A 72,089-nucleotide genomic window follows, 5' to 3' on the forward strand; every position below is an offset into this window, starting at 1 on the left:
TGTTGGCCTGCCTGTGCTGTACATCCTGCCTGATCTCCGCGCCTCCCCTGCTACCTGGCCCTCAGAACTGCGCCTTCGGCCACTACCGCTGTCGTATGGGAATTTTACCATCAGTTTGTCCGCCAGGGTCCTGTGGTATAGCAACACTCTCGAACCCCTTTCCTCTTCGGGTATGAGAGTGGAAAGGTTCTCCTTATACCGTGGGTCGAGCAGTGTGTACACACAGTAATCCGTAGTGGCCAGAATGCGTGTAACGCGAGGGTCACGAGAAAGGCATCCTAACATGAAGTCAGCCATGTGTGCCAGGGTACCTGTACGCAACACATGGCTGTCCTCACTAGGAAGATCACTTTCAGGATCCTCCTCCTCCTCCTCCTCAGGCAATACACGCTGAAAGGATGACAGGCCACCAGCATGTCTACCCTCACCAGTGGGCCAAGCTGTGTCTTCCCCCTCCTCCTAATCTTCCTCCTCCTCCCCCCTCCTCCTCCTCCTCCTCCTCACCGCGCTGAGATATAGACAGGAGGGTGCTCTGACTATCCAGCGACATACTGTCTTCCCCCGGCTCTGTTTCCGAATGCAAAGCGTCTGCTTTTATGCTTTGCAGGGAACTTCTCAAGAGGCATAGCAGAGGAATGGTGACGCTAATGATTGCAGCATCGCCACTCACCACCTGGGTAGACTCCTCAAAGTTTCCAAGGACCTGGCAGATGTCTGCCAACCAGGCCCACTCTTCTGAAAAGAATTGAGGAGGCTGACTCCCACTGCGCCGCCCATGTTGGAGTTGGTATTCCACTATAGCTCTACGCTGCTCATAGAGCCTGGCCAACATGTGGAGCGTAGAGTTCCACCGTGTGGGCACGTCGCACAGCAGTCGGTGCACTGGCAGATTAAACCGATGTTGCAGGGTGCGCAGGGTGGCAGCGTCCATGTGGGACTTGCGGAAATGTGCGCAGAGCCGGCTCACCTTTCCGAGCAGGTCTGACAAGCGAGGGTAGCTTTTCAGAAAGCGCTGCACCACCAAATTAAAGACCTGGGCCAGGCATGGCACGTGCGTGAGGCTGCCGAGCTGCAGAGCCGCCACCAGGTTACGGCCGTTGTCACACACGACCATGCCCGGTTGGAGGCTCAGCGGCGCAAGCCAGCGGTCGGTCTGCTCTGTCAAACCCTGCAGCAGTTCGTGGGCCGTGTGCCTCTTATCTCCTAAGCTGAGTAGTTTCAGCACGGCCTGCTGACGCTTGCCCACCGCTGTGCTGCCACGCCGCGCGACACCGACTGCTGGCGACGTGCTGCTGCTGACACATCTTGATTGCGAGACAGAGGTTGCGGAGGAGGAGGAGGAGGGTGGTTTAGTGGAGGAAGCATACACCGCCGCAGATACCACCACCGAGCTGTGGCCCGCAATTCTGGGAGTGGGTAGGACGTGAGCGGTCCCAGGCTCTGACTCGGTCCCAGCCTCCACTAAATTCACCCAATGTGCCGTCAGGGAGATATAGTGGCCCTGCCCGCCTGTGCTTGTCCACGTGTCCGTTGTTAAGTGGACCTTGGCAGTAACCGCGTTGGTGAGGGCGCGTACAATGTTGCGGGAGACGTGGTCGTGCAGGGCTGGGACGGCACATCGGGAAAAGTAGTGGCGATTGGGAACTGAGTAGCGCGGGGCCGCCGCCGCCATCATAGCTTTTGAAGGACACCGTTTCCACAACCCTATACGGCAGCATCTCCTGGCTGATAAATTTTGCTATGTGCACGTTTAACGCTTGAGCGTGCGGGTGCGTGGCGGCGTACTTGCGCTTGCGTTCAAACACTTGCGCTAGCGACGGCTGGACGGTGCGCTGAGAGACATTGGTGGATGGGGCCGAGGACAGCGGAGGTGAGGGTGTGGGTGCAGGCCAGGAGACGGTAGTGCCTGTGTCCTCAGAGCGGGGTTGGATCTCAGTGGCAGGTTGGGGCACAGGGGGAGAGGCAGCGGTGCAAACCGGAGGCGTTGAACGGCCTTCGTCCCACCTTGTGGGGTGCTTGGCCATCATATGTCTGCGCATGCTGGTGGTGGTGAGGCTGGTGGTGGTGGCTCCCCGGCTGATCTTGGCGCGACAAAGGTTGCACACCACTGTTCGTCGGTCGTCTGCACTCTCAGTGAAAAACTGCCAGACCTTTGAGCACCTCGGCCTCTGCAGGGTGGCATGGCGCGAGGGGGCGCTTTGTGAAACAGTTGGTGGATTATTCGGTCTGGCCCTGCCTCTACCCCTGGCCACCGCACTGCCTCTTGCAACCTGCCCTGCTGCTGCCCTTGCCTCCCCCTCTGAAGACCTGTCCTCAGTAGGCGTAGCAAACCAGGTGGGGTCAGTCACCTCATCGTCCTGCTGCTCTTCTCAGAATCCTCGGTGCGCTCCTCCCTCGGACTTAATGCCCTTACTACTACCTCACTAATAGATAACTGTGTCTCATCGTCATCGGCCTCCTCACCCACTGAAAGGTCTTGAGACAGTTGCCGGAAGTCCCCAGCCTCATCCCCAACGATGGTTGGGCATCAGTCATGATAAACTCCTCTGGTGGGAGAGGAACCACTGCTGCCCAATCTGAGCAGGGGCCCGAGAACAGTTCCTGGGAGTCTGCCCGCTCCTCAGAATGTCTCATTTTCATGGAGTGAGGAGGCTGGGAGGAAGGAGGAGCAGCAGCCAGAGGATTCTGAGTTGCAGCATTGGACGGCGCAGAACTCTGGGTGGACGATAGGTTGCTGGAAGCACTTTCTGCCATCCACGACAGGACCTGCTCACACTGCTCATTTTCTAATAAGGGCCTACCGCGTGGACCCATTAAATGTGCTATGAATGTGGGGACGCCAGAAACGTGCCTCTCTCCTAATCCCGCAGCAGTCGGCTGCGCTACACCAGGATCAGGAGCTCGGCCTGTACCCACACCCGGACTAGGGCCTCCGCGTCCTCGGCCGCGCCCACGTCCTCTAGGCCTACCCCTACCCCTCAGCATGCTGTATTACCAGGAATGCAGAAACACAACACTGTAATTAAATGTGACGCTTATTGACCTGTGGTTTGAGGCTGAGTTCGCTTATGGAACGCCAGGAAATAATTTTGCGCAAGCCTGCTGTAACACTTAGCTGGCTGCGTATTTATTTGGAGAAATTTTACCCCCAGCACACACAGACCCACAACACTGAGCAGAGTGACAGGCAGGCCAAATAGATTTTTTTCTAATCTTTTTTTGCACAAGGACCACTGCGTATATTCAATCTATATATGTCTTCTGGCCCTGCCTACGCAATTCTGTCCCTGATGTGTGTGACGGAACTGCAGTGTTGCACTGTCTGTTATTAAGTGCAACAGAGCGGTGATTTCAGAGCCAGGAAATAATTTTGCGCAAGCCTGCTGTAACACTTAGCTGGCTGCGTATTTATTTGGAGAAATTTTACCCCCAGCACACACGGACCCACAACACTGAGCAGAGTGACAGGCAGGCCAAATAGATTTTTTTCTAATCTTTTTTTGCACAAGGACCACTGCGTATATTCAATCTATAAGATGTCTTCTGGCCCTGCCTACACAATTCTGTCCCTGATGTGTGTGACGGAACTGCAGTGTTGCACTGTCTGTTATTAAGTGCAACACAGCGGTGATTTCAGAGGCAGGAAATAATTTTGCGCAAGCCTGCTGTAACACTTAGCTGGCTGCGTATTTATTTGGAGAAATTTTACCCCCAGCACACACGGACCCAGAACACTGAGCAGAGTGACAGGCAGGCCAAATAGATTTTTTTCTAACCTTTTTTTTCACAAGGACCACTGCGTATATTCAATCTATAATATATGTCTTCTGGCCCTGCCTACACAATTCTGTCCCTGTAGTATTACTGCAGGGCGCAATGCTCTGCACGGCCGATATAGCAAAAAAAAAAAAAAGTGCAACACTGCTAAAAGCAGCCTCCACACTACTGCACACTGTTAGATGTGGCCCTAAGAAGGACCGTTGGGGTTCTTGAAGCCTACACTAACTCCTAACACTCTCCCTGCCTAACCACTACTTCTGTCCCTGTAGTATTACTGCAGGGCACAATGCTCTGCACGGCCGATATAGCAAAAAAAAAAAAATGTGCAACACTGCTAAAAGCAGCCTCCACACTACTGCACACTGTTAGATGTGGCCCTAAGAAGGACCGTTGGGGTTCTTGAAGCCTACACTAACTCCTAACGCTCTCCCTACAGCAGCTCCAACACTATAGCACTGTCCCTCAGCTATCTCACAACGCATCTGAGGCGAGCCGCGGGAGGGGCCGATTTTTATACTCGGGTGACACCTGATCTCCCCAGCCACTCACAGCAAGGGGGTGGTATAGGGCTTGAACGACGCAGGGGGAAGTTGTAATGCCTTCCCTGTCTTTCAATTGGCCAGAAAAGCGCGCTAACGTCTCAGAGAGGAAACTGAAAGTAACTCGAACATCGCGTGGTACTCGTTACGAGTAACGAGCATCTCGAACACGCTAATACTCGAACGAGTATCAAGCTCGGACGAGTACGTTCGCTCATCTCTAGAAATGACTCTACCCACGAAGAATAGAATAGTTAGCACTCAGAATCCTCTTGGATGGGAAAAATAAGTGTTGTTGTAAAGAAGAAAAGGAGAGTCGTGGCTGTGGGGATTCCCGCTGTCTGCAGACCTGACATAACCTCACGAGAGGTGTGCTGTCTTCCAGGTGCACAAATCAAAGATGTGTCTGATAGGCTGTCAAAACTCTTCAGTTTTGCAGACCATTACCCATTCCTACTAATACATGTAGCGACAAATGACGCTGCAAAAAAGGACCTTGCAACTATCTACAGAGGCTTTGAAGACCTCAGAAAAGTGAAGGAACTAGGAGCACAGGTAGTCTTCTCATCCATCCTCCCATTGGATGACCATAGAATAAGGTGATGGAACAGGATTCTAGAGGTGATCAACTGGCTACGTCGATGGTGCCGTCAGCAAGCATTGGGATTTCTAGACCATGGAGTGAATTACCTCTACGATGGACTCCATGCTAAAGACAGGTTGCACCTTACAAAGGCAGAAATATGTCACAGAAGGGGAAATATAAAAATTCACAGAAAATGGCCATATACTTACTGACCAAGGAGGGCAGATAACTGCATCTCCTCAACATGCAGGTACCAAACTACCAAATGAGGGAGCTAATTACACCTGTGGGGGACACCGATGAAACAGCCACTCACGCAGCCTCTTAATATAGAGGGGGGTAGCTGCTTGTTCTATACTCCCACACAGAGTAGATACAAAGTGGCAGACCTTCTGATACATGTAGTTCACCATGCAGACCAGCAACCTACTAATGATGCCATAATAGTTTGGCGGGTTGCCCTGCACCTCAAAAAGTGAACTACATTGGTTCTGCCACCCTGGGCTCCCCCTGGCATTTTAAAGCCACACTACATTATCCTCCCACTACATAAGGCACTTGTCAGGCCTCACATGGAATACTGCGTACAGTTCTGGACACCGGTGCTCTGGAAAGATGTTACAGTGCTTGAGAGGGTTCAAAGAAGGGCAACTAAACTAATACATGGAATGAGAGGACTGGAATACCCTGAGAGGCTATCAAAATTGGGATTATTCACCCTGGAAAAAAGATGGCTAATGGGTGATCAAATAACTATGTATAAATACATGAGGGGACAATTCAGGGATCTCTCCCATGATCTGTTTATACCCAGGACTGCGACTGTAACAAGAGGGCATCCGCTACATCTAGAAGAAAGCAGGTTTCATCGCCAACACAGAAAAGTGTTCTTTTCTGTAAGAGCAGTGAGACTGCAAAACTCTCTGCCTAAGGAAGTGGTGATGGCAAAATCCATAGAGGACTTTACAAGGGGACTTGATGTCTTTCTGGAGAGGAAGGATATTACAGGATATAAATCTTAGGTTAATTGTTAATCTGGGTATACAGGCAGGTAGGAACTATTAGGGGTTGATCCAGGGATTAGTCTGATGGCCATTAGGGAGTCGGGAAGGAATTTTCCCTCAAAAGGGCTAATTGGCTCCTGCCTCTTGGGGTTTTTGCCTTCCTCTGGATCAACAACATGGGAGGATTAATACGCTGAACTAGATGGCCATTGCCTTCATTCGGCCTTACATATTACGGTATGTTACTATGTTACATGTGAATAATAGATAATAAATGCAAGGCATTGGTTGGATTTTGGCCAAGATACATCAGCTCACTAACCACCTCAAGGTTACTTGCTTATAGTGAGTCCCTACACTAATATAAATACGTCACAGAAGGTGAAATAATTTGCTCCCTCATTTGGTAGTTTGCTACCTGCACGTTGAGGGGATGCGGTTATCTGCCCTCCTTAGTCAGTAAGTATATGGCCATTTTCTGTGATTGTTTTTATATTTTCCCTCCTGTGACATAGTTATATTAGTGTAGGATGAAGGAATCCTCTGTCACAGCTGTGGCAGAAGTCCATGATGCCAGCCCATTTCTTTCAATGGGGCTGGCACTGCTGCGGCCCCATTGAAAGCATTGGATTGTAGGCAACCCTTGCAGTGATGATTTTTGGGGAAAGGCTTGAAATATAAGCCCTTCCCTGTAAATCATCACTAGCTATAAAAAGGTAAAAAAAAAAAAATATATATATATATATATATATATATATACTCACCTGGAAGAGCCGTCCGGCTCTTCTCTCCAGCCCCAGCAGTCGTCTTCTGTGTTTAAAAATCCCCGCCTCGAGTAATCGCTGGTGTCATTGGCTGAGCACTCAGGCATTGATTGACAGCTGAGCGCTGCCTGTGATTGGTAACATTGCTCAGCCAATCACAGGCAGCCAGCCCTTAGCCATTCATTAATTAATTTTATAATGGATAAATTATTTAAATTTAGTTAGTTAATCAACTTTGCATTTGCAGCATAAGATTTTAATTCCAACATCACAAAGTAGGTATCGAAAGTTTTGCTGACTGCCGCTACTCACCGCTCCCCCGCGCCGCCACCCGAACCTTTTGTCTTGAGCAGGCAGGTACTCACTAAGGGCAATGCTCGCTCGAGCAATTGCCCTTAGCGAGTATGCTCTCTCATCTCTATTATTGAATGATCCTTTCAGTCCTATCCACAAGGAGTGTGGAGTTCTTTTTCTTCTTTCCAGTAGTTTTGAAAATAAAGTTATTTGTAAGGGTTCTCCGTCGTTTTAGCCACTCAAGAGCTCTACAAGTGTGCAATTTCCCAATTTTGGCGCTTTTAATAAATATACACAAATTTTCATTCTATCTATCTATTGGCCTGCCAGGTTAAATCAGCACCTAGAGGAAGACTGTGGGGTCGTTCTTATCTGGACGAGTGCTTCGCTTATAGGCAGGGATTTCCCTCTCCTGGTTATCATTCAGGGCAAGATACCTTCCATCTATATATGGGGTCGTTCATCTGGTATCTTACCTCCCACGCTGGGGTTGGCTGTCAGCCGGGCTGGATCGGATCTTCACCTACCCGGTAGGTTGACACAGTGGTTCCACATCCACAGTCCTTACAGCGTGAGTATGAAAGTTATATATGTGAGTGCAAAGGGCGAGAGAGAGTTCTATTTTTCTTCAATGGTTGGGTGTGGAGTGAGAGTGCTGGCCACATGGGAGTACCTTCAACCCTTATGTGGTAAAGTATGGAAGAGAAAGAGAGGTTTCCCTAGTGGTCTAATGCCAGGATTCCTACCTTAAGAAAGAGAGAGCAAAGAGAAAAAGGTTCCGCCGTGCAATGTCCTGAAACCGTCAGCAAGTGATTGTCAGTGAAGTGTTTTGTGTTCCTCTGGAGTATGTGTTCAGGAGCAGAGTAATACAGATAACTTGGCCCGGTGTCATCCTGTGTCAGCCTCCCTGACCTCCATCTTTGTTCTTCCTGCACTGGTGTGTAAAAAATTCCCACAAAGAATTGTGAGACTGTATCCCGATAATCTATCTGCAAGTAAAGTTCCAGTTGTTGACCTTCCCTGCAACTGAGTTTTTCAAGTTAACTGTGTGTGGACTCCCTTATTTTTTCCCGTAGTTTATCCAAGGAGTAAGGAATGGTGGGGTCCCCTGTGACAAGATTTTTCCAGTCCACTACACTATTTATTCAGGTAACCACTGTCCCTCAGGGGAGAGGTTGGTAGTGCCACTATGACATCCCTGACATGTACCCTGCCATCTCCTCAGTGGTGTGTCTTGTGCATTAGTCGCTGCATCTTTACTTATGCTCTCCTCAAAGATGGCAGCATAAACATGGTGACAGATTCCCTTTAATGGTTGCATTTACATTTGGTGGTAAACTTCCACATTTATGGAGTTTTCCAGGCCTTAAAAATTGTTGACCTATCTACAGTTTCTATTCACATCAATAGGAGCTGTGCCTGCAAGACAGGCTGACAGCTGGCCCAGTGAACAGCTGGTCCACCAGGGTTCTGAGCGGTGGACCCCATTCATCACACTTGGAAAAACCCCTTCAATGGTTGCACAGTTTCAGAACCAGAAGCGATCTCTTGCTAGTATCTCGAAGACAGCACCATATCACAAATTCTCCACAGTACGATATGTTGACAGAAGGGTGGTTGACAGCTCTTACCCTAAACTTTTGTGCCATTATGGGTTAAAGGAAGGCTACCCTCAAACACAGCAGACTCCACCTAGGAGTAGGTTGAGGAGTTGCATTTTGTGTAATGATGTCCTAGTGCTTTATGTGGTCTTGCACTTAAAGAGGCTCTGTCAGCAAAAAACAAAATCTGTACTCACCTGTGCCTTGAGGTGCCTACCCACTAGCAATATTTTTTCTTGCAATGCGAGAGCGATGACTATGAAACCAATGATTTTCAATGGGTTCATACTCATTTGTGATTTTTACTTTCAAGCCTCACAGAGCAGAGAAAAAATCTGCGATATTACTCAGTGTTTTCAATGGAGTCGGCGGCAGCAGGGCCAGCCCCATTGAAAACATAGGGAGTACATCGCGGACTTCTGCCACAACTGTGACAACTGTGACAGCTATGGCAGAGGATTCCTTCATTCCCGTGGGGACCGCATGGATGAAGGAATCCTTTGCCACAAGTCGTTGATGTTATCCCATTGCTTTCAACCGCTGTAGCAATGATTTTTGGGGAGGGCTTGAAATATAAGCCCTTCCCTGAAAATCATCCCTAGCTGTAAAAAAAGTTTTTAAAAAATTATACTCACCTAGAGGAGCCATCCAGGGATTGAAAAATCACTGCCCCCAGAAAGCGCTGGTCTCATTGGCTGAGCGCTCCGTCAATCACAGGCAGCATCAGCCATTGAATGACAGCTGAGCACTACCTCTGATTGGTCACAGCGCTCAGCCAATCACAGGCAGCGCTTAGCCATTCATTGAATTCATGCCGCAGCAGTGTTGTCCCTATTAAAAGCAATGGGATAGCATCACGGACTTCTGCCACAGCTGTGGCAGAGGATTCCTTCATCCCTGCGGTCCCCAAGGGAATTAAAGGGGTTGTCCCGCGCCGAAACGGGTTTTTTTTTTTTAACCCCCCCCCCCCCCCCCCCCGTTCGGCGCGAGACAACCCTGATGCAGGGGTTAAAGAAAAACAAACCGGAGAGTGCTTACCTGAATCCCGGCGGTCCGGCGTCTTCATACTCACCTGCTGAAGATGGCCGCCGGGGTCTGCTCCCTCCGTGGACCGCAGCTCTTCTGTGCGGTCCATTGCCGATTCCAGCCTCCTGATTGGCTGGAATCGGCACGTGACGGGGCGGAGCTACACGGAGCCGGCATTCTGCACGAGCGGCCCCATTGAAGACAGCAGAAGACCCGGACTGCGCAAGCGCGGCTAATTTGGCCATCGGAGGCCGAAAATTAGTCGGCACCATGGAGACGAGGACGCCAGCAACGGAGCAGGTAAGTATAAAACTTTTGATAACTTCTGTATGGCTCATAATTAATGCACAATGTACATTACAAAGTGCATTAATATGGCCATACAGAAGTGTATAGACCCACTTGCTGCCGCGGGACAACCCCTTTAAGGAATCCTCTGCCAAATCTGTCACAGCTGTGACAGAAGTCCGCAATGTACTACCTATATTTTCAATAGGGCCGGCGCTGCTGCCACCAGCCCCATTGAAAGCAATGAGCGATATTGCAGAGTTTTCTCTGTGTTCCGAGGCTCTTTCATCGCAAGACAAAATATCACTAGTGGGTAGACGCCCTTACCGGGCCGTTCACCAGGAACCTCCTGCTCTTCTCCTGTCCCTCCAGCAGCCTTTCTACCAAAAAGCAGAAGCTGGCAAAGTTCCAGCTTTCGCCACTGCTTCAAACACTGCCGGACGGGAAGTACTGCCGCCCGGGTCAGTGGGCAATGTGTTACAAGTGACGCGTCGCCCAATCACTGCCCTGGCCGAGTCTAACCTGTGACATCCTGGAGAGTCAACGGCGAGTGCGCTTGCGTCCCCCTTTCCTGACGCGCTTGTGCACTGGCCGTGGACTCTGCTTCATATTACAGAGCAGTCCTGGCGTCAGCGCGCAGGTGCCGATGGGAGTTGACCCCTCACGCGCATGTAAACAAGGGAGGGAAGAAATGCAATGGAATTAGGTACATTTACTTTTTTTCTTAAATGTTTTCTTTCCACGGGTTAGAATGTACAGGGACGCAGGGCAGAATGCAGAGCAGGACGCAGGGCAGGATGCAGAGCTCAGGTAAAAAAGGGCTTTTGCTGACAGAATCCCTTTAAGGCGATTCTCATGTATTTAGTGTATTTCCTATTACTTCCAGAGCACCAACATATTCTGCAGCATGGTGAATGTATGCAGACTAAAGGTAAATATACGGGCAGATAACACTAATGGATTCCTTGGTTTGACTTGTGGAATTGTAGAATATTTTTGCACTTTGTGTTTCATTGTACTTTGGGAATAATGCAAGAAGGACATTAATATTTTAAGGGCAATTTCCTCAAAATAAAGCAAACTGATATAACAATATAGGAGCTCACATGATTTTACAATGCATGGCTATCTGCACTAGTTCTATAGAAATGAATTAAGCAGCAGCGCACAGGCTTGATGACCCCCACCTTTCATACAGGGAGGGGGGTAAGGAGGCCTCTGCTCTCGTGATCAGTGGGAGTCCACTAGTTGGACCCAGATCAATCACTTATTTCCTATCCTATAGATCGGGGCCTATTCACACGATTGTATATTGAGCAGCGTTTTCACAGCGAGCCGATATACGCTACCATCTGATGATTTGGATTCCAATGCAATAAATCACACAGGCATATTCCCACGACATAAAAGGCTGGGTGTTTTTACACCAAGCAGGAAAGATCTTCCTGGCCTGACTTCTATGGTAGCCAATGACAGCAGGCAGAAAAAGGAGGTGAGAGGGAATTTAGCAGTGTGACTGCTTAACTCCCTCCCCCTTCTCTCCTCCTCTCTGGCTCTTTGCAATAGGAGTGGGCAAGGTGGGGCAGAGCTAAGGTCTGCCCCCTCCCATTGCAAACAGCCGGAGGGGAGGAGAGAGGAGGTGAGCCGGTGAGGGGGATATACACGGAGCCCATGCATCACATGGTAGTGTATATCAAGTTGCAAGTGCAAAGTCCCGCAGCACACCTTTATAATGCAAAACATATGCAGAGGTTCCAACACAGGGAAATGCAAAGCCACCTATAGGACCATGGATCTCCAGTCCCAAGTTAATCCAGTAATTAGCAATGAAGTAGCATCATCAATGGTGTAGTAAAATAGAAAAAAGATTTATTGCTCCATAAAAATGGCGATTTTTCGACTAGGTGAGTCTTTATCAAGCCTAATACATTGCCCTACATACAGGGTTTAAATAGCAACTGACATAACAGGGTAATAGGACACACCTCCAAAGGGAGGTAATTAGCACACATAGAAAATGCATGTTATAACAGAGAAACATGAATACATTAATATCTGCAAGGACTCCATATGTTGGGCAACTCCAGACATACATGCTGTAAACAGCGTCTCCAGAATGAGACCGCGCGTGCGCAGAGCACCAGGTGACGTCAGTCTCACGTCATCGGCTCAATGCGCATGTGCAACGCGCCAACCACAGCGTCAGAGGCACAGAACGTCAAAGCCAGCCAAAATATGGTGCAGGCAGGAAGAGGACGTCAGTGTTATCATGGTCTAAAGCACTGGTAGAGGGAGTTTACCGGCCAACCACAAGATGGCGCCGAGCTCCACATCTCAATATAGGAACTGCCAACCACAGACTGAATAAATATATAGTGTATAGGAAAAAATAAGTAGCCAGAATAAAAGTGAAACGAGTGAGAATACCACAGAGACTAAAGGGAGAGATGCAAGACATTACACAAAGTGAATGGAAAAAATGTAATAAAGACGCAATGGACAGCCTCAAAATAACGTCACCTGCTAATTACAAATGCGCCAATTACAAACCGTGACGTCAGGGGCATGGACCATCTTTAGTCAGCCAAATGATGGCACAGATAAACGGAAGACGTCCGTGCTATAATGCTAAAAGGCACTAATAGAGGGAGCTTACTGGCCAACCACAAGATGGCGCCGAGCTCAACCCCTCAATATAGTAACTGCCAACCAAAGACTGTAGTAATGTATTGTGTGTGAGAAAGTGAATATAAGGAAAGAGCTGGACAACAAAGAATGTGAAAATAAACAGTGAGATGTGCACAAAAAAATATCGCCGAGAAAGAAAAGCCAGAAATAAATGAAATAGGGTGAAAAGGATAAAAAATAAAAAAGAAATAAGAAATAAAAGCTAAAAAAATAAGATACTAAAAAACAAACAATAAAAAATAACAATAGGTGAAAACTAATGAAAATAAAAAAGAATAAATGGAGCAGGAAAAAAATAAAAAAGAACAGTGACGGAGATAGAAAAACAAAGGTACCAAAGAGAATAAAAAATGAAAAATAAAAATAAATGCAAAGAAAAAAATGAAAAGAATGAAAAAAGAAATAAAAAATGAAAAATAAAATATAAATAATAGAGATGAGCGAACGTGCTCAGCCCCGCCCCTTTTTCGTCCGAGTACCGCGATTTTGGAGTACTTCCGTACTCGGGCGAAAAAATTCGGGGGGCGCCGTGGCGGCGCGGGGGTTGCAGCGGGGAGTGGGGGGGAGAGGGAGAGAGAGAGGGCTCCCCCCTGTTCCCCGCTGCTACCCCCCGCACCGCCGCGCCTCTCCCCGCCCCCCGGCGCCCCCCGAATCTTTACGCGCGAGTACTGAAGTACTCGAAAATGGCGGTACTCGGGTGCGTAAGTACTCATTACGAGTACGTTCGCTCATCTCTAATAAATAATAAGACAAGGGGAGGGAGAATAACAAAAGATGCGTGTGGACAAAAGAGAAGCATGTGTGGGAAAGGGAGAAGGAGAAGGAAAAGAGGAAAAACAGAGAGGAGGAAAAAGAAAAAAAGACAATGAAACGGCAAAGCGGTAGAAGAAAGAGGTATAAGCATCCCAAAACGTAAAACCAAAAAACAGAAAAAAAAATCGACGCCGTAAAAAATACCGTGAACTAATAGTGTGAACAATGCTTTTATTGAGTATTGCAAATTTAATAAAAAAAATTGAAGTGACTGATAAATGACCAGGGCTATATGACACAAGAAAAAATCATCACATAAGCAAGAATCCAAGGGAGACAACACGGACATGGAGGTGACCAACAACGGAGCCAGGAAAAAGTATCTAAAAACAAGAAAAAACAAAAAACATTAAGAACAGGCAATCCATATACATAAGAAAAGAGAGAATTCAGATAAACGGGGCAAATACATATTCCATATTTAAGCCACATGGATGTAAGGTATTTAGGGTGTGGATCCACTGGAGTTCTTTCTTTTTAAGAAGAGCTTCTCGATCACCCCCTCAGGCCAGGGGTGGGACATCATCTATAATTCTGAACCGGAATTGGTTAATGCTGTGTTGTTTTTCGTGAAAGTGTTTAGGGATAGGGAGATCTAAACACTTCGTACGTATAGTGCTCTTGTGTTTTATCATGCGGCTTCTTGCCTCAAGTGTGGTTTCCCCCACATATCCTAACCCACAGGGACAGGTAATTAAGTATATAACATATGTAGAAGTACAAGTATACCTCTTCCGGATTTTAAATTTTTGACTGTGTAAGGGTGATAGAAACTATCACCCTTTACAAGATTCCCACAGCACACACAGTTTAGGCAGGGAAAATTGCCCGGTTTCATCAATGCCAGTAAACGTTGTGTTTGCTTCTCCTGTGGTATAACCCCCCTAACTAGTTTGTCACGCAGATTGGGGGCCTTCTGTAGGCCATCATTGGTCTCTCTTGGAAATCAGGTACAGCAGTAAGGCCTCTAGTTAACAATGGCCAGTGTTTATGAATAATAGAGGAGACCTGCCCACTATGTATCCCATATGTTGAAATGAAGGGTACCCTCTTGGTCTTATTAGTTTTATTTTTGGGTACCAATAGTGCATCCTGTTGGATGGCACAAACTCCCTCAACAGCTTTATCAATCAGGGGTCTTGGATAACATCTCCGGAGGAATTGATGTGCCATCTGCTCCAGCCTACTGTCTACCAAAGTCTCATCAGCAATTCTCCTCACCCGTAGGAGTTGACTCCATGGGAGGGAGTTAATTGTGTTTTTCGGATGGAAGCTCTCATAATGTAGGATATTGTTCCTATCGGTGGGTTTGACAAAAAGGTCAGTAGTCAATTTAGCGTCATCAAACTTGACCAACGTATCAAGGAATTGGATTCAATGGGTAGACGAATTTAGCGTGAATTGAAGTTCTTGATAATGGGAGTTAAGATCATTGTGGAATTGAGCCAGCTCTTCACTATAGCCTCTCCATATCACAAAGATATCAATGTAGCAAAACCATGCTCTCACTTGAGGCCAGAAATCAGATGTGTATATATACGTTTCCTCACAGAGGCTCATATATATATTAGCGTAGGTGGGTCCATTGGACCCCATGGCAGTGCCCTGTCACTGCTCAAAGAACATCGCCCCAAAGGAAAAATAGTTCCTGGTAAGGATGAATTCAATCAACGACAGGGCAAAGTCAGCGCACCCTGGGGCCCAGTCGCAACCCTTTTTTCTATTTTACTACACCATTGATGCTGCTACTTCATTGCTTATTAATGGTAGTGTATATCGGCCAGCCGTAGGAAGGCAAAGGAAATCTGTTAGCATGAACTTGTGGTCCTAACTGTCGGCTTCATGTTACAGAGCAGGGGGAGCTGAGCAGATTGATAAATAGTTTTATGGGGAAAGATTCAGTAGAACTTGTATTTTATTCATTTATATCTCCGCTTATTCTGAGCTGAACAGTCCAATGGGTGGAGCTATTAGTGATTGACAGCTCCCCCTGTATGTACAGTCATGCACTGCATCCACATAAAACGATATATCAAGCTGCTCAGTTCCTGCAATCTGCTGCAGTTTAGACACCATGTTAGAGCTGCCAGGACGCGGCCCTTTTTGTGTTTTAAATTAACCTGTCGTGCTCCTTTCAGAAGAGACAAGAAACAGTAAGGCCTCCTGCACACGGAAGGGTTTGCATTGCGAAATCCGGAGCGGGATTCTGCCTTCAGATTCTGCAGCAAATCCAGCCCAAAGCATGCTATGGGAATACGCTATTCCCTGCCCATGAGCAGAAATCTATTGCAATTTTCTGCTTAGGGGGAAGAAATTGCATCGTGCTGTGCTTTTGTGCAGGCTATGCACAGCCAGCTTCCATTGGAGTCAATAGCGATGAAAAAAGTAAGAAAAATAGCTCTTGCGCCGTCTCAACAAACAACTGGAGTTGACAATGTAATATTGTTTAAAAGATTTAATGAAGTACAACGCGTTTCGTCGCGCAAAAGCGACTTTATCAAGTACATAAACCATAACATAACAATGCATACTTATATAGGAACTTACATGTATGTAGTGGTGTTAATTAGGTGAGTAACCGGTTGTGAGTAGCTCACATGACCTCCACGTCATGTGTGCCACGTCAGCATAGTTGTTGCCGGTGGAAAAACGAAACTGAAACTACTTCCGGGTATGCGGAGGTCACGTGACCCGAGTAGTTATATGTATACATAGAGCTTTATAGCTTTATGTATATACCGCTGTATAACACCATGTATGGGTGTGATGCAGGCGGTGGATAAGGTGTATTATGGGCTCCGGTGTGAGTTATCGGCATAGAGGTGCCGGACGTCATGACGCAGAGTGCGTCATGACGCCGAGGACGTGAGGACTCTTAGTAGCGCTGGTGCCTATTGATATGAAACCAAGGCGACCGGCGTCAGAGCGTCATGCCGCGGAGTTACGTCCTGCCGTCGGTGACGTGAGGACGTATGGTGCGCTGGTGTCTGTCGATGTATTGTTGAGTGTAACTATGGCGACCGGCGCCGTGGGATGGCGTAGTGACGTAGGTACGTCAGTATCGTCTTTAACCCAGCGTAGATTACATGGTGCCGCGTTGCCATGGAGACAAGTGCCGTTTACAGATGTCCTACAGGTAAGTAGTGAGAGATATAATTGTATAATCATATGTATAGTGGCGTGTAAAAGGTATATACAGACACAAAGTTAATTAAAGCATTGATCTGAAATAAAATATAGCAGAGCATGACCTGCCTACCAATACAATAATAATTGTGTATGGATGCATAAATAAAATTTTAAAAAACATTTGATATCAAATGAAAAATAGTATAATTTTTAGATTAATATATGCAATATCTCAATGTAAGTTAATAGGGCCGCTAAGGTAGAGTCTGGCGGAAATAATAGTACATTGGTAGATGAATAATAATAAAAAAGCGGCTGGTAGGAATAAAATAGAATATTTTTTAGATATTAAAATATTAGAAAAAATATATATATATATATACACATATATGTGTAACATGTTATACATTGAAATATTGCTGTATCCAAGGATAGTACCATGAATGAGATGGTATATAGACGGTGAAGTACAAAAAATACAAAAAATTACCAAAAAATTGAAATTACAACACAATATGAAAGTAAGTATATATACGAAATGTTCAGATTTTTTCCAATACCTCATTTAGCCCATTGGGAACTAAAGTGTCCAATTGAAAAATCCAGAACATCTCCTTTTCGCGCAGTTTCTGGATGGACTTACTGTGTATCGTTTCTAGTGGTGTAACTTTCAGTTGTCTAAAGTCTTTATTGTGGTAATTTAGAAAGTGGCGTGATATGCTGTGTTTTGTAAAGCAATTTTTAATGTTATTCCGATGTTTATTTATCCTTTCCCTTAGGGAGTTTATGGTGCGGCCCACATACCTATGCCCACACGGGCATTCTAGTAAATAAATCACTGATATGGTCTTGCATGTGAGGTATTGTCTGATAGATAGAGGTTCACCATCTTTAATTTCTATTTCTTTGCATTTATTAGTGATATTTAGACAACATTTGCTTTTCTTTTCGCCACATTTGAAAACCCCTGTCAAGTTTCTGTTAGTTTTATATGACTTTTTATTTGCCTTTTTTTCTTTTTTGGGGCAAGATGGTGCCAGAATATTTTTTAAAGTTTTGTTTTTTCTAAATACACACATGGGGTGGTTTGGGATTTTGCTCTTCAGAAAAGGGTCTTCTTTTAGTATTGCCCAATTTTTATTGATAATTCCTTTGATTATGTTATGTTGTCTACTATATTTTGTAATAAATGCCAACCTAAAGTGATTCTTGTTGTCTTCTTTGTCATTCTTTTTTTCATCATTCTCTTTTTCTTCTTCATCTTTATTGTATTGATCTTCCTGTTTTTCTGCCTTATCTTCTCCTGTTTTGTTTTTCAAGGCTTTTTGATACGCGGAGTCAATGAGGCTTTTTGGGTATCCTTTGTTTCTGAATCTTTCTTTTAGTATTTTAGCTTGCTTTTTAAACTCATCCGTGTTTGTACAGTTCCTTTTTATCCTTTGCAATTGTCCATATGGGATATTGAGCTTCCACTTTTTGTGATGGCAGCTCCGAAAGTCTAGGTAACTATTCGTATCGACAGGCTTGAAGTTGGTGCGTGTCATGATTCTTTCTCCCTCTGCTATTAATTCAAGGTCCAGGAACACTATTCTTTCTTTATTGATAGTAGATGTGAATCTGAATCCAAATTCATTTTTTGTGAGGTCATGTATGTATGTTCTTAAATCCTCTTCTTCTCCTTCCCAGATTATTAGTAGATCATCTATATACCGTCTGTACATAATGATGCGAGGGTTAGAGAATCGATTTTTTTCAAATACCCCCATTACACAGTTCGCGAAACTAGGGGCACAGATCGTACCCATCGCGGTACCCCTAGTCTGCCTATAGAAATTGCCGTTATATGAAAAGAAGTTATTTTTCAAGATAAATGATATGGCTTTTAGAATGAATTCTTTTTGTTTGGTGGGCATGAGGGGATCTTTGCTTAGGGTCTCATCAATGGCTTCTACCCCTTTTATATGGTCAATATTTGTGTAGAGAGATTCCACGTCCATTGTGCACCACAGGTATGTTCCTTTCCATGGAATGTCTTTGACGTCCTGTAATAGGTGCCCCGAGTCTTTTGTATATGATTGCAGATTCTTGACATACTTTTGTAGTTGTAGGTCCAAATATTCAGATAAACGGTTGGTGATGGCTTGCATGCCCGCTATTATTGGGCGTCCAGGGGGGTTGTTGATGTCTTTGTGTATCTTGGGTATTTGATAGAAGTAAGGCATCCCCACTGGTGTGTCAATTATGTATTTAAATTCTGGTTTGGAAATACAGTTATCAGAATAAGCTTCTGTTAGTAATTTTTGGAAGTCTGCTTTAATTCTATCAGTTGGATCCTTCTTTATTTTTTCATAGTATTCTTCATCATTGAGTATTTTCATGGATTCCTCATGATAATGGTCATAATCTATGATAACTATGCCCCCCCCCCTTTGTCGGCGTTTCTGATGACTATATTATCATTTTTCTCCAGCTGCCGAAGTGTTGTTCTTTGTTCCTTCGTTAAATTATCGTTCATTGGAGTCGTGATTTTTTTCCTATTTATATCTTTAAATTCTTTCAGAACTTTCTGGTAAAAAAGTTCCACATATTCACCTTTCGATTCTATCGGGAAGAATCTGCTTATAGGTTTAAGGTGGGTAGTGATGGGGTCATCCATCCTGAATTCCAATTCTTTCGTTGGATCTGTGGGTTTAGTTGTACCTTTTATATCTTGTATGTGGTAGTGTCTATTCAGAGTTATTTTTCTTATGAAAGAGTTAAGGTCAACAAATAATTCAAACAAATTGGATGACGTCATGGGGCTGAAGGACAGGCCTTTGGCTAGAACTTCCATTTCTTTCCTTTTTAATATATGTTTGGAAAGGTTAAATATTCTATTTTTTCTCGCTTCTTCTGGAGTTACCGTTTCTTCTGTTGCACACTGGTTTTTGTTCTTGTTGCTATTTCGACCGCCCCTCTTGCCCCTCCTGTTTCTCCTCCTGTTTTTTTTAATAATGGAAAAGGAGTTGTCTTGGGTTGTTTTTGGATTGGCTGATAGAATTGATTTATTCTTGAACGTGCCGTGGATGTTCCGTTTATTCGGTTTGTTCGATCGGTCCCTATATTCTGAGTAATAATCATCGGTGGAGTTGTTGGTATCGTAGTGTCCACCTGGGTAAGGAGATTCAATGTTGTATTCTCGGGGGTAGGGGGTGGAACTTTGTCTAAAAAAGTCCGATTTTCCCTTTCATTGTTCATCCTGTCCCTCGGTGCGTAGTTGTTGGTGTTAGAGATACATAGGTCTAATATATCGGTGGGGGAGTCCGCCATATTTTCAGTGGTTTGTGAATTTGTCTCAGGGGTAAATGTCATATAGTCCTTGTTAGTTTCTCCCCTATTCTGTTTGTTTTGATTAAAAGTTCTAATTGGGGCCGGGGTACATTCTGCCGTGCTGCAGAAGGTGGAATCTATGGTGATGAGTGAATTGACATTCTCATCCAAGTATCGAGCTCCTGAGGGGCAAAAGGAGACTCTATTGTTCCTACTGGGGCCCATGTCTGGGCTTTTGATGTAACTAATGATGGTTTGTGTTGCAACCCCTGGGATGTTTTTACTTACTTTACTACCAGAGTGCCGTTGCTTGTAGTGATTATAATGGTAGTATCCTTTAGGTTGGTGTTTCTCATATTGGTTTCTTGGATGGTTATTGCGATATGGGATTTGTATATTTTCTTTCTGATGGTATATGTGATGATGTCTCTGGGTTTGGTTGTATGTTCTTGTATTTGCATGTCTTTGTCTATATGCATGTGTCTCATGTGGTTGATAGTTTTGTCGTTTGGTGGTGGGGCCTTGTTTGTGGCTAGGTGGTCTCTGATTTGATGTTGTATTCCTAGTATGATATCTGTTTCTGTGCGTATATTCGTCTGTGTTGTTATTTGTGTGACCAGAGGGGTGGGGATTTCTCCTCCTGGTTCTTTTGTAATCTTTGGGATAAAATTTTTTATTTTTAAAATCTATCGCATCCCGTGATAATTTTTTGCTCTTCCTTCTAATCACTTCTTCCTCAAACCCTTCAATGTGTCGTATAACATCCCGTATTAAATCCTCTTTATCTTCAGATAGGACTAGACTTTTGATATACATGGAAAGGAGCGAGTAGCGTTGAAGCGCCTCCCTGACTATCTGTTTATGTTTCTCCATTGGAGTCAATGGAAGCTGTCCGTTCAGTGGCCATTCTGCAATGATCATTGTAGAATGTTTGCTGGAGCCGCATCATCGCCATTGCCACGGCGCGGCATCCTCTGTATTGTGCATGTGCCCCGGCACTCTGGCCAGCACATTCGCAGCAGAGGAGAAGACCGGGGGCGAGGTATGCTGGGATCACCGGCTGGGCACTAGGTCATATGCCACTGCAGTAATCCTGCGTGCGGGGTCTGACCATGTGCAGGCGGCCTTAAATAGTTTGGTTTCTACTTCATTTCACTGGCTTTTGATCACCTACTTATACCAATATGGCAACATCCATTCACATCAATGTGTTTCCTTGTAGAGCTCAGCCTGGACACACAGCTTACACTTTATTATAAAGTCGTGCCTATAGCTGTCCGCCTCATACAGGTGAGGACTCCACTTCAGTTGTGTGTGTACTACACTAATAGCAGCGGTGAGCACGCTGTGGCCGTATATCTGTTGTGGGACTCCCAGTACACCCAACAGCTTACATAGAAGGGCCCCTTCACACAAGTGTATGCGCAAAAGTGCTTACATAAGTGCAATGCTTTGCTCCATGAACAATGCGTTTTTGTGTGCATTACTGTACTTTTTGCGCTCACGGGTCCAGTTCACATGGGCGAGGGGCACAACCCCCACTGTACTCTTAAAGGCTATTTAGCCTAATGATTTCCTGATTTGTTCTTTTTTCAGCAGAATTGAGCAGCATATTGCCCCATTGAGCACGTATTTGTGAGCATTTGCGTCCCTCCCATAGACATCTGTGGGGACCTTAGGTGTGCGAGAATACAGCATATTGTGCGTGACCCATTAATAGGAAAACTACAGCGACAACCAGTGGAAATAAAGACACGGACACAAAGATATAAGGGGAGAAAGAACATTTTATTTTTAGTTATCAACAATGGTGAATTTTAGGCTGAGTTGATCTAGAGAAATGCAAAAAAAACCCCTTGAGGTACGAGCCAAAGGTCTGTTCCCACATAGCGGAAATATGGCAGATTTTGCTTGGTGGAAGAATCCATGGAAAATGTGCAGCATTTCCACATCGGAAAACCACATCTAAATCTGCCCCATTGGTTCAGTCTGCAACGCCGACCATCTCACCTCGGAATACTGAACCCTCAGCGCAGCACACATTCCTCACCCGGAAACCGCTACTGAGCACCGCTGCCACTGGTCAGGTGATGTGGAAGTGGGTGCATCACCTGACCAGCCTCAGCGGTGGCCACGGGCTCAGTAGCGGTGGCCGGGTGAAGGACGTGCGCTGCAGGGATGGCGCAGTATTCCGAGGTGAGAGGGCCGGTGTTGCAGACTGAAATCCGCTGCGGATCTGGAGCTGAAACCGACCAATAAAGGGGATTTTGATGCAGAAATGTTGCAGATTTTCCCACTGTGTAAAAGCCGCAGTATTACCGCTACCTGTCAATGTACCCAAGGGGGATAAAAAAATACTGTCCTGATGCCAAATATGGCAATCAGAGCAAGTCCCAGGATCAAAGCCGATATTTAGCCTATCTGACTTTTTAAAGTATATTGTTTTCTATTTATAAATCTGGATATATAATCAGTTATTACTATTTACTGCATGTGTGAAATATAAAGTGTATTGGACTAAACCTGTTTATAGACTGTGTTGATCCAGAGGAAGGCGAAAACCCCCTTGAGGAAAGAGCCAATTATCCTGTTTTAAGGGGGAAAAATTCCTTCCTGACCCCAAATATGGCGACCAGAATAAATCTCAGGATCAAACGCCAGCAGCTCACCTCCCTAGTGTATGTGATGTCAGCTAGAAACCCTACAAAGCTAAAGATTTATATATGTATTTATATTGAATTATTTATGTGGCTACTTCCCTATAAATAAAACCTAACCCTATTTAAGGCTGTGAGTTGATCCAGAGGAAGGCAAAAACCTCCTTGAGGTACGAACCAATTGTCCTCAAGTTGGAAAAATTCCTTCCTGACCCCAAATATGGCGGTCGGAACAAGTCCCAGGATCAAAGCCGAAATCTACACCTATCAGTGTGTCTACTTGTGTCTATGTATGTGTTAATGTCTATACTTGTGTCTATCTTAATGTATGTGGTGAGTGCTTCTTACCTGGCCTGTGCCGAGGTCTTACTGGTAACCAGGAGTTCAGGGATAATAGTCACTCGGGCTATTTTTCCTGAACTCGCCAACTACCAATCAAGCACAGGCGCTCCTGGGGGTGAAGAGGGTCTTCAGTAGAGGATAATGCCTGATGTCAGCCAATTATTATGGAAGATGATGCCAAGGTTGAGGGAAGCGTGGTGGAAATATGGAGCATAGTTGATGGAGAGGGGATGTTTTAGGCAAGCCGAGGTCTTCTACAGCAGCAGAGTCGTGGGTTCAGGAGACATTCGGCACGGGTTGAGCCTACAAGACATAAGAGAGAAAATGTTTTTAGATTAAACTTTTTAATATATGTGAAGTTTTGTTACAATGTATGGATATAATGGTAGGTGTCCTGTGTATATAGGTATGTATAGGTGTACAGATGTATGTGCAGGTGTGTATAGAAGGAACTTACCAGATGGTTGTGGCTTCCTTCACTATTGGATTCTTCTCATCATCCTAAGAAGAAGCAGAGACATAGTAATTACAGGAGCAACAATAATAAAGCCAAAGAGGGAGGAGACTGCGGACCGGACATGGAGACATAAAGCAGGATTACTATATGACCTTCTGTTCCGTCTGACACCAGAGGGACAATGATGATAGTTACAGAGGTCAGACTGAAGGAAGATCTTACTTGGTCCAGCTTGGTGAAGTGAAATCGAATCCATCCACGGGGTGAAGGGGTGTCCCATCCTCCGGCCACTGCAGGTTTTCATTTTCCAAAACTCTCCTGAATGGTTTGAATGGCGGCTGCTCTCTTTTCATTTCCAGTTCCTCCCAATCTATGGTGGTAAAGAACGGGTGAGCTCTGATGTTTTCGTAGACACCTAGCCTCTTCTCAGGATTCTTGCACAGCAGTCTCTCCAGAAGATGTTTTATGTCGGCATCCAGCCAAGATGGAAATTGTGGCTGCTCTCTGGTGATGGATTTGATGACCTTTTTCCTGATGGAGCCATGGTAGAAAGGGAACTTTCCTGTCGCCATCCTGGATACAACAATCCCCAAGCTGTGTCATACTCCTTGTGAAGAAGCACTTCTGGGGCCATATATTCAACTGTGCCTGCCCTTCCTCTAATCTTATTAGACGAGGTAACACCATCTTGGGCCAGCCCCAGGTCGATCAGGCAGATGTGTCCATCTCCGTCCACCATGATGTTGTCCAGCTTTATGTCTCGCAATGAAAAAAGAAAACACAAATGAAAAACAGTGCAGATACAGAAGACTTAGAGATGTAGGGCAGCAAAAGCGGGCCTAATTCAGGACTCTGGGAAAGCTGGGACACGATTACAAGGAAGCAGAGAAGTGTACAAAATTCTGCTCACCGGTGGACAATGTTGCGTTGGTGCAGAAACTGGAAGCCGCATACAATCTCCGCTGTGTAGAATCTGAGAGAAGAGTGTAGTATCAATGACATGAAATCAGTCCCTTAACATCATATCATCATCACCGTGTCTGTCACCACCAGAAGAGAGGAGGCGCTGTTTATGGCAGCCTGTACGCCCTCCATTCTTGTACATCTGACCAGTCATGTATCCCTCCCTATGTCTGTCCGTCTGTCCGTACATCTCCTGATTAGTCATTTACTCACCTCACAATGCTGATGTCCAGGCAGCCGCACATCCCTATTATTGCCCTCAGGCTTCCTCCGGACAGATACTCCATGATGAAGTAGACTTTGTTGGCAGACTGCTGTGCGGCGTAGAGATGGCATATGAAGGGGCAGTCTTGGGCCTTCAGGAGGATCCGTCGCTCTCTCAATAACATACGTGCTTCACTTCCTCTGTCCACAATCTTGATGGCTGTGAAGGTGTTTCTGTCAGGGAATGAGGCCAGGACCACCTTAAGAAAACAATAAGGAAATGATCACTGACAGCGGCCAGAGGGGACAATCCTATACATTTATTACATGGGGGATTTATCAGTAGGGTTTAGGCTGTTCTGCTGCCTACGGCCGGGTCCACGCGCAGCGAATCTGCATCAACATCCGCAGGAAACACACAAAGCCGCATGTGAAGAGCTAAAATTTGTGCTAAAAATCTGCAACAACGTGTCACATTACAATCCGCACCGCAGGACAACGTGTAATCACATTACAATCTGCCCCGCAGGACAACGTGTAATCACATTACAATCCGCCCCGCAGGACAACGTGCGCAGGAGGCAATAAATAAGTCCAGACTTATTTTTTCATGCGCCATATAAAATATATGACTGAAAATGGTCGGGTACGTCTTATTTTTACATGTGTGATTATTTTAAAACGTTTGTCTGAATGAAGCCATTGAAGTCCAATGCTTCGCATGTCATGTTTTAGGTGCATTTTTTTATGCACTGAGAAAAATAATGAGGACAGCGCCTCTGTGGATGGAGATGATTGCAGCCAAGTCTTTACAGAGACCGCCTGCAACTGTGTTTCATAATGTCCGTGGGGTGTAAGTAGTGTGCTCATGGTGGGGGACACCCGGTCCCAAAGGACATCCAAGGGGAGCGAATGCAGGGAGAAATGCCAGGCTTTCAAAACAAACTCCACATAGAAATAGAGACAAGCAAGTTTTAAGAAAAGAGCCTCCTGCGCTCAGGGTACCCAAAAAGACACCAAAACCACCAAATATTTAGTACTGAAGAAGGAATTACATCTGAGGAGAATATCTTATATAGTCAATAAGACATAATCATAAGGAAGCAGTAAATCCTTAGTGCTTGAATAAAGTGATTATTCTTTGGCAAACTTTACAAAGTGCCGCGCGTTTCAGAGCGAATATTGCTCCTTTTTCAAACACAAATTTATAAAATATCAATACAAACTATATATGGTGCGAACAGGGGACAAATGTGAGGGAGAAAAACAGGAAAATATAGGAAGATGAAAAAGAGAGAAAATATCTAATTCTATATAGTCAGTCCACAGGATTGTGAGGGTTTTTGAAAAATTGAGCAATTAAAAAATTAATACAGAAATGTACATAAATAAGGAGACGATAAAACACATAGAATCCATTGAATCTGCTTATATTTGAAAACCATAAGTAAATGAATAGTATCATCATTATAGAGGAAGCATCAAACGCTATATACACCGAACTACCTGACTAAATACGGTCATGTGAATAAGCCCTGAATAAGTGGCGGTGCCCCATGTGCAGCTGGACTAAGAAATGGACCGTTGTATCCCATAACTAAGAATCCGCTGTACTAGGCAGCTGCATCAGCCGCACATTCACTTCAATCCAACATACAGTTGTAGAAGCTTACAATACAGGTTTAGATATTTAAGCAATATTGACAATGTTCTATGGCAACAATGCTTCAGTTTGAGAAATAAGTTTCCCATCTATCTATCTATCTATCTATCTACAATTTTTTTCACACTAAATGCAATACATGTAATAATAAAATATGCAGTTCAGATAATACCGCCACAATGTCCCCATATAATACTGCCATATTATGTTAACTAATACCATCATACATGCATAAAAAACAGCACAACTAGCACTACAGGTAATATTTTTTTAAATAATACCATTATTACACCCAAAGACTATCATCATACTGTATATTGATGAAATTAAATGGCTGATAACAGAAGACACTAGTTTGCATTCAGTTACACGGCAAATAGAAATACCATATAATTAGGGTCACTGCACCTTTACCAGAAAATGGGAAGTTATAAAACGTACCTCTCCGAAGCTTCCTTTACCCAAGGTCCGAAGGCGGGTGAAGCGACTGATGTGAAATCCGGAGTCTGATGGTCCGGGGTCCTGGCTGGTGCCCGGTGTTGGCTCCTCATCCTTTGTTATTTTGACATTCTCTCCACTCCTCTTCTTCTTTATCTCCCTACGTTCGCTCTCACTCTCCTCTTCTCTCTTCCTCTTATCACAACCTCCTCTATGTCCAATGGACGCCATTTTTCGCAAGCTTGTACTGATCAATCCCATCGCTGTGGTTGACAGTTTAAAGTAAATGGCAGTTGGTCGAGTGGAGTTCAAAGGTCATTGAAGCTGCTGCTGGCAAGTGCTTGCCAGTACCCTGCTCTGCCATGTACACAGTGATGTGGGCACCATGAGTGATGGTCTAATGCCCAGAGACATGGAGAAATTCATGGCTGGTTCTTCTAGTGCCACATTATCAGTAGATGGGAAAGAAATGGCACTTCATGTCTGGGTTGGCAGTGGTGCCCATAGTTCATCAGAAATTGTGTGGTAAATCAAATAAACCCGGTGGAGGAATAAACCATAAATTGTACTAATAGCAGGAATAATAAAGCCTTGTGAAGGGTCATATCTGCTCCATTTGATAAGTGTCCATCCAGATACATGATGTGTATTTCCATAGGTTACAACAGGCAGTGCCCTCGCCAGTGCAGATCTGGGTGTACAGGGCGGAGATGCTTCTATGGAGGTCACCGAGGGATTCATCCACAATGATGGATTATTCTGAGGTGTGAAATGCTAGAAAAGGGTCATCATTATAAATAAGCGGTCCCGTTGTGAGTTACTGCTGGGGGCTGTAAATTGGCGCAGTAATGTATATATGGCATTATAAGGCCTGAGAAGCAGTAAGACTTTATTTATTAGACTGAGCCCCATAAATACTTTATCAAACAAATGTAACCGTGTCCAATCTGAAGTCGGGGGATGAGCGTTTGTATACAAGATATAGCCAGGTTTATAGTTGGGGTTTTCAGGACTGCGTTAATCATATGGCAAACTTCAGCTGCAGCGCTCACTGGTATCCATGCTCCAGAGACAGAACTTGCAGCTGCTGGACCCCAATGAGAAACCTGTCACAGGGCTCCCTAACTCTAATACTTCATTTATAGTACTGAGGAGAGAGTTACGCATTGTAACTGGAAACAATTATTGCTGATAACGGTTAGGGCTCCCACCCACTTGCTTTTTTAATGCTGCGATATCGCTGCGTTTTTTAACATGAATGTCAATGGGAGTTATAATGTTGAAAACACATTGTAAGTTTGTGCTGTGCGATTTTTGTGTGATGCGTTTCTAACATTAGAAAGTCTGATTAACAATCGCGTAAAGAAAAGCGCAACGATATTGTAGCGTTAAAAAAACACAAGGGGGTAGGAGCCCTTAGGCTGGCCGCTATTTTGCCGCAATAAAACGTCAGCCAAAAATCACAGCCATCTGAAGCATTGGATTCCAACGCATTTGTTCACATGGGCGATTTTCTGGCACGTAAAATCACCCAGCCGGAAAAGATAGCGCATACATTGCTGGTTTCAGCTGGCTGCTTTCACATGCGGCCGGAGTAGATAGGTCTTGCCCAATGTCTTGGCCACGATCAGCCGGCTTCTCCCATAGAGGCCTATAGGAGCTGTCAGCAAGGGAAACGCTACCGCTGCTAAGCTCCTTCCCCCTCCCTTTGCCGGCAGCTCCCATAGGCTTCTATGGGAGTTGCTACTGCCGTAATCAGGGAGCTTAGGAGCGCTAGCCTCTCCCAAATTAGGCCAGCTGACATGGAATGACCCCAATGTATTTCAATGGTCGAATTCTGCAGCATTAATAGACATGCTGTGGATTTAGAGTCCATAGTGTTTTCCATAAACCCTGCCTATTCGTTGTTGACATTTTCGGCACCGTGAAGGGGTTTGCACTTGTTTTACATAGAGAACTTACCGTGGATTTCACCTTCACAGTACATACAATCTGCAGCATTTCCACAATAGGACGAGCGGACGGCAGATATAAATCTCCCCTGCGTGCGCTCATTCTTGTGCACAGTTTCCCAGTCCGTGTGGATGGGGATGTGAAGACCCGGTTTACCTCGTATTGGAAATTGCTGCAGGTTAGTAATGTGGAATTCACGCTGCAAATGTGTTGCATGTGGATTTGTCCTCATCCTAATAGGGTATTGTTCTAAAACCTGCGGGCAGCGGGTGTAATATATGGTGAGAAGCGCGCCAAAGTCTGTTATTTTGTATGAGAAGAAAAACATTTTACAAGCCTTACATAACTTAATATGTGGTTACTGAATCTGCGCAGCCGCAGGCACCAGGCAGTGAACACCTACATTCGGCATTATTGGAGACAAGGGTAGTTGGACTATAAGGATTTGTTGGTGTTTGGAGTTTTCGATGTGTTTCTGAACTGCAGCAAAAAAAGTCGCAATTTTAGAGTTTTTTTAAATATTTTTTTTTTTTGCTGTGGTTCAGAAATGCTTACAAAGGTATGAATGCGATCTGTGGACAGGCCATTCATTGTATCATTATTGTGTCTGCTTTGCATGAGTCAGGTATTAGAATTTCTGTCCACGTGGCCTCATAAAAGCCTGGCGGACTACATCTCCCAGCAAGCCACTGTGCTCACTGCTGCTAATAAGTAGTGTGCGCTTTCAAAGATGTTGCTCAGAGGTCAGTACTAATCTAGAAAATGCTGCAAAATCTGGGCTGTCGCTTCACTGGAGGGTAAGATGGCATTTGACTCAATGTAAGTTTAATTTCCTATGGGTATAGAATTAGATGGAACCGTGCAGCAGAGTTCAGCGCCCCGTTTGGGGGAAACCCAGCAAAATGTATACTTTGGGTGTGAATGGCAAAGAAAAGATGATATTGTTTAAGAGGTTAAGTATTTGGATAATAGTTGGATAGTTGGTTGCTTTAGGGCTCATGTCCACGGGCAAAAGAAGAATTAAAATCCGCAGCAGATTTTAACTCTTCTCCTGCCCGCGGATCCGCACCCCATAGGGATGCATTGACCACCCGCGGGTAGATAAATACCCGCGGATGGTCAATAAAAGTGATTTTAAAAAAAATGGAGCATGAAAAAATCTGGACCATGCTCCATTTTCGTGCGGGTCTCCCGCGGGGACGGCTCCCGCGGGCTTCTATTGAAGCCTATGGAAGCCGTCCGGATCCGCGGGAGACAAAATTCGGAATTTAAAAGAATTTACTCAACCGGAGCGGGCGGAGAAGGTCTTCTCTTCCTCACGGCCGGATCTTTCTTGCTTCGGCTCGGCGGATGTGCCCGGCGAATGCGCACGGCACGTCGGCGACGTGCTGCCGGCGTGACGAATTCATCCGCCGGCCGAAAAAGAAGATCCGGCCGTGAGGAAGAGAAGACTTTCCCTCCCGCTCCGGATGAGTAAATTCTTTTAAATTCCTATTTTAAGCGCTCATGTCCGCGGGGCAGGAGGGACCCGCTGCAGATTCTCCATGTAGAATCCGTAGCGGGCCTGATTTTCCCCGTGGACATGAGGCCTTAGGCTAGCATTACACGGGCGAGGGCCATATCAGGCTGTGAATCATGGCCCAATATCACTCTCACCATCCATGTGAAAACAGCCTTGCATCACTCCAGGGATGAAGGGGATACCAGCTGCGGCAGAGGATCGCAGAGTTCTCCCATTGCTTCCAATGGGGCGGCGCTGTATTACCAGTGACTATTATAGATCTGCAGATGCGGAATGGAAAAAAAATGGGTGCAGCAAAATACAGGCAAGGGCTACTCATTTGCTCCTACGGGTTTTGAGACTATTTAGTCCCAATTCCAAGAAATGTAAGCAAATGTTAAAAAAAAAAGAATACAATGAAATCAGTTTGAAATCTCCTATATTTTATTCCCAGTAGAACACAGAAAACATCAGAATGGGAAGGGAGACATTTTTCCATTTAATTAAAAAAAAAAACATGAAATGGCTTTTCCAGGGAGATTTCTATTGATGACCTCTGCTTAGGAGAGATGACCTCTGTGTTTTTGCGGCACTGACAGCATCTTAGGCATCACAAGCAACAAAATTGCACGATTTTCTCGCTATGCGACAGTGCTACAAATCGCATGTATGTGAAGCCCATGCTTTCTAATGGGTTCCTTCACATTAGCGATGTTTTGAAGGCATGCTGAATATTGCCGCAATTTGCTATCTTTTGTAGACCATGCTTCCCTATAGAGCCTTCCTTTCTGTTGCATTGCATCACACAAAAATGCAGTTTTCGTGCGGTGCAATGCAACTTTTACAGTAGAAGGTCCTGCTGTTTGTCCCTAAATTAAGCCCTAGCTACAGTAAAGAAAAAAAAAGAAACACAACACATTATCTAACAGGCGCTGTCCGCTCTGCCGCACCTCTCCGCAGCTCTGGCATACTTGCTTGTAGTTTTCAGCCAGCGCTTCTTGGTCAGAGTTTCAACCCCCCGTCCCCCTCCTCCAGGAAGCCCTGGCTCTGATTGGTTCTCAAGTGCCGCTGTTCAGCCAATCACTGCAGTGCTTGATAAAATAATCACAGCCAATCAATACGAGTGAGTGCTGCAATGATTGGCTGCATACACAAGTGTGCCAGAGCTGTGGAGAAGATGTGCGGCGGAGTGGACTGCGTCTGTTTGTATCCTGCAACTTTGTAGCACCTTGCCTGACTTTGTAGGGGCACAAAATCGCGATATCGCTGCGATTTTCCCTCAGCGATGTCACTGTCACCCGTGTGAAAGAGGCCTTAAATTGTGAAAGATAAAAATGCTCTTCAGCGTAAAATTGTGAAGACATTGAATTTATCACCATCTACAGTACATAATATGAAAAGATTCAGAGAATCTGCAGAAATTCATGTGTATAAGTGACAAGGCCAACGGTCAATATTGGATGCTTGAGATTCACAGGCTTTCAGGCGTCAATGCATTAAAAACAGGCATGATTCTGTAATGTAAATCCCTGCATGGGCTCAGGAATACTTCCAGAAATCATTGTCTGTGAACACAGTTTGCCGTGCAATTCCAAATGCAAGTTAAAGCTGCAAATCAACACAATCCAGAAACGCTGGTGTCTTCTCTGGGCCAAAGCTTATTTAAAATGGACTGAGGCAGAGTAGAAAACTGTTCTGTGGTCCGATGAATCAAAATTTGAAATTCTTTGTGGAAACACAGGACGCCATGTTCTGCAGACTCGAGAGGGAACATCCAGCTTGTTATCAGCGCACAAGGATCGGTGAAATACAGATAACATGGACTGTAAGGCTGTATTTATCCTGTGTAACCTCCCTACCTCTGAGCTGTAGCCTATAAATGCCTTAAAGTGAATTGTACCTGCATTACCTGTTATACCAAAAAATATTCAAGTAAAAGTTATACCAGGCCCTAACCGTTCCTAGGGACCCAAGGTACTACACACAAGCCTCCATGTTTATTACTCCGCTGCATAAAATATCTGTGTGTGGGAACTGTGGCGTCATGAGTGATATATACTACTACTCCCTGCATCGGTATTAGTGTATCTTGACGCCACCGGAAGATAGGGGTTTGACAGGAGGAACGCCCCTGTCACACCCCGAGCTCCTGATAGGGTGAAGAGACAAAGGTCCTAGGAGCTAACGTGAGTAGCTGTAAATACTGCCATGTTTGGCCAGTAGCATGGCAGCATTTACATTTCATAGTGTAAGGCTAATAAAGTAACCCTCACCCGAAGCCAGGATGGGCCACCAAAAGCCATCCACACACTGCATCCCTCAGTGTGACTGCTGCAGCCATCTTCCCATGGATCTGAAGCCTTGGTTCCAGCCGCTGCCTCTGTGCTCTGAGCTAGGTATCGGCCACTGGCTCAGTGATTTGTGACCGCTGGTCCCCCGATGCCGTTGCATGTCCAGCCTCTGTCCTGCCCGCTGCCTCTGCGGTTTCTGGTCGCTCCCGGCTGCCGCCTCAGTGGTACATGTCAGCTGCTCCCTGCTGCATCCGGAGACTCTGTGTGTGTTCTTTCACATCGGTTGCGGCTGTGACTGATGCTCTCCCGCTCTGAGCTCCCAAAGCAGCGGCACTCCTCTGCACGGCACTTCGGCCATGAAGGGGGAAGAGGAGCGCTTGTCGTTGGCCGCGGCTAAAGGCGCTTCACGGCGCTCAGCATTTCCTGCTGCCAAGGCTGCACTGCGGTTCTTCACAGACTGGGGCTCATCCTTGTGGGGCGCAAGCGGAGAAGCCCTGTGCAGATGCAGCCATCACAGTATGCCTTTGAACAAAATGCTTTGTGTTCTTCCAGGACCTGCTGCCCCACCAGCTCTGCAGCCAATCAGGTACAGGCGTCACCCCCCTGTCGATCTTGACTCCATCAGGACTTAGTGGTGGCGTCAAGATACACTAATACCCCCTCTATCCCCTTTATTGGCGCTCCCTGCCAAAGGTATGCCGAAGCTGGCCTACAATCCTGCTCAGGCCTTGGCTACGTGTCATCCCTCCAGAACCAGAGCCTGGTAAGTGCCACCATGACAAGTCACTTATCTCTCCCAGCTCTTCACGTTAGCCAGGTGCCAAACAGACCATAGTTGCCTGAACATATAAACGTGAAATTCATTAAACGAAAGCAGTCACTTATTGCCTGTGTAACGGGTTCAAGATACAATACCAAGAGAGTCTCTGGAGAGAGTACAGACTATAAAAGGAATAATGTTGCACAACTATTAGTTTGTTTAGTGGGACGGAAGATCAATTACATTAATGGTAGCCACCAAAGCAGAGTTCAAAGTTATGGCAACGTACTCCAGCAGGTGGGTGTAGTTGCCACTCCTGGAATGGGGTTGTGATGACAGTCTCCCAGGATGCCCGAGTGCAGACACAATCAGCGAGACAGGCAGTAAGCCACATATTCTGATGGAGGCCATCTCAGTACTGAAGCCACAGCTGCAAGCCTCAGTCTCCAGGACCTACCGGAGGAGCGGAGACCATTTTCCTTCCACTATCCTTGCTTTCTTCTCTCACAATAGCATGACACATACAAAAAGGCACAAAACGCCCCTTACATATGTCTGGCCTCAGGAGTACATCCTAGAACCAACGTGACAGCCACTACATGACCATACAACCATACAACATGAACACCAGATGGTGTGTAAACCCAACCATTAAACTGATTACAATTCCTTGTACATCTAATTCAATAAAACATCATAAATAGGCGAATGTAACACATGACCCCTTCTTCCCTTTCACTAATAAATATTTGGCACATTATGAAAAAAAAAATCCGGCAAAGGAGACCCAGGACTGGAGCAGCGAGAATCCCACATCAGACAAGAATGGGACAACACCGCTCTCCCAAAACTCCAGCAATCGGTTTCCTCACTAAGCAGAGATTTAGAGACTGCTGTAAAAACAAATCACATATATATATAAAACCCAGAGCCTTAAACACACTTAGTTAAAGGTCTCCTCCATGCAAAATATTAAGAAAACCGGTGTCTGAGACCACCCCTAGGGATTTCATCTGTGCTCTGGTCCCGGGTTCTGTCTCAGGACCAACAAGGTGAGCGGGGCCGCTTGTTTCTGGCATTTGTGCTGGAGAGAATAGCGCAGTCAAATTCCGTAAATAAATGCAGCCGCGCCCCTTATTGGTCTCTGTTGGGCAACAGGATCCTATGGTTGTGTCCAGTTTTCCATCTGGATGCCGATTCAGCGGTCCAGAGGACAACCTGTGACAGAACCTCAGGATGTAGTAAAACACGAGGTGTGAACATCCCCTTATCTGACTTGTGTTGCTCTGCACCATTTCAGGTTGCATCAGGAATTCCGTTCTTCTGCTCCCATGATGTAAAAGGAAGCAGAAACCCTAAATGCAGCCGTGATACGAGCATATGTGTATTTGCACGCGCCTGATCGCTTACAGTGTCTTACACTTCTCCTGGCGTATTGCATCTAACAGGGGTCAGAAACGCTCTTTTCTCCTTAGGGAGAGCAACTATATACTATAAATAAGTGAGGAGACTCAAATGGCCACGCACGCTCCTCTGGGTAATATGCAAATAAGGGAGATGGAATAAATCCTCCACAGTGCCACCTACTGAAAGGCAGCATTCCTTCGAGTCAAAGTGGGACTTTTTATACAAGTCTTGCTACAATGACTGGGAATCAAAAGCAAAGCCAGACCCCATGTACATACAGCTGTTTCCGGGTTATTGCCCATCATCAGTGTACAGTAGGAGTCTGGCTTTTGCTAGTGAGAGGCCAGGGACAGGGGTCAGAAACGCTCTTTTCTCCTTAGGGAGAGCAACTATATACTATAAATAAGTGATTTATTCCATCTCCCTTATTTGCATATTACCCAGAGGAGCGTGCGTGGCCATTTGAGTCTCCTCACTTATTTATAGTATATAGTTGCTCTCCCTAAGGAGAAAAGAGCGTTTCTGACCCCTGTCCCTGGCCTCTCACTAGCAAAAGCCAGACTCCTACTGTACACTGATGATGGGCAATAACCCGGAAACAGCTGTATGTACATGGGGTCTGGCTTTGCTTTTGATTCCCAGTCATTGTAGCAAGACTTGTATAAAAAGTCCCACTTTGACTCGAAGGAATGCTGCCTTTCAGTAGGTGGCACTGTGGAGGATTTATTCCATCTCCCTTATTTGCATATTACCCAGAGGAGCGTGCGTGGCCATTTGAGTCTCCTCACTTATTTATAGTATATAGTTGCTCTCCCTAAGGAGAAAAGAGCGTTTCTGACCCCTGTCCCTGGCCTCTCACTAGCAAAAGCCAGACTCCTACTGTACACTGATGATGGGCAATAACCCGGAAACAGCTGTATGTACATGGGGTCTGGCTTTGCTTTTGATTCCCAGTCATTGTAGCAAGACTTGTATAAAAAGTCCCACTTTGACTCGAAGGAATGCTGCCTTTCAGTAGGTGGCACTGTGGAGGATTTATTCCATCTCCCTTATTTGCATATTACCCAGAGGAGCGTGCGTGGCCATTTGAGTCTCCTCACTTATTTATAGTATATAGTTGCTCTCCCTAAGGAGAAAAGAGCGTTTCTGACCCCTGTCCCTGGCCTCTCACTAGCAAAAGCCAGACTCCTACTGTACACTGATGATGGGCAATAACCCGGAAACAGCTGTATGTACATGGGGTCTGGCTTTGCTTTTGATTCCCAGTCATTGTAGCAAGACTTGTATAAAAAGTCCCACTTTGACTCGAAGGAATGCTGCCTTTCAGTAGGTGGCACTGTGGAGGATTTATTCCATCTCCCTTATTTGCATATTACCCAGAGGAGCGTGCGTGGCCATTTGAGTCTCCTCACTTATTTATAGTATATAGTTGCTCTCCCTAAGGAGAAAAGAGCGTTTCTGACCCCTGTCCCTGGCCTCTCACTAGCAAAAGCCAGACTCCTACTGTACACTGATGATGGGCAATAACCCGGAAACAGCTGTATGTACATGGGGTCTGGCTCTGCTTTTGATTCCCAGTCATTGTAGCAAGACTTGTATAAAAAGTCCCACTTTGACTCGAAGGAATGCTGCCTTTCAGTAGGTGGCACTGTGGAGGATTTATTCCATCTCCCTTATTTGCATATTACCCAGAGGAGCGTGCGTGGCCATTTGAGTCTCCTCACTTATTTATAGTATATAGTTGCTCTCCCTAAGGAGAAAAGAGCGTTTCTGACCCCTGTCCCTGGCCTCTCACTAGCAAAAGCCAGACTCCTACTGTACACTGATGATGGGCAATAACCCGGAAACAGCTGTATGTACATGGGGTCTGGCTTTGCTTTTGATTCCCAGTCATTGTAGCAAGACTTGTATAAAAAGTCCCACTTTGACTCGAAGGAATGCTGCCTTTCAGTAGGTGGCACTGTGGAGGATTTATTCCATCTCCCTTATTTGCATATTACCCAGAGGAGCGTGCGTGGCCATTTGAGTCTCCTCACTTATTTATAGTATATAGTTGCTCTCCCTAAGGAGAAAAGAGCGTTTCTGACCCCTGTCCCTGGCCTCTCACTAGCAAAAGCCAGACTCCTACTGTACACTGATGATGGGCAATAACCCGGAAACAGCTGTATGTACATGGGGTCTGGCTTTGCTTTTGATTCCCAGTCATTGTAGCAAGACTTGTATAAAAAGTCCCACTTTGACTCGAAGGAATGCTGCCTTTCAGTAGGTGGCACTGTGGAGGATTTATTCCATCTCCCTTATTTGCATCTAACAAAAATGGGAAAAATGTTTACCTTTCTTAGGAGTGCAGATAATAAAGTGACCACCGGAGGGCAACATTGTAGAGTTTTGCTAGGTGTTGGCCTGGTGAATTACCCTAATTACGAGGCACCTGAGAGGTTACAATAAAAGAGAAAGCGTGGCCCTCAGGAATAGCATCTGAGCTCCGAGGTTCCTGCCTCCAGTCTGTACCTGAAGACACAGGCCACACATGACAGGGGAAGACTTGTCTCCTGTGCCGAGATATGATTGATGGTAAATGACTGTTGGCATTAGCATTATTAGTGTAACGTTTGAGGCAATAGGCCCAATTGTAGAGAGTCCAATCTTTTTTTTTTTGTTTGTTTAAACTCTTTTTTATTGGCATTTTAAGGCAAACATACATGAGTGGGCTGTAATTGTTACACAAAGTTCTCATCACATAACACGCATTTCCGTTTTCGCCTTGGGTTGTCTTCGTAAATTGTCCATCTTGGTGTTTAGTGCTTATAACACAATGTCATACTCACATATATATCTTCCATTATTATATTTTTCCCCATACCCCCCCCCCCCCCAAACTTCCAGACTCTTAATACCCAGTTATTACAACAGAAATAAAGCGTATAACTAATAACTGATTAAACTAACCCGCAGTGCGCCTCTTCCGCGCTCACCTCCCCACCACGGTATGTCATGTCATCTGTAGAGTCCCCAGCTGGGTCTCCACGCATCCCTCTATCGCTTCTCTCCATTTTTAACAGGTGCTTTAATCGTTGAATAATATCTTCTATCCCCCGTGGTTTGGCCAGCAGCCGGCTACTCAAAAGGCATCTTTTGCTGATCAATAGAGGGGTGTGGGTCATTTTGGCCTTTGTCTGATCTGGTAGCTGATGGAGTATGAAAATTTGTGGGGTCAGTTGTAAAGTGTGTCCCCCCCATTTCTTGTTTTAGTTTTTGGACCCCAATCCAGTATTTTTTGATCTTACGCAAATAATATGGATCCAAAGGAAAAAAATGAAGCTGGTTGCAGTGAAAAAAGAGATTTGTCTTGCTTTTATTTAGAACGTGCCATTACATATCAAGCTAAAACAAAGCAGGACGCGTTTCGGCTCCTGTCAGAACCTTGGTCACCTTATTGTTGCAGTAAGCGTCACTTCTAAAGATGAACGAGCGTACTTGTTAAGGCAAATTACTCGAGCGAGCATCGCCATTTTCAAATACATGCCTGCTCATCCGAAAAGATTCGAGGGCCGTCGGGGTTAGCGGTGAATCGCGGGAGTGAGAAGGGGGGAGAGAGAGAGATCTCTCCCCCGCCGCCCCAGAATCTTTTCGAGCAAGCAGGCATGTACTCAAAAATGGCGATACTCGCTTGAGTAATTTGCCTTAACGAGTATACTTGCTCATCTCTAGTCACTTCTTTAAGAAAAATGCTGAATTAAAAACAAAGAAAGCAGCTGATAATTAACTCTTGCTTTCCTGATCCTTTACTATTTAAACATGTTAACTCCTGCAAGCCTGAATATGGAAACTTTTATAAACTCCACTTTTAATACAGCGATACAAATTTCTTCCATAAGCAAAAAATGTGTACAAATATATATATATATATATATATATATATATATCAATCATATATTCCAAATGAATTGAATAGATGAATTCTATAAGCATATATATCCCACATTCTGATTTGATGCAAATATATGTCCTTATTGTATCTAGAAGAAAAAAGGCTGCTGATATGTTAAAATATTATACATATCTTTACATGATAGATTAAATCTAATCATTTGTATAATGAAGAAAAATAATATTAATAAAAACATATTTCATATAACGAACATCCAAAATAACAACCCCGGTTTACCATAAACAAAATATAAAGTTATCAAATGCTTGAAAGAAATATGTACAAATAAATAGTAGAAAAATGAATAAAGTTTTATCCCATAATTCGGTACCATTCACCGATGCCTCGTGTAGATAGTGTAGTCTGTGCATAGGATAAGCACCATTAATGTTTGGGGGTAGTTAAGAAGTCAAAAGCTGGCAAACGTTAAATAACAATTCCTCAGAGACATCAGTCTAATAGATTAGGGATATTGTAAGGTGACATAGGACGATCAATAGGTGCTAAGCTTCTGACAATCTCAGAACGCCTGGAGACTGAATTTCAATGTAACCCTTTCCAATCCACTGTCTGATGTCTGAAGACATTATGATTTAAGGCTGTACAGCTTCGATGTTGGAAGACGTCCATCGGGGTTCTCTTACTGTATATTGCCAGCCTCTCTGCTGTCAGAGCCTATCCAACGTGTCACCTCATGCAGTACTGGCTTTAGCCAGCATATAGCGCCATTGTATAATGGCAGAAAAAGAGTAATCCCCCTAGGAAAACCAGGATACAAGTTGGATTGGAAAGGGTTAATTGTGTCTCAGTTTGCGCATCAAAGCAGGACTCCTACTCTTTCATATAGGCTTCAGGGGACAGTGTGAATGAGCGCCACTAGTCTATGGCCTATATAAAGTAGAGCGGTTCTTATTATGCTAGTGTGTCAGATGTAAACACACCAGCTTCTAGCAAACATTTTTTCCCCCATTTCAGTAAAGCATCAAAATAAAAAGTTGAGCAGAGCCCATGGCCTAGATGGTAGGTCCAGTTATGCCCTGACTGGCTTATTTTAAGTATAAGGGTACTGTAGTGGCCTGAAGTCCTTGTATTTGGCCCCTCCATAACTGTCTTGTATTTGTCTTACACGTCATGTCTTCACTCTGGATGCACTGTGCAAATTGTCCTGTCCAGGGGCATAACTATAGAGGATGCAGGGGATGTGGTTGCACCCGGGCCCAGGAGCCTTAGGAGGCCCATAAGGCCTCTCTTTTCCATAAAGATAACTTTCTGTCCCCGGACCAACAAGGTAAGCGGGGCCGTTTGTTTCTGCCATTTGTGCTGGAGAGAATAGCGCTTATTGGTCTCTGTTGGGGCAACGGGATCCTATGGTTGTGTCCAGTTTTCCATCTAGATGTCGTTTCAGTGATCCAGAGGACAACCTGTGACAGAACCTCATGACCAGGGTATGGCCGACTCACCCAGTATTAAATAAATCCATACCTCTTCTTGTTAAAAACTCTCCGAACCACTTCTTAATTGGAATATTTTGGCCACAGCAGCCTTTATTAAACATACACAAAATTAAACACCGTATCCATTAAACTATACGGGGAAGGAGGCCCTTGGAGTCCCATCCAATATAATAATAATAATAATAATAAGGGTCTGGCGTATAATAATCCATGAAACAAAACTGTTCCTGGCCTCCAACCGTCACCCGGCTCGGATGCCCAAAAACCCCCCTCTGGGAGGCAATCAACATATAAAATTGTAGGCCACCCGGGACCCCTTCCCTGGCCTGCCACCACCGCGCCAAACCCAACCAAAACCATTAGGGTGATAATCACTCCAGGTGAGGCCGTCCCCACCGTAACTCCTTCCACCCAATATAAACTGCCTCCAAGGACCCCCCCCCCCCCCCCCCGCCTGCCACAGCCAGCTGCCATGACGTGGTAAATACCTATACATTTTATCATAAACAGCTCCACTCATATCTTTTCGTAAATATACTACCCGCCTAAACCAGTTAATATATTCAATTATTCAAAAGAAAAATTTTTTTTTTTTTTTTAATATATATATCAACCTATCCCACCAAAATCGGGAGGGTGGGTGGGCTCTGAAACGTTCAAAAGATGGCGCTCCCGTCCAAATACCTCTTTTTATAACTAACCCCCCCCTGCAACTCCTCCCCCCTCTTTACTCACTACCCAATCCCTTTAAACTACTTCCTAACAGTCACTCCCCTCACCTTTACAGTTAACCCTATCCTACCTTTCTTGTTCCCGGCCAACCCTGTCATGCAGGGCCTACACGTATATGCCCTTCGCGGCACGTTCCGGCCCTTTTCTTGACCAGGGTATGGCCGACTCACCCAGTATTAAATAAATCCATACCTCTTCTTGTTAATAACTCTCCGAACCACTTCTTAATTGGAATATTTTGGCCACAGCAGCCTTTATTAAACATACACAAAATTAAACACCGTATCCATTAAACTATACGGGGAAGGAGGCCCTTGGAGTCCCATCCAATATAATAATAATAATAATAATAATAAGGGTCTGGCGTATAATAATCCATGAAACAAAACTGTACCTGGCCTCCAACCGTCACCCGTCTCGGATGCCCAAAAACCCCCCTCTGGGAGGCAATCAACATATAAAATTGTAGGCCACCCGGGACCCCTTCCCTGGCCTGCCACCACCGCGCCAGACCCAACCAAAACCATTAGGGTGATAATCACTCCAGGTGAGGCCGTCCCCACCGTAACTCCTTCCACCCAATATAAACTGCCTCCAAGGACCCCCCCCCCCCCCGCCTGCCACAGCCAGCACGACTTACCCCCTAAGTCTGCGCTGCCCTCCATACCATCAATGCCCTCTCTATCCCTTCTTGTATACGCAATGACCACATATCCAAGCCGACGTCATTTAAATGTACGCCGTCATCTAACCAATACCCCCCTACCCCACCTTCCAAAATCTCATGTCTAACTTTTACCCCTCCATTTCTAATGACAAAAGCTGAAATGTGTCTATTTATTTTTATTCTTGCTTTATTAATTTTCAGAACTGATCTGGCCATCCTCCATGACTTTCTGGGCAAAATTTCGGACCACACAATTACCATGGCTGGGAATGCCCTGCGAAGCCACAGAAAGTCATGTTGGATGTCCCGCCTAACCTCTCTGGCTGGACGCCCCCCAAGATCATTACCCCCTGCATGTATTACCAGAACGTCTGGAGCCCTATCAAGCTCTGCATAGGACGTGATTTCTGGTATGACCCTTCCCCACATCATACCCCGAGTACCCATCCAGCGAATTATGGCTTCCCTTCTGGAAAATCCCAGCTGTCTTCCTTCTGGTCTAACCTGTGCCCGCTTGGCTGCCCAAAACACAAAAGAATGCCCTAATATCCACACAAGCGCCGGGCTTCCTTCTGTCAAGAAACACAATGAAAAAGGAACAAAAGGAGGGAAAAACAAAATGGGGGAGGTAAGCAGGATAACTTTACGTATTATCATCATAATGCAATTCATAACATAGGATGTTTTTTTTTTTTTTATCTATATATATACGTATTATACATTTCCAAACCATCCTTCCGGTCTGACGTACAGCCGGTATCTATTGGATCTCCATCTGCCAATTTTTTGTAACACTCCCGGGCTCAGGCCTCGCTCGTATGCCTCCGTAGCTGCACCTATTCGGAACGAATGCGAAGAAAATCCCATCCGCTCCATGCCCAATTCTTGCAACGCTTTCCCCAGCATTGCGCCAAATTGAAACTTTGATACAAAAGACCCGTCCCTATGCTGGAATAAAGGACCCTGGTCACCCGGCACTTTTCCCATCAGGCTAGTGAAACACGTTACAGGGCACATCAGAGCGCCCGACACTCTACCCAATACAATCTTCTTCCCTTTTCGCATCTGATCTGTTTTTGAGTGTGTCAGCCATATAACAACATTATCTTCACTCAAACTGACGTCTGTCCTTTGTAAACCGCCAGCTGTCGTTTTACTAGGTGACACCAGCTCGCTAATACGAAACGCCCCAAAAAATGCAAACGAAAAAACCGATTGAAATAGCGCAACTTCCGAATCGTCCAAACAAACGTCTTCCAATATCCTACCAATCCTTTCTAACATAGAAAAAGAAATTGGCCTCCTCCTATCCTTCACCCTCCTTCCTTTCTTGAAACCCTTTAAAGTCTGGGATATAATAAAACGCTTTGTAATATCCTCCGCACCCCTAAGTTTGAAGCCAAATGCTAAACCCGCCATTAATCTCTCGATCTTGGCCACCGACCAATTAGCTCCATGCACCTCACTTATCAATAACAACAAAGCCCCTACCTGGTCCTCCTCAGAATGTACCTCCCCTATATTTTCAATCCACTGCATCCATTCTCCCCAAGCTGCCTCATAAGCTTTCAATGTGCCGGCCGCCAGCGACCCCCGAATCAGGTGCTCCGCCGCACGTCGACCAATCTCCAAAGTTCTGGAGGGCACAGCCATCCTTCCGAATCCGCCTCTGGCACCAGGGTCCGAAAGCGCTCCCACTGAAAGCGAGAGAGTGAGTCAGCTATGCAGTTTTTTACCCCAGGAACGTGTTCAGCCAGAAACCAAGCGTTCAATGTTAACCCTGACAGAACTAATTGTCGCAACAAATCAATAACCGGCGCCGAAGACGCCGATCCCTTATTAATGGCCTGCACTACTCCCAGGTTATCGCAACCAAAAATCACTTTTTTGTTTCTGAAAGATTCACCCCAAATAACTACCGCAACCACAATCGGAAACAATTCAAGCAACGTTAGGTTTTTAGTTAACCCCGCTGTCACCCACTCCTCTGGCCAAGCTTCCGCACACCACTGGCCCCTGAAAAATGCGCCAAAACCGGCGCTTCCCGCTGCATCAGTGAACAACTCACATACTGCACCATCGACCACTTCCTCGATCACCATAGTCCTCCCGTTGTACTTCTCCAGAAAGGACAACCAAACCTCCAAATCAGCCTTCAAACTCTTTGACACCCTTATAAAATGGTGAGGCTTTTTAACTCCTGCGGTCGCTCGTGCCATTCTTCTACAAAATATTCTTCCCATGGGCATAATTCTCCCAGCAAAATTTAACTTTCCTAACAATGACTGCAACCGCTGCAATGTAATCTTTTTTCCCGCCTTTGCCTTCTGCAATTCCTCCCTTAAAACCTCTAACTTTTCCGTTGGTAACCTAAATTCCATTGCCTCGGTATCAATTGTAATCCCTAGGAAACTTAGAGATTTTGTTGGCCCTTCCGTCTTTTCAGGAGCCAATGGAACGCCAAAATGACTGGCCACCCATTGAACCGTTGCCAACAAATTGCCACACATGGGCGAATCTGCCTCGCCAATGCATAAAAAATCATCCAAATAATGGATAATAGAACACGCCCCTGACACCTCATGCATCACCCATTCCAGAAATGTGCTGAACATCTCAAAATACGCACAAGAAATAGAGCAACCCATGGGCAAGCATCTGTCAACGTAATACTGCCCTTCCCAAAAACACCCCAGCAGTTTGCAACTTTCCGGATGAACCGGCAGCAAACGAAAAGCCGATTCGATATCGGTCTTGGCCAACAAAGCTCCCTTACCAAACTTTTGAACCCACTTAACCGCTGTGTCAAATGAGGTATAATCCACCGAACACAGTTCGGGGTCAATCCCATCATTGACCGACGCCCCTTTTGGATAGGATAGATGCTGAATAAGCCGAAACTTGTTCGGCTCTTTTTTCGGCACCACCCCGAGCGGTGATACAATCAAATCGTCCCATGGTGGAGCTAAAAAGGGGCCCGCCATTCTCCCTAATCGTACCTCTTTCTCCAACTTTTCCTTTACCACCTCCTTGTGCAACAATGCTGACTTCAGGTTCCTTAACGTAACAGGAACTACATGCCCCGGAGGGGGAATACGAAAACCAACATCAAAACCATTAAACAATAAAGAACTTTTCTCCCGGTTCCCATATCTACTTAGATAAGGGGCCATCCTTTGTAGCATCACCGGCGTCATCCCTTTTTCCACTACTACCGGCACTTCTTGCCTTGTCTCTTTTAAAACAACGCGCTGCTCTGTGCGACGCTCCGTCGCAAACCGAACAGACGTGCTTAAATCGACAGGTGGCCCCAAACTTACATCTCCCCTCATTAAATGCCCAACACACCCCGGGCTTCTTAACATTTTGTTGCCCCATCTGCTGTCCCGTTCCTCCCCCTGATCCAACGCCGGCCCCGCCGGCCCCCCCTTGAAAAGGATGCCCGTACCTGACCGGGGCCATCACCCTTAACCAAAGACCAATGTCTTTATTATCCCATCGTATGCTTGGCCTGACCGCCTTTCGTTGACGAAACTGTTAGTCGTAGCGAAGCCATGTCTGCCCGCCATACGTGCGATACGCTTCCGCTATCGCATCCAGATAACAAAAAAGCCCCGAACAATTCTCCGGGGCTTTTTCGCCTATAACACTTGCCAAAATCGCAAAAGCTTGCAACCAGTTTTGAAACGTTTGCGGAATCAACCGCCACCGTTTCTTTTCTTCGTCCTCCTTCTTAAAATCAGTCCTTTTTCCTTTGTCCAAGTTAAACTTTTCCAAAGGTAAAAGGGAAAAAATCTCTACATATTCATCTCTCCAGATTTTCTCGCGAACCTCCTTCTTTAGATGGGCCCCTAGGGGCCCCTCAAAACACACATAGACTTCCCCCCTGGCCTTATCGTCTAGTCGGATCGCGTCCCCATCTTTCTCCGTCTGAATTCCTATCGTCACCCCCGACACCGCGGATCCTGTAGTCAACCCTTGGCTCCCACCTACCGCGCCACTTCCTTGTGAAGCACCTCTTGACCCTGCAGACAACCACGCCGCCACTGGCGATGCAACTGTCTGAGTCCCCAAACCCAGGCCCTGCTCACAGCGGACCAACATCTCACGCATATTACCTAACAACGAGCGTAATTCAACTTCCCGCTGACCTCCACCTGCACTACCCCCGCTCCCCCCTAACATAAACTCCCCGCTCCCTCTAGGCAAATTAACATCATCAAGGTTATAGCATTGAGTCAAACATTCATGCTCACCGGGCCGCATGGGCGCTGTGATCCCATCAGCCGTCATCCGCGGATCCGGTCGTCGTTCCTGCGCCCGAACTGCGCCAGCCGCCGGCTCGTCCCGCTGGTAGGGAAAAAAGCTCTCTCGTTGCAGTTGCTCCGGATCGTTTAACTGCTCCGGGCCCACTTGGCGCCCATCTGGTAGTGGCACAAAAATAGCCGACCTGACCTGCCGACTACCTCCTGCCACCTCACAATGAATTCCTGGAAACAAATCCCTGGGGCGCTCCGACAAGCTCCCCGTAGCCCTCGGCGGATCTTCCTGCTGGTGAGATGGTCCTGCTACCTGCTCCACGACCGAAACCCGGGGGCGCTCAGACGAACTCCCCGTTGCCCTGGGCGGATTTTCAAAGTGACGCACGGCTCCTACCGCGCTTCGTCCTCTCTCTCGCTGCCTGCCCCCCCCCCCCGGGCCGGCACTTCACCCTGGGGGGTAACCGTGTCCTGTCCGTCTAAGATGGCGTCTGGCCGGGCAAGCCCCGCCCCCCGAGGAGAGCGAGACCTGCGGCCGGCCGTTGGACCCGGGCGTTGTCTCGTATTCCTCCTGGCCGGTCTGTCCCCAGCCACCCTGGCTGTGGGTGACAGGACAAACAGTTAACATAAAAAGGGAGGATCTTATGGGGGTAAGGGAGGGGGGAGTATATCTACAGTTCCTGTGTAGCCCTCCAGAGGTCCTCAGGAGTCATTTATATAAGATGGTTCACTATCAAGGTAAGTATTTAGTACTTGAGCTGTTATGATTCGCATCCCCTTGAGATGGCGATTGTTTTTTAGTGTGAACCAGACAGCCCTTTTATTTATAAGGACTCGTATGATTTTTAGTATGGTATTCAAATCAGTGTCGTTTGGTGTATTGTTTACACTGTATCATTTCGTGCATTTTTTACACTGTATTCATATTATTTTTGACTCTCATTTGTTTTTGCTCTACGCGTTTCCCTATCAGGATAGCCGATAGTTCGTCAGGAGCTGGGCAACAATACGCCCCTAGAGAAGTAGGAGAGAGTTTTCTATCAGAAATGATCACCAAAACGATGGCTAAAATGTGCCTGTCACTTTTCAATAAAGAGATTCCTAGATTCCTCAAAATTGCCTCATTTATAAATTGCGCTTGGATTCTATCTGTAGAGTGAATCCTACGTATGCTTGAAACCTATAAGGTCCAGAAAGCTATTCAACTGGATCCTATTGCCTCGCAACTGAATGCCGTATTCGCATTAGATAGTGTAACTCTAAGATAGAGTAAAGTAACTGTGCATCGTGTATTATACACGGCGACGATGCATGTGCAAAATAGCCAGAATTTTGTCCACCTCCAATCGTGTCTCAAGATCCTAGGTGATTTTCGTAGGGTTAACACCAAGAGACCTAGGCTCTTGGAAAAATGACTGTCAGGTTAAACACCTATTAGCCCAGCACAGTGATAGCATGCAGGATATACAGCCCCACTTCAGGCTAAGACCTACTAGTAACTGCCACAATGGCAAAAAGCATTTTAAACTGGCTATAAGGCTTGCATTCAGTAAGGCAGAATTAGCTGTAATAGCTTATAGAGCGAGACAGAAGGTATAGAGCAGGGCAAGAGGAGTGCCAGGAGTGATCTCCAGCAGCACCTGCAGCTCTGATGGTGAGCTGTAGGCATCACAGGTGAACAAAATTCTGGCTATTTTGCACATGCATCGTCGCCGTGTATAATACACGATGCACAGTTACTTTACTTTATCCTAGAGTTACACTATCTAATGCGAATACGGCATTCAGTTGCGAGGCAATAGGATCCAGTTGAATAGCTTTCTGGACCTTATAGGTTTCAAGCATACGTAGGATTCACTCTACAGATAGAATCCAAGCGCAATTTATAAATGAGGCAATTTTGAGGAATCTAGGAATCTCTTTATTGAAAAGTGACAGGCACATTTTAGCCATCGTTTTGGTGATCATTTCTGATAGAAAACTCTCTCCTACTTCTCTAGGGGCGTATTGTTGCCCAGCTCCTGACGAACTATCGGCTATCCCGATAGGGAAACGCGTAGAGCAAAAACAAATGAGAGTCAAAAATAATATGAATACAGTGTAAACAATGCACGAAATGATACAGTGTAAACAATACACCAAACGACACTGATTTGAATACCATACTAAAAATCATACGAGTCCTTATAAATAAAAGGGCTGTCTGGTTCGCACTAAAAAACAATCGCCATCTCAAGGGGATGCGAATCATAACAGCTCAAGTACTAAATACTTACCTTGATAGTGAACCATCTTATATAAGTGACTCCTGAGGACCTCTGGAGGGCTACACGGGAACTGTAGATATACTTCCCCCTCCCTTACCCCCATAAGATCCTCCCTTTTTATGTTAACTGTTTGTCCTGTCACTATATGTTCTATGTGACTGTTTTTTTGTTGGTAGGCTTTGACTTTTTAAATCAATTACTAATAAAATTTATTCTTTTTAACTCTATATCTGTGACGGCCTCAACCTATAAAAAATATAGATACTTCATACCACTGTGATTTCTGGCTGTGGGTGATGAGCGACCGGCCAGAGGGTCCCCGGAGGGGCTCCTAACCCTGCTCCGGGTCCTGGGCTCCGCCTCCTCGGCTATTAACCTAGCCGGAGGACGTGTCCTGCGCGCGCGCGCGCGCCTTGCCGGGGCTCCGTCTCCGCTGCCTGCTGCCGGCTCACCTCTCTCCGCTCCTGTCATCTGAGCCTGCAGCCACCCCGGGGGATGATTCACCGCCGCTGCCCGGAGGATCGCTAACGCCGCTTCCACCGACGACATCCCGGTAACCTGCTTACTTCTCTCTGCACTCGGCACTCACTCCGCTGCCGCTTTTCCCTGCTAGGTCCTCCGAAAAACACTAGCTCCGCTCCGCTGCAAACACTAGCTCCGCTCCGCTGCAGATAAAACTTCTCTACCGGCTCCTATACTTTTTCTTTCTCTCTCTCTCTGAAACGTTCAAAAGATGGCGCTCCCGCCCAAATACCTCTTTTTATAACTAACCCCCCCCCTGCAACTCCCCCCCCCCCTCTTTACTCACTACCCAATCCCTTTAAACTACTTCCTAACAGTCACTCCCCTCACCTTTACAGTTAACCCTATCCTACCTTTCTTGTTCCCGGCCAACCCTGTCATGCAGGGCCTACACGTATATGCCCCTCGCGGCACGTTCCGGCCCTTTTCTGGATGTAGTAAAACACGAGGTGTGAGCATCCCCTTATCTGACTTGTGTTTCTCTGCACCATTTCAGGTTGCATCACGAATTCCGTACTTCTGCTCTCATGATGGAAAAGGAAGCAGAAACGCTAAATGCAGCCGTGATACGAGCATATGTGTATTTGCACGCGCCTGATTGTTTACAGTGTCTTACACTTCTCCTGGCATATTGCATCTAACAAAAATGGGGAAAATGTTTACTAGAGATGAGCGAGCACCAAAATGCTCGGGTGCTCGTTACTCGAGACGAATTTTTCGCGATGCTCAAGGGTTCGTTTCGAGTAACGAACCCCATTGAAGTCAATGGGCAACTCGAGCATTTTTGTATATTGCCGATGCTCGCTAAGGTTTTCATTTGTGAAAATCTGGGCAATTCAAGAAAGTGATGGGATCGACACAGCAACGGATCAGGCAGGCGAGGGGCTACATGTTGGGCTGCATCTCAAGTTCCCAGGTCCCACTATTAAGCCACAATAGTGGCAAAAGTGGGCCCCCCCCCCTCCCAACAATTTTTACTTCTGAAAAGCCCTCATTAGCAATGCATACCTTAGCTAAGCACCACACTACCTCCAACAAAGAACAATCACTGCCTGCATGACACTCCGCTGCCACTTCTCCTGGGTTACATGCTGCCCAACCCCCCCACACGACCCAGTGTCCACAGCGCACACCAAAGTGTCCCTGCGCAGCCTTCAGCTGCCCTCATGCCACACCACCCTCATGTCTATTTATAAGTGTGTCTGCCATGAGGAGGAACCGCAGGCACACACTGCAGAGGGTTGGCACGGCCAGGCAGCGACCCTCTTTAAAAGGGGTGGGGCGATAGCCCACAATGCCGTACAGAAGCAATGAGAACTCCAATCCTGTGCCACCTCCATCGGGAGCTGCACACGTGGGCATAGCAATGGGGAACCTATGTGCCACACACTATTCATTCTGTCCAGGTATCTGCATGCCCCAGTCAGACCGGGGTTTTTTATAAATAGTCACAGGCAGATACAACTCCGCAATGGGAATTCCGTGTGCACCCACAGCATGGGTGGCTCCCTGGAACCCACCGGCTGTACATAAATGTATCCCATTGCAGTGCCCTGGACAGCAGAGCTAACGTCAGATTAAATGCAGGTGGGCTTCGGCCCACACTGCATGCCCCAGTCAGACTGGGTTTTTTTATAAGTAGACACAGGCAGGTACAACTCCCTATTGTGAAGTCCGTGTGGACCGACAGCATGGGTGGGTCCCAGGAAGCCACCGGCGGTACATAAATATATCCCATTGCTGTGCCCTGGACAGCAAAGCTAACGTCAGGTTTAATGCAGGTGGGCTTCGGCCCACACTGCATGCCACAGTCAGACTGAGGGTTCTTTAGAAGTGTACACATGCAGTTACAACTCCGTGTGAACCGACAGCATGGGTGGCTCCCTGGAAGCCACCGGCAGTACATAAATATATCCCATTGCAGTGCCCAGCACAGCTGAGGTAATGTCAGGTTTAATGCAGGTGGGTTTCGGCCCACACTGCATGCCCCTGTCAGACTGGGGTTCTTTAGAAGTGGACACATGCAGTTACAACTCCGTGTGGACCGACAGCATGGGTGGCTCCCTGGAAGCCACCGGCGGTACATAAATATATCCCATTGCAGTGCCCTGGACAGCAGAGCTAACGTCAGATTAAATGCAGGTGGGCTTCGGCCCACACTGCATGCCCCAGTCAGACTGGGGTTCTTTATAAGTAGACACAGGCAGGTACAACTCCCTATTGTGAAGTCCGTGTGGACCCACAGCATGGGTGGCTCCCTGGAACCCACCGGCTATACATAAATGTATCCCATTGCAGTGCCCTGGACAGCAGAGCTAACGTCAGATTAAATGCAGGTGGGCTTCGGCCTACACTGCATGCCCCAGTCAGACTGGGGTTCGTTAGAAGTGTACACATGCAGTTACAACTCCGTGTGGACCGACAGCATGGGTGGGTCCCAGGAAGCCACCGGCGGTACATAAATATATCCCATTGCAGTGCCCAGCATAGCTGAGGTAATGTCAGGTTTAATGCAGGTGGGCTAAAAATTACGAGGATTACACTGTAGGCGAGGGCCCCAAAAAATTGGTGTACCAACAGTACTAATGTACCTCAGAAAAATTGCCCATGCCCAACCAACAGGGCAGGTGAAACCCATTAATCGCTTTGGTTAATGTGGCTTAATTTGTAACTAGGCCTGTAGGCAGCCCAGTTAAAATAAAAATTGGTTCAGGTGCAAGTTTCAACGCTTTATTGAATTCAGAATTGAAACGTATAAACATTGTTTACAAAAGTTATATGACTGAGCCTTGTGGGCCTAAGAAAAATTGCCCGTTCGGCGTGATTACGTGAGGTTTCAGGAGGAGGAGGATGAATATTATACACAGATTGATGAAGCAAAAAGGTCCACGTTTTTGATGGTGATAGAGAACGATGCCTCCATCCGCGGGTGCAGCCTACGTATTGTTTAGGTATCGCTGCTATCCGCTGGTGGAGAAGAGAAGTCTGGGGAAATCCAGGCTTTGTTCATCTTTATGAGTGTAAGCCTGTCGGCACTGTCGGTTGACAGGCGTGTACGCTTATCCGTGATGATTCCCCCAGCCGCACTAAACACCCTCTCTGACAAGACGCTAGCCGCAGGACAAGCAAGCACCTCCAGGGCATACAGCGTGAGTTCAGGCCACGTGTCCAGCTTCGACACCCAGTAGTTGTAGGGGGCAGAGGCGTCATGGAGGACAGTCGTGTGATCGGCTACGTACTCCCTCACCATCCTTTTACAGTGCTCCCGCCGACTCAGCCTTGACTGGGGAGCGGTGACACAGTCTTGCTGGGGAGCCATAAAGCTGTCAAACGCCTTGGAGAGTGTTCCCCTGCCTGTGCTGTACATGCGGCCTGATCTCTGTGCCTCCCCTGTTACCTGGCCCTCGGAACTGCGCCTTCTGCCACTAGAGCTGTCAGATGGGAATTTTACCATCAGTTTGTCCGCCAGGGTCCTGTGGTATAGCATCACTCTCAAACCCCTTTCCTCTTCGGGTATGAGAGTGGAAAGGTTCTCCTTATACCGTGGGTCGAGCAGTGTGTACACCCAGTAATCCGTAGTGGCCAGAATGCGTGTAACGCGAGGGTCACGAGAAAGGCATCCTAACATGAAGTCAGCCATGTGTGCCAGGGTACCTGTACGCAACACATGGCTGTCCTCACTAGGAAGATCACTTTCAGGATCCTCCTCCTCAGGCCATACACGCTGAAAGGATGACAGGCAAGCAGCATGGGTACCCTCAGCAGTGGGCCAAGCTGTCTCTTCCCCCTCCTCCTCATGCTCCTCCCCCTCCTCCTCCTCTTCCTCAACGCGCTGAGATATAGACATGAGGGTGCTCTGACTATCCAGCGACATACTGTCTTCCCCCGCCTCCGTTTCCGAGCGCAAAGCGTCTGCCTTTATGCTTTGCAGGGAACTTCTCAGGCATAGCAGAGGAATGGTGACGCTAATGATTGCAGCATCCCCGCTCACCATCAGGGTGGACTCCTCAAAGTTTCCAAGGACCTGGCAGATGTCTGCCAACCAGGCCCACTCTTTTGTAAAGAATTGAGGAGGCTGAATCCCACTACGCCGCCCATGTTGGAGTTGGTATTCCACTATAGCTCTACGCTGCTCATAGAGCCTGGCCAACATGTGGAGCGTAGAGTTCCACCGTGTGGGCACGTCGCACAGCAGTCGGTGCACTGGCAGATTAAACCGATGTTGCAGGGTCCACAGGGTGGCAGCGTCCGTGTTGGACTTGCGGAAATGTGCGCTGAGCCGGCGCACCTTTCCGAGCAGGTCTGACAAGCGTGGTTAGCTTTTCAGAAAGCGCTGAACCACCAAATTAAAGACGTGAGCCAGGCATGGCACGTGCGTGAGGCTGCCGAGCTGCAGAGCCGCCACCAGGTTACGGCCGTTGTCACACACGACCATGCCCGGTTGGAGGCTCAGCGGCGAAAGCCAGCGGTCGGTCTGCTCTGTCAGACCCTGCAGCAGTTCGTGCACCGTGTGCCTCTTCTCTCCTAAGCTGAGTAGTTTCAGTGCGGCCTGCTGATGCTTGCCCACCGCTGTGCTGCCACGCCGTACGACACCGAGTGCTGGCGACGTGCTGCTGCTGACACATCTTGATTGCGAGACAGAGGTTGCGTAGGAGGAGAAGGACGATGGTGGTTTAGTGGAGGAAGCATACACTGCCGCAGATACCAGCACCGAGCTGGGGCCCGCAATTCTGGGGGTGGGTAGGACGTGAGCGGTCCCAGGCTCTGACTCTGTCCCAGCCTCCACTAAATTCACCCAATGTGCCGTCAGGGAGATATAGTGGCCCTGCCCGCCTGTGCTTGTCCACGTGTCCGTTGTTAAGTGGACCTTGGCAGTAACCGCGTTGGTGAGGGTGCGTACAATGTTGTGGGAAATGTGGTCGTGCAGGACTGGGACGGCACATCGGGAAAAGTAGTGGCGACTGGGAACCGAGTAGCGCGGGGCCGCCGCCGCCATCATGTTTTTGAAAGCCTCCGTTTCCACAAGCCTATACGTCAGCATCTCCAGGCTGATCAATTTGGCTATGTGCACGTTTAACGCTTGAGCGTGCGGGTGCGTGGCGGTGTACTTGCGCTTGCGCTCAAACAGTTGCGCTAGCGATGGCTGGACGGTGCGCTGAGAGACATTGCTGGATGGGGCCGAGGACAGCGGAGGTGAGGGTGTGGGTGCAGGCCGGGAGACGGTCGTGCCTGTGTCCTGAGAGGGGGGTTGGATCTCAGTGGAAGGTTGGGGCACAGGGGGAGAGGCAGCGGTGCAAACCGGAAGCGGTGAACGGCCTTCGTCCCACCTTGTGGGGTGCTTGGCCATCATATGTCTGTGCATGCTGGTGGTGGTGAGGCTGGTGGTGGTGGCTGATCTTGGTGCGACAAACCTTGCACACCACAGTTCGTCGGTCGTCTGCACTCTCAGTGAAAAACTGCCACATCTTTGAGCACTTCGGCCTCTGCAGGGTGGCATGGCACGAGGGGGCGCTTTGGGAAACAGTTGGTGGATTATTCGGTCTGGCCCGGCCTCTACCCCTGGCCACCGCACTGCCTCTTCCAACCTGCCCTGCTGCTGCACTTGCCTCCCCCTCTGAAGACCCATCCTCAGTAGGCTTAGCAAACCAGGTGGGGTCAGTCACCTCATCGTCCAGCTGCTCTTCCTCCGAATCCTCTGTGCGCTCCTCCCTCGGACTTACTGCAATTACTACTACCTGAGTGATAGACAACTGTGTCTCATCGTCATCGTCCTCCTCACCCACTGAAAGCTCTTGAGACAGTTGCCGGAAGTCCCCAGCCTCATCCCCCGGACCCCGGGAACTTTCCAAAGGTTGGGCATCGGTCACGACAAACTCCTCCGGTGGGAGAGGAACCATTGCTGCCCTTTCTGGGCAGGGGCCCGAGAACAGTTCCTGGGAGTCTGCCTGCTCCTCAGAATGTGTCATTGTAATGGAGTGAGGAGGCTGGGAGGAAGGAGGAGCAGCAGCCAGAGGATTCAGAGTTGTAGCAGTGCACGGCGCAGAATTCTGGGTGGTCGATAGATTGCTGGATGCACTTTCTGCCATCCACGACAGGACCTGCTCACACTGCTCATTTTCTAATAAAGGTCTACCGCGTGGACCCATTAATTGTGAGATTAATCTGGGGACACCAGAAACGTGCCTGTCTCCTAATCCCGCAGCAGTCGGCTTCGATACACCTGTTACCAGTAGTGCAGAAACAGAACGCTGTAATTAAATGTGCCGCTTATTGGCCTGTGGTTGGAGGCTGACTTCGCTTACGGAACGCACAGCAGAGCCAGGAAAGAATTTTGCGCAAGCCTGTAGTGAGACGTAGGTGCGTATGACTCAGCTAGTGGAATTCACAGCGCAGAAGCAGTCAAGTGTCCAAAGGCCACTAGTAGGCCTTAAGTATTTTGCTTCTATTTTTTTAAAGGCTGAGCTGAGGCAGCAGACAGATACTGTAGGCGGCGTATATTATGTATACTGTTTCCCTCTGGCACTATGGCGGCGGTGATGTAACGGGCAACGCAGAGCCAGGAAACAATTTTGCGCAAGCCTGCTGTAACACTTAGCTGCGTATTAATTAGGACTACTACCCCCAGCAGACACGCAGTACACTGAAGACGGTCACAGGCAGCCCAAATATAGTATTTTTCCCAAATTTGTTTGAAAAAGCCCACTGCCTATATAGACAGTATATCTCTTTCACCTTTCGCACTGTCCCTGCCTCACCAGTACTGGCCCTATACTATGTAAAATTACTGCAGACTGTTTCCCTCTGGACGGGATGACGGCGGGGATGTAACAGGCAACGCAGAGCCAGCAAACAATTTTGTGCAAGCCTGCTGTAACACTTAACTGCGTATTAATTAGGACTACTACCCCCAGCAAACACGCAGTACACTAAAGACGGTCACAGGCAGCCGAAATATGGTATTTTTCCCAAATTTGTTTGAAAAAGCCCACTGCCTATATAGACAATATATCTCTTTCACCTTTCACACTGTCCCTGCCTCACCAGTACTGGCCCTGTACTATGTACAATGACTGCAGACTGTTTTCCTCTGGACGGGATGACGGCGGTGATGTAACGGGCAACGCAGAGCCAGGAAACAATTTTGCGCAAGCCTGCTGTAACACTTAGCTGCATATTAATTAGGACTACTACCCCCAGCAAACACGCAGTACACTGAAGACGGTCACAGGCAGCCCAAATATAGTATTTTTCCCAAATTTGTTTGGAAATGCCCACTGCCCATATAGACAGTATATCTCTTTCACCTTTCGCACTGTCCCTGCCTCACCAGTACTGGCCCTATACTATGTAAAATTACTGCAGACTGTTTCCCTTTGGACGGGATGACGGCGGTGATGTAAAGGGCAACGCAGAGCCAGCAAACAATTTTGCGCAAGCCTGCGGTAACACTTAGCTGCATATTAATTAGGACTACTACCCCCAGCAGACACGCAGTACACTGAAGACGGTCACAGGCGGCCCAAATATGGTATTTTTCCCAAATTTGTCTAAAAAAGCCCACTGCCTATATAGACAGTATATCTCTTTCACCTTTCCCACTGTCCCTGCCTCACCAGTACTGGCCCTATACTATGTAAAATTACTGCAGACTGTTTCCCTCTGGACGGGATGACGGCGGGGATGTAACGGGCAACGCAGAGCCAGCAAACAATTTTGCGCAAGCCTGCTGTAACACTTAGCTGCGTATTAATTAGGACTACTACCCCCAGCAGACACGCAGTACACTGAAGACGGTCACCGGCAGCCCAAATATAGTATTTTTCCCAAATTTGTTTGGAAATGCCCACTGCCCACATAGACAGTATATCTCTTTCACCTTTCGCACTGTCCCTGCCTCACCAGTACTGGCCCTATACTATGTACAATGACTGCAGACTGAGGACGCAATGCTCTGCACGCCCAATATACAAAAAAAAAAAAAGTGCAACACTGCTAAAAGCAGCCTCAACAGTACTGCACACGGTCAGATGTGGCCCTAAGAAGGACCGTTGGGGTTCTTGAAGCCTAATATTACACCTAACACTCTCCCTATAGCTGCTACCGCAAGACAGCACTTTCCCTGATCTATGTCAGAATGCATCTGTGGCGAGCCGCGGGCGGGGCACATTTAAATACTCCGGTGACACCTGATCTCCCCAGCCACTCACTGCAGGGGGGTGGTATAGGGCTGGAACATCACAGGAGGAAGTTGTAATGCCTTCCCTGTCTTTCTATTGGCCAGAAAAGCGCGCAAATGTCTCAGAGATGAAAGTGAAAGTAACTTGAACATTGCGTGGTGCTTGTCTCGAGTAACGAGCATCTCGAACACCCTAATTCTCGAACGAGCATCAAGCTCGGACGAGTACGTTCGCTCATCTCTAATGTTTACCTTTCTTAGGAGTGCAGATAATAAAGTGACCACCGGAGGGCAACATTGTAGAGTTTTGCTAGGTGTTGGCCTGGTGAATTACCCTAATTACGAGGCACCTGAGATGTTACAATAAAAGAGAAAACGTGGCCCTCAGGAATAGCATCTGAGCTCCAAGGTTCCTGCCTCCAGTCTGTACCTGAAGACACAGGCCACACATGACAGGGGAAGACTTGTCTCCTGTGCCGAGATATGGTTGATGGTAAATGACTGTTGGCATTAGCACTATTAGTGTAACGTTATAGAATTCATTTATTCAATTCATTTGGAACTTATATTAAATCTTAAAGATTTCCATAAATATGATATGTATTCACACACATTTTTTGCTTATGGAAGAAATTTGTATCGCTGTATTAGGGCGCCCACCCACTGGCGTTTGCGATTTTCGTGCGTGAAAAACGCAGCGTTTTTCGCGGCGTTTTCGCGGCTTTTCCATTAATTTCCATTGACTTTCATGGGTGCATTAGGAGAAAAATAAGGACACATATGCAACTGACAGTTCCTACGTTAAAAAACGCAACGCAACGCAAAAAAAAACGCCAGTGGACAGGAGTACATTCAATTCTAATTGCTCTTGAGAAAAAACGCAAAACGCAAAGAAAAAAAAATCGCCAGTGGGTGGGCGCCCTTAAAAATGGACTTTATAAACCTTTGCATATTCAGGCTTGCAGGAGTTAACATGTTTAATAGTAAAGGATCAGGAAAGCAAGAGTTAATTATCAACCCAGTACTATTAATAAAGCATTATAGTTTGGGGCCCTGTTACAGATTTTGCATTGGGGCCCATGAGCTTCAAGTTACGCCTCTGGTGCTGTCACTAGTTATGTGTAATGCAAAGCTGCAGCGAGTAAGTGGTTAATGTCTATGAATGTTTGGGTTATGTCTGGAAAATGTAATAGTTTTGCCTTGTCACATGACGTTGGATGATATGTGATTGCAAGGTGTATGCAAGGGTCTTTTCTTCCCTGTCCGCCATGCAGTGTCCAGAATAAAGGTGTGAGTGTTTAGTGGAATGTCCCTTTTCCCTCCTCTAGAGTGTTCTGTCTTCCAGGAACGGTGTCCATCAGAAAACTTGGACTGTGGACCATCATTCTGTGTTCTCCCTGACCTCAATTGTTTCCTGCACTGGCATGTACTTAACCAACAATCTGCCTATAAATTCACCTGTTGGAAAGCTTCAAGTAAAGTTCTGGTTGCTGCCCATTCCCAGCAACTGTGTGTTCTACCATTTACCGTGTGTGTCTAGTCTTTATTTCTCCCAGAGTAAGGAATGGTTGTGTCACCCATGACAACCCCATATACAGGTAAATTGCACCACCAGCGTTTGCTTAAAGAGGCCTGTCAGGGCCTTGGCAAATGGTCCCACACGTCCCTCAGGGGAGGAGTTGGTAGAGCTGCCGTGACATCCATAACAACTACTGCCACCATCTCCTCAGTGGTGTGCCCTGCGCTTCGGTCGTTACTTATACAGTAATGTTACCTTTTCATATCTATCTATCCATCTATCTCCTCACAGAGAAAATGCCACACCATGAAGAAATACTCAAAATGAGATGAATCTTAACACAAAGATAAAGAATTAAGTTCAGAACAATTGTTTTAGTTTCAAACAATTCTATGTCAATAAACAGGATTATCAGTGAGTAGTGGGGTCAGCATGGTGGGCGATATAATCATTAACGCAAGGTGTTATCAATTCAATAAGTGCTGGAATACTGTCCCAGGGCAGTGGTGGCCATGTGGTCTTGCTCATAGTCCACATTTCATCTTTTAAGGTTGTGGAAGAGCATTCATTCTATGTCCAATCATGTTCCAAAGATTCTTGACTGGAGAGAGATCTGAGGATTGTGCTGGCCAAGGAATAACTTATAGTCCTTGCAAAGGATGCTTGCTGATGATCACTGTGTGTGGCCACGTTATCTTGCTGGAAAATGGCATTGAGTATGGACGAAAGATATAGTAGTGTGACGGGCTACAATGCATCATCAACATAACCATGTGCTGTCTATGTGCCCCTGATGTATATAGAGGTGATCGGCTGTTGATGCTGATGGTACCCCAAACCATGATTTCACATTGAAGAGCTGTGTTGCATTCCAAAATGGTGGAAGGATGAGACCAATTGTCACAGTGCCTCCAGACCTTCGTTTGTCTCAATTCATCACTGACCCCACACTGGCCGTTCATCACACCATGTGGCTCTGGAGCTGAACCACTGCAAGTGTTCACAACAAAGTGAAGTGGCCCAGTACATGCTATCCGGGCCCCCTCCATAATGTCATACATGTAATCTCTTGTCTTGATGCACTATGCAGAACTGTCTTGTCATTCTGTTATGTGTATTGCAGAGCTGCAGTTTGTGATGGGTTAATGTCTGCAAAGCTTGGAGAATGTCTGCAAATGTGTCAATTTATGTCCTGTTACGTGGTATGAGAGAGGTTATAAAAGTGAATGTTTGAGAGTGGAAAAAGGGGAGTTCCATGTCTTCTGGAGTTTGAGTGAGGAGGTCCAGCTACATGGGAACACCTGCAGCCCTCGAGTAGTGAAGCATGGAAGAGGAAGAGAGGTTTCCATTAGTGCATGTTGCTACAATGAAGATGGAGTGAACCCCCAAGAGAGAGAGAGTGAGCAACGAGTGCGTAAGACCTTTTCAAGGCCCAGTATGATCTGGATACCAGTTTCTCCAGCAGGTTTTCTGGGTATTCTGTAGCTTCCTAATTATGTAGCATGGCATGCACACGCCTTATAATAACCAGTCAGACACAAGCTATAGGTCTCGGGTCTAAACTGGGTTTGGGTGGTACATTGCTCAGGCCCTCACTTTATCGAAACACATAATACCTGCCCTTTATGGGCGTATAACATATTATATCAATGTAGAAAGGATATTATATCGATAACATATATAAATATTATATCGATATTATATCGATAACATATATAAATTTTCATTCGTTGGGCCATAGAAAACCCCCCACACCTCTCTCAGGTCCAGTGTACAAGTCAACCTTTGTCTCCTCAACATGTGGTCAGGCAAAAAGCAGCTTCTTTGTCTCAGAAGTTGAGGGTGGGGAGGGCTGGGAAAACGCCCAAAGTGGATACAGTTCTTCAGTCTTACAGTATAGCAATGGGACTTTAACCCTTAAGAGGCTGCAAAGGAGCTTTACATTAGGCTAACGCTATAGCAGACATTTTCACCATGCCATTGTCCAGCAATTACCATAATGAAATTGTGTGGCCATTAACCTCTACAGAGTTAAAGTCACTACAGCTGCGTAATACATCTAGTTTATACAAATCAATAGACATTTTCCGCTAACTAATCATCATGTCTACTACATGTGCAAAGATACTTTTTCTTCTTCTTCAACTGTTCACACCCAAGTGACCTGAAGTCTGGGACGACTGGGTGGAGGTATGCGTCTACAGTTGTCACACACGCAGGTGTCCTGAAGTCTGTGATCGCTTTGTTGAGGTACTCATAATCAAGTCTGTCTGTATATATATATTATTTTGCCTGCCCTCGGAATATGGCTGATTCTCGCCTTATATCGTTTGAAGTTAATATCCAGTAAAGTTATCCCGGGCCTTTACCGTTCCCGGGGAACTTAGGTACTATAGTGCTGTCTGTGGCTCGTTTATTTCCTCACCGATGTTCATGCCAGTGGGTGTTGGAATGGTGGCGTCATCCATGACAACCTCTTCACCTGTCCTAATGTTTACTGGATATCCCCATGCCGGGGGTTCCTGGAAGAGGCCCAGCGCTGCCCTGGCTTTGGCTGCATACGTCGCTTCATGAGGAAGCATGGTAAGTGAAACCGTGACAAGCCAGCATCTTGCCCTCCCAGCTCCTCAGTGTATGCCATGTGTCAGGGGTCGCCCTACAGGATGCTGCATGACCCTACTTCTTTTTGGCGTCACAAACAGGATTGAATCTCGTGTGCCACACAGACATACCTGCGATGATGCAGAGGTACTATCCAGAAAGAAGAAATGTGTTAACGATTTACAAAGGTTTGCACTGTATGCTCCACCCGGGACTACCCAAAATGGCACCCAGTCGCCGAAGCTCTCCCCTCTCCAGCTCACTCCAGCCAAAATCTTCCGCCGTGTATTTGGTGTAAAAAAAAAAAATACACCCTGGCCAAGCGCAAAGTAGGAGGGAGGCCTCCCCCCCCCCCCCCCCACCAGGACTTTCAACAACCCAAAAGGGGAGAAGTTATCTGCGGCAGCAGACTCCTCGTGCCAGGCTTTTACAAATCTCCACCTGAGTAAGAAGGATTTAGTGTGCAGGCACCTGAGGCTGCACCCTGTCTCCAAGGCTGCAGCTGTTCTCTTTTTCCTGCCAGTCGCCCTTTCTAATTTTTGGTTTGGTCACAGTGTGTTTCATCCTCAGTAAGAGAAAGTGATGGTCATTCCACTTATCTCAAAGCTTTAGTCTTTGGAGAGAAGAGTTATGAATGTGCTCCATTGCAATACTAGTGTCCCTGAATTCCGTTCAGCCTAGTAGAAATTTCTAAATGTACTTGTAAATCCTAATCCTTACATGCTGTCATAAACAAAACATCATACTCAAAAATGACACTTCTTGTAGTCACAGTACACTTGGGGTGGTTAATCCTGTACATAAGTAACCAGGGATAGATGTGTTTATAGGTTTTGCCTTGCACACTCAATGACTGCGCAAAGGCCTCCACAGTGCATTGGAAGTCAAGCACTGAAGATTCTTCGCGGTGAAAGCTTTCCATGCCGATAGGATAAGGGCGGTTAGCAAGCCCGATTAGATCGTGGCTTATGGGCGCCTTTTTTGTGGATTTAAGAAGATTGCGAATAAGAAAGCATGGAAAGAGTTAAGGTTTTTGAATGTTAGAATACTTATAGTTAATAAAGCTGTGGCCAACTCCCTGTTTTAAAAGCCAGAAGTTGTGGAGGTTTTTGTTATTTTAATTTAGAGGGGATCTGTTGAGAGAGGAAGTACCTCCAGTCTTGTAGGCAGCAAACTGCTTAAGGAAGCTGCCAGGGACTGGAGGGCAAGGGTTTAAGAAGGGTTAAAAGAGGGGAGTGACCCTTAGGAAGGAAGGGGTGGAGTTAGGTAAGGGGAAGAGATGGAATCAAACGAGAAAAAAGAAGAAACACAGAGTTGTGGGCAGCATCGAGTGGAAGACGAGCGCCCACCCTCCCGGAAAGGATACTAGTAGAGATGAGCGAACGTGTTCTTAACGAGTACTTACGCACCCGAACACCGGCTTTTCCGAGGACTTCAGTGTTCGCGCGTAAAGATTCGGGGGGCGCCGGGGGGCGGGGAGAGGCGCGGCGTCGCGGGCGGCAGCAGCGGGGAACAGGGGGGAGCCCTCTCTCTCTCCCTCTCCCCCCCCCCACTCCCCGCCGCACCCCCCCCCACGCTGCCACGGCGACCCCCGAACTTTTTTCGCCCGAGCACGAAAGTCCTCGCAAAGTTCGGTGTTCGGGCAAAAAGGGGCGGGGCCGAACACGTTCGCTCATCTCTAGATACTAGGGAGGAGGAAAGTTGGAGATGCACGAATGGGAAGAGAGGTGGAAGTTGTCACAGCGGTGTAGGCAGACAACAGGATAAGGGTAGTCAGCAAGCCCAATTACATCAGGGTTTACTAGCGCCTCTTTGTGGGTTTAAGAAGAAGATTGGGAATAAGGAAGCATGGAAAAGGTTAAAGTTTTTGAATGTTAAAAATACTTCTAGTTAATAAAACTGTGGCCAACCCCACGTTTAAAAAGCCAGAAGTTGGAGTTTTTTGTTATTTTAATATAGAGGGGAGCTATTGAGAGAGGACGTACCTCCAGTCTTCAGATGACAGTTTGGTGCGAGATCTGAATAATTTATCACCATGCGTAAAGGCCCTGATTGCTGCTGTTAGCAGATCACCCAGTTAATTAACCTGTTTGAGTAAAACTGAATCTACACAAACTTATTTGCGGAGCGTATTAAGTCAAAAAATGCACACGCGCAATACACAGTGAATCAAACCTATTCATTTAAATGGGCCCGTTCACATAAGAGTATTTTGCGCATGGATATTGTATGTACAAAATAATACACAGCATGCTCTATTTTCTTGCATTTTTGTTCAGAGAAAGAACTCAAATTGAACTAATTGTACAAATTCCCTATTTCAATGAATGGAAGCATGGGTGCATGTTTTTTTTTTTGCGTGTGCATGCACAAAAAGTACAGTAAAGCCCGTACTTGCGTGCGCAAATATACAGCACCCGTTGCGCTAATGCGTGTGCAATTGCATTTACGCCCGTCTGAAGCCAGCCTAAAGGACAATTTATACATAAGGCTAATCTTTCATAGGATTGAAAGTTTTAGTGATCTTTTCCCATAAAGTGTTAATGGACACTAATGTTCATTAACACTTTATCATTTTCATTTGCATGTGAAAGGGCTTCCAAGAGCTGTTTGCAGAGCCCAGTGTGTGACTAATCACACGCTAAGCTGTGCACAGCTGCATTGTTCTTCTCAGGCCTGCAGGGAGAATACAATGTAATCTCTGGATCCCATGGAGAACACAATGTGCGGTCTGTTGAGAGATTAGTTATCTCTCTGCTGCTGAACAATGGATTTTAAGTGCACCTTAAAATCATCTTTCAGATGAAAAGTGCACGATAACAGCGTTTACATGTAACGATTATCGCTCATTTGCGGTTGTTTGAATGAATTGTGAGTGATAATTGTTGCGTGTAAATGGGCCCTAACTGTGCAGGCTCAGTCTCATAGCTGTATTTGTATTTTACTTATTTCATTTCTTGGTAAATTGTAATCCATGTACATGCTTTCCAAGAAAAAAAGCCTAAAAATAGATCCGTTTTATGATGGAACCAAACAGTGTAGAATGGACCCCCTTCAGCTGACCGGCATTTTACCAGATGAAAAAGTCCTACAAATCCGCAGCAGTGGCGCTGCCCACACTTGCAATATCCTGGTCAAGCAGCTCCTCGCTGCACTACTGCGACCGTCTTCAGTGAGAGTGCTAGAAGTATAAAACTGCCTCAGCTCCTATTGATGCAATGCGAGTGAAGCTAGAGAGGCCCCTTCTGCTCCAACCTCCTAAGACACATCCGGCCCGCCGCACTGACAGCCCTCAGGTGATCCTCCTGGAAATACACCAGGAATAGTTTTGCCTGGAGAATCCCTTTAAGAATTTACTGTAGATTTCCAATGTCCACAGGTGGATTAGATTTGCGGAATCCATGTGAGGCGCCCATGCGGGTTCGGCAAATCAAGCCGCATTGACGTTTGCAAATGAATTAAAGCATGTAGATTTGTTTTGCGGACCTTTTGGTTGTAGCATGCACCATGTCAGTGCGGGAAAGCAGGAGATTTCTTTTGAAAAATGTGTACTGCGCATGTCCGACGGTGAGCCGTGCCGACCATCTGCAGTACAGAAAATCCGGAAGTACAGAGGTCTGCGCGGACTCCACCGCCTGCCTGCACAGGGTCCTCGGCCACGGGCAATGTCCAATTCCGCTGCGAGCTCCCGAATGCAGAATCCGACCCGCTCGTAGACACTGGGCTTAAGGAAGAACTGTAAATTTGTGAGGGTGCTAAGATTGTAGAGACAATAAGGGATATAGCATAGTGTGGTATGAGGACATAGAAAAAGTAATATTGTAATAACCGCTATTGCTTTCTGTTATCAGCCAGATAGCTGAGATTTATTATAAACTTTTCTGCTATTTATAGATGTTTCTATGCACATAGGATGTAGCTACAAACTTTAGCCTTATTAACTTTTCTTCCCCTTATGTAAAATGTAGCTGACTAAGATGTATTCTTCTAAAAATACTATATACTACTGATGGCTAACTATATCTGTTAGGGCTCACACCAACTGGCGTTTTTTTCCCCTTGCGCTGTGAGTGAACACACTCGCCTCGCAGCGCAAGAAAAATGCTGTGATGTTGCCAGTATTTTCAATGGGGCCAGCGGCAGCAGCACTAGCCCCATTGAAAACATAGAAAGAATATCACGGACTTCTGCCACAGCTGTCACAGCAGTGACAGCTGTGGCAGGAGTCCAGCATGCTATCCCATTGCTTTCAATGGGGTCGGCGCTGCTGCCGGCCCCATTGAAAGCAGTGGTTTGTGGCAACCCCCGCAGCATGGTTTTAGGGAAAGGGCTTGAAATATAAGCCCTTCCCTGAAAATCATCCCTGGCTGGTTAAAAAAAAGAAAAAAATTGTACTCACCTGCGGAATAAGTTGGCGCTATACAAATAAAGATTATTATTATTATTATTACTCACCTCTCCGACGCTCAGACGTGTCCTCCGGCTGGCTCCCCTGCACTGCTGTCCAGCACTTTCAGCAGCAGGGAATTAAAAATCCCTGCTCCTGAAAGGGCTGTGCTGATTGGCTGAGCGCTCAGCCAACTACAGCCAGCGCTTAGCTATTCATTCATGAATAACAATGGGATAGCATGCTGGACTTCTACCACAGCTGTGACAGCTGTGGCAGAGGATTCTTTCATTCCTGCGGTCCCTGCGGGGATGAAGGAAACTCCTATCACAGCTGTGGCAGAAGTCCGCAATATTGTCCCTATGTTTTCAATGGGGCTAGCGCTGCTGCTGCTGGCCCCACTGGAAACACAGGCGATATCACAGCATTTTTCTTACGCTGCGAGGTGAGTGTTTTCACTTGCTCTCGCAGCGCAGGAGAAACAAAAACGCCATTGGGTGTGAGCCCTCACTACTGTAATTTGATGCCAGAAAGCCCTAAGTTACATCCGTATTTAATGGTAGCTTACGTGGACACAGCATGTTCACAGGAATAGTCGTGCTGGGAGTGTTATCATGTGCTCCGTGGGGCGGCATAAAAAATGTCTGTGTGTAACCTCATAGGCGAAAGTGGAGCCGTGAGCTGTCAGTGGAATTACACGGACAATACGCTAAAATACGCTAGTGTGCACCTACCTTAGGCCAGTTTCACACTGTCCTAAGCGCGTACATTTGTGTAATTGGCACTGCGTATTTGCGTGGGTTTTGTAGAAGCAAATCGTGTGCAGTAGCGCAAAAAACACACGCAACCACGCGTCAATTTACTGGAATGGGCAATTAGTGTAATTAGTTCAATGTCCTCTTTCCTTGTGCAAATGCGCCTGAAAATAGAGCGTGCTGCGCATTATTATACACGAACGAGATGCGTGCACAGAATACACTTATGTGAATGAACCCCCTGAAATCAATGGCTTCTATTCACTGCTTATTGTATGCGAAAAACGCTACACAAATCCGTCAGTGTGAATCTGGGCTCCTTCTTATCCGCACTGCTGACACTGACCTCCACACACACACGCACGCACGCACACCCGCACACACACACACTTCTTCCTGCATCCAGCCGTCATATGGTGATGATAGTAGTTGGTTGTCTTGTACATGTGGTCTGACCTAGGAGCCATTTCTACAGCGCCGGGGCTGGATGATGATGGTTGTTGTCCTAATCTGCCTCCTCTTGCCCACCCTGCCATGTGCTTAGTGAATATCATATTAATGGACAATTCACAAGCTCAGGATGTGTGATATCTGGAATAATATATGGGTAGATATCATGTGGTGACTTGATAATTATTGCAGTCATTTATGCTGATAATTAGCCATCAGTGGTTGATACAGTTTTGTATTTGTATATTACATTTATTAAGTAGGAAGCCTGAAAATAGCCGAAATGTTGGTGCGAATCCATCCCTGATCATAGTGGGCGTACATTGGACTCATTGGTCCGATGTTCTGTACACCGAATCGCCGGTAATACAGAACATGACCGATCCCTATATCTATATACAGCATATGGTACTTGTTGACACGCCCCCATGGCTCATCCCTCCAATGCTGCGCCCCTATACATAGCAATAGCGCTTCCAACACGGTTATTCAATTCTGAGTAGGTGTGGGCGATACCCGATGACGCCATCTGCAACGTCATGTGGCCACACCCCATGCCGGAATCCAGCAGTATCCGATACGGCCAAGACGTTTGGGACACGGCGTGATGACATCACGCGCTTGCGTGCCATGGTGGAACGCGGAAGTTCCGTTCTTGTAACTGATACAACGGCATGATGTGAGGTGATTTAGACGATCGGAGGCGAAATACATAGCCCGGTCTATCCTTAGAGGAACCCTGATAAGTCCAGGAAGGAATGATCCAAGAGAATCATACATTCTAAGTGAGACCAGCATATACCAACATGAGGTACACCCCTGGTCCCCTAGGATTGGCTAGTAAAACTGAATGACAACCCAATGGGAGGAGCTATAGGTACATAATCCAGTCCTACACACACTGGCTTCAGATGCCTACAGCTCACCATCAGAGCTGCAGGCGCTGCTGGAGATCACTCCTAGCACTCCTCTCTGCCTTGCTCTATACTTTTTCCTCACTCTACAAGCTATTATAGCTGACTCTGTCTCACTAAATGCAAATCTTTTAGCCAGCTTAAAAATGTTTCTTGCCATTGTGGCAGTTACTAATAGGTCATAGACTGAATTGGGGTCTGTCCCCCGTATGCTTCTAATGGTGTTGGGTTAATGGGTATTTAATCCAAGAGCTTTTGCTCCTGTTGGTTGTCCTATCTAAACTATCAAGGATACCTGGTTGCCAACTCTGGCTATATTGATATACATCATATGCATCGCTGTCATGTGAAGCACACGATGCTTAGTTATTTTACTTTATCTCAGAGCCATATTACTAAAAGAGACTACAGCACCTAGTCGCGAGTTGAAAGCTCCAGTTGAATATCTCTCTGGATCCTGAAGGAAGAGCACACTTAGGATTTATTTATTCTACTGATAGAATCCAAGTGTAATATATAGAGATGAGCGAACGTACTCGGATAAGCACTACTCGTCCGAGTAATGTGCTTTATCCAAGTATCTCTCCGCTCGTCCTGAAAGATTCGGGGCGCTCCGCTGCTGACAGGTGAGTCGCAGCGGGGAGCTGGGCAGAGCGGGCGGGAGAGAAGGAGAGAAAGATCTCCCCTCCGTTCCTCCCCGCTCTCCCCTGCAGCTCCCCGCTCCGCAGCGCGTCCAGAATCTTTCAGGACGAGCGGAGAGGTACTCGGATAAAGCACATTACTCGGACGAGTAGTGCTTATCCGAGTACGTTTGCTCATCTCTAGTAATATATAAATGAGGAAATTTTGAGGAATCTTTTTATTAAAAGTGACAGACGTATCTAAGCCATCGTTCTGGTGATCAATCCTGAATAGAAAACTCTCTCTTATTTACTTAGGGGTGTATCGCTGCCCGGCTCCTGATGAACTGTCGGCTATTCCGATAGGGAAACGCGTAGAGCAAAAAACAATATGAGAGTAAAAACAATATGAGTATTGTGTAAACAATGCACTAAAGGATACAGTGCAAACAATGCACCAAACGACACTGACTTGAATATTAAAAACTACAAGAGTCCTTATAAATAAAAGGGCTGCCTGACTCGTACACACGTATACTTTTATTGAAAAACAGCCTCCACTTCAAGGGGATGCGAGTCATACAACAGCTCAAGTACTAAATACTTACCTTGATAGAGATCTATCCTATCAATTAAAAGTGACTCTTGAGGACCTTAGTGAAGGAAATACAGGATTTGTTATTATACGTCCTTTTCTTTTACCCTCCCTAGGATCCTTCTCCTTCTATGTTGATTGTCTGTCCTGTCACTATATGTTTATGTGATTGTTTTTGTTGGTAGGCCTTGATTTTTAAATTAATTTCTAATAAAATTTATCTTTTAAATTCTATATCTGTGACGGCTTTAACCTATAATATATAGACATTTCATACCACTGTGATTTGTACATTGGACTCACTGTTAGAGAGTTCCAAATGCACCACATTAATTAGCTTCCATGTGCTTTTCAATAAATTTGGCACAAATCACTCTAACCATCTCCTTACCTTAGGCTGGCATAAGATATCCCCATAATAAATACGAGCCGCTGTCTGCTAATACTGGTCATTGCTTAGCAGCGTTCCCTTACAAATTCCCCGCAGCTACTTGTTGCACCCCAATGACCAACTTCTCTTCAGTCTGTGACCTATCTTTATACAAGACCTCTGTTGTGTCTTCTGCACTCGGTTGCTCTTGGTGACTCGGTCTTCAGGCATCCTTCTGGCAGTATGTTGTGTAGAGGTGAGGGCACAGACAATGTTAGAGCCCCATTACAGAGACTGAACCCCATAAACACTTGTAATGTACCCTGAGACGGGAGCTGATGTCGCTATAGGTGGAGTCATGTTCTTGGTATCTTGACCCCCCCTATAGTTCCTGTCTCCCAACTGCTGTCGCCATGTATGTGGAAGATGATACACTATATTATATACAGAATCCATAGCTCAGCCCGGCTCTAGCTCTGAAGTATAGAGTGGCGGCGATTGCTTTATCATGGTGACTGTACAGAAGAAATCCAGACAAAAGACAAGTGCTGCAATCGATTTTTTTTAGGAATCTTTCTTTATTGGTGAAGCAATAAGCAACATTGTAATTAAATATTACCGGCCCTTTTATAGAATTAGCAATGATCACAATGACTCTCAAGTCAGGCCGGTGGAAACCACAGAACTTGCTGTGGTCATTATGAACACTCTATCATTGTCCTGAAGTGAGAGCCACCGAACCCAAAGATCCAGAAGAAGGCGAAAAATCCCCCAGAGAGTTACTCCTTGAAGGGCAAAAAATTCCTTCTTGACCCCAAATGTGGCGATCAGATATCACCCTGGATCTAATCTAACCTGCTGCATATTGCAATATATATATAGCCGTGACAGGACAGGACATAGACGTGACAGGAAAGGACAGGACAGGACAGGACATGGACAGGATACGACATGGACAGGACAGGATAGGACATGGACAGGACATGGACAGGACAGGACAGGACAGGACAGGACATGGACAGGACAGGACAGGACATAGACAGGACAGGACATAGACGGGACCGGACATAGACAGAACTGGACATAGACAGGACCGGACATAGACAGGACAGGACAGGACATGGACATAGACAGGACAGGACATAGACAGGACAGAACAGGACATAGACGTGACAGGACAGGAAAGGACATAGACAGGACAGGACATAGACAGGACAGAACAGGACATAGACGTGACAGGACAGGAAAGGACATAGACAGGACAGGACATAGACAGGACAGGACATAGCAGGACAGGACAGGACAGGACATAGACGTGACAGGAGAGGACAGGACAGGACATAGACAGGACAGGACATAGACGTTGCAGGACAGGACATAGACGTGACAGGACGTGACAGGACAGGACAGGACAGGACGTAGACGTGACAGGACGGGACAGGACATAGACAGGACAGGATAAGACAGGACAGGACATGGACAGGACAGGACAGGACATGGACAGGACAGGACATAGACGTGACAGGACAGGATATAGACGTGACAGGACAGGACATAGACGTGACGGGACAGGTCATAGACGTGACGTGACAGGACAGGACAGGAAAGGACATAGACAGGGCAGGACAGGACATAGACAGGACAGGACATAGACAGGACAGGACATAACAGGACCGGACAGGACATAGACGTGACAGGAGAGGACAGGACAGGACATAGACAGGACAGGACATAGACGTTGCAGGACAGGACAGGACATACACGTGACAGGACAGGACATAGACGTGACAGGACGTGACAGGAAGTGACAGGACAGGACATAGACGTGACAGGACGGGACAGGACATAGACAGGACAGGACATAACAGGACAGGACAGGACATAGACGTGACAGGAGAGGACAGGACAGGACATAGACAGGACAGGACATAGACGTTGCAGGACAGGACAGGACATACACGTGACAGGACAGGACATAGACGTGACAGGACGTGACAGGAAGTGACAGGACAGGACATAGACGTGACAGGACGGGACAGGACATAGACAGGACAGGACAAGACAGGACAGGACAGGACAAGGACAGGACAGGACAGGACATGGACAGGACAGGACATAGACGTGACAGGACAGGATATAGACGTGACAGGAAAGGACATAGACGTAACAGGACAGGACAGGACATAGACGTGACAGGACAGGACAGGTCATAGACGTGACGTGACAGGACAGGACAGGACATAGACGTGACAGGACAGGACATAGATCTGACAGGACGTGACAGGACAGGACATAGACGTGACAGGACCGGACAGGACAGGACATAGACGTGACAGAACAGGACAGGACAGGACATGGACAGGACATGGACAGGACAGGACAGGACATTGACGTGACGTGACAGGACAGGACAGGACATGGACAGGACAGGACAGGACATAGACGTGACAGGACAGGACAGGACGGGACATGGACAGGACAGGACAGGACATAGGTGTGACTGGACAGGACATGGAAAGGACAGGACAGGACATATACGTGACAGGACAGGACATAGACGTGACGTGACAGGACAGGACATGGACAGGACAGGACATGGACAGGACAGGACATGGACAGGACATAGACGTGACAGGACAGGACAGGACAGGATATAGACGTGACAGGACAGGACAGGACATAGACGTTGCAGGACAGGACAGGACATAGATGTGACAGGACAGGACACGACAGGACATAGACGTGACAGGACAGGATATAGACGTGACAGGACAGGACATAGACGTGACGTGACAGGACAGGACAGGACATAGACGTGACAGGACAGGACATAGATGTGACAGGACGTGACAGGACAGGACAGGACATAGACGTGACAGGACCGGACAGGACAGGACATAAACGTGACAGGACAGGACAGGACATAGACGTGACAGGACAGGACAGGACATAGACGTGACATGACGTGACAGGACAGGACATGGACAGGACAGGACAGGACCTAGACGTGACAGGACAGGACAGGACGGGACATGGACAGGACAGGACAGGACATAGGTGTGACAGGACAGGACAGGACATGGAAAGGACAGGACATATACGTGACAGGACAGGACATAGACGTAACGTGACAGGACAGGACATAGACGTGACAGGACAGGACATGGACAGGACAGGACATAGACGGGACAGGACATAGACGGGACTGGACATAGACAGGACCAGACATAGACAGGACCGGACATAGACAGGAGTGGACATAGACAGGACAGGACAGGACATGGACATGGACAGGACAGGACATAGACAGGACAGAACAGGACATAGACAGGAGAGGACATAGACATGACAGGACAGGACAGGAAAGGACATAGACAGGGCAGGACAGGACAGGACAGGACATAGACGTGACA

The 72,089-nt window shown here is 46.6% G+C and overlaps 1 protein-coding gene across 1 annotated transcript; it reads right to left on the reverse strand.

Annotated features, from left to right (window-relative positions):
- Nucleotides 1–23,074: 23,074 nt before the first annotated feature.
- Nucleotides 23,075–26,776, reverse strand: LOC136581741 (protein kinase C theta type-like). The gene is made up of 5 exons (XM_066582365.1): nt 26,549–26,776; nt 24,454–24,704; nt 24,188–24,250; nt 23,500–23,850; nt 23,075–23,123 (listed from the first exon to the last, which is right to left on the reverse strand). Exons 1-5 carry the CDS (start codon nt 26,774–26,776, stop codon nt 23,075–23,077), a joined length of 942 nt encoding a protein of 313 aa, XP_066438462.1.
- Nucleotides 26,777–72,089: the final 45,313 nt, after the last annotated feature.

The sequence above is a fragment of the Eleutherodactylus coqui genome, chromosome 11 (assembly GCF_035609145.1).
Source record: "Eleutherodactylus coqui strain aEleCoq1 chromosome 11, aEleCoq1.hap1, whole genome shotgun sequence".
In the NCBI taxonomy this organism is placed as follows: domain Eukaryota; kingdom Metazoa; phylum Chordata; class Amphibia; order Anura; family Eleutherodactylidae; genus Eleutherodactylus; species Eleutherodactylus coqui.

Bases quoted from the DNA above. Each gene is read 5' to 3' on its own strand.
- LOC136581741 (XM_066582365.1), bottom strand. From the start codon at position 26,776: ATGGCGTCCATTGGACATAGAGGAGGTTGTGATAAGAGGAAGAGAGAA. The intron at 24,705-26,548 runs GTACGTTTTATA...TGTTTTCTTAAG, and splicing joins GTAAAGGAAGCTTCGGAGAG to GTGGTCCTGGCCTCATTCCC. The intron at 24,251-24,453 runs GTGAGTAAATGA...CTCTTCTCTCAG, and splicing joins CTGGACATCAGCATTGTGAG to ATTCTACACAGCGGAGATTG.